The 72,089-nt window shown below is 42.3% G+C and overlaps 1 protein-coding gene across 3 annotated transcripts; it reads right to left on the bottom strand.

The window, feature by feature from the left end:
• Window positions 1–35,808: 35,808 nt before the first annotated feature.
• Window positions 35,809–70,506, bottom strand: ANKRD46 (ankyrin repeat domain 46). Of its 3 annotated transcripts, XM_057532067.1 has the most exons (6): window positions 70,396–70,493; window positions 54,979–55,128; window positions 47,824–47,924; window positions 44,968–45,305; window positions 43,625–43,783; window positions 35,809–37,859 (listed from the first exon to the last, which is right to left on the bottom strand). In XM_057532067.1, exons 4-6 carry the CDS (start codon window positions 45,276–45,278, stop codon window positions 37,643–37,645), a joined length of 687 nt encoding a protein of 228 aa, XP_057388050.1. In that variant the 5' UTR covers window positions 45,279–45,305; window positions 47,824–47,924; window positions 54,979–55,128; window positions 70,396–70,493; the 3' UTR covers window positions 35,809–37,642. The 3 variants fall into 3 exon arrangements, with proteins under 3 accessions (XP_057388050.1, XP_007173472.1, XP_007173473.1); XM_007173410.2 differs by lacking the exon at window positions 54,979–55,128 and having other exon boundaries at window positions 70,396–70,506; XM_007173411.3 differs by lacking the exons at window positions 54,979–55,128; window positions 70,396–70,493 and adding an exon at window positions 69,986–70,140.
• Between the last annotated feature and the right edge of the window lie 1,583 nt (window positions 70,507–72,089).

Genomic DNA, 72,089 nt, shown 5'->3' with positions numbered 1-72,089 from the left:
GCCTGCTCACCTGGGCCTGGTAATGAAACAGGAGGGAAGGGGGCAGGGCAGAACTATTAAAACAAACCATTGTGGATACGACATAAACTGGTTAGAACCAATTAGGCCGAAGATGGCAGAAGGTTCAACTTCCAGTGGACCTTGAGCCTCATTATACCCTCACTGTAATACATTAGCATATGCTGAACGACACACCCACCAGCGCCGACCATAAAGGCCAAAAAATGGGCAGTGGCCCGATTCCTGGAAATCCCTGCCCCTTCCCTGAACTAGTTGGAATAATCCTCCCACTCATTAGCCTATGAAACTACCCAGCCCATTAAAACTAACCACCCCATATTTCAGGGCCGCTCTTGCCTTTTGAGACAGACTGCATTCTGTCTATGGACTGCGTATCTCTCTAAATAAATCCTATGCTTACCTATCACTTTGCCTCTCACTGAATTCCTTCTGCACTGAGACATAAAGAACCTGAGCTTCATTAACTCCTGAGACCAGGTGTGCGATTTCAATTAAAAGACAGTGTGTTCCAGGGAGATCAGCTCCGTGCTTTGTGACCACCTAGAGGGGTGGGATAGGGAGGGTGGGAGGAAGGGAGATGCAAGAGATATGGGGACATAGGTATATGTATAACTGATTCACTTTGTTATAAAGCAGAAACTAACACACCATTGTAAAGCAATTATACTCCAATAAAGATGTTAAAAAATTAAAAAAAAAAAAAAAAGACAGTGTGTTCAAGTCCCAGCCCATGGGTTCAAGTCCCAGCCTGGGTTTTGGCTGGGTTCGAGTCCCACCTGAGTTGTGCGGTTTCAGCAATAGCTACCCGAGCGGAGGTAGAACTCAAGAAATCTCTGCGAGCTCATCAGAGGAGGCTCTCTGGAGGAGGCGGGCAGAAAGGGACAGACCAGGAATTCCAGGCTGGGAAAAACAGCAGAAAAGAGGATTCTGAGGTGGGAGTGACCCTCATTACCTGTGCAGGCTCCAAGGTCAGGCAGCACACACCGGAGGCCCCTGGCTGTGGGGCAGGAAGAGGACAGTAAGGGGGGGTTTTGGGCTGGAAGAACTAATCCCTCTGCAGGCTGAGGAGGAGGGGGAGGAGGGTGGCTTCTAGCGATGTCCATGTCCTCGGGTGTCCGCTTGCAGTCCAGGCGCTGGCTCTCCTGAGGGCCGGCCTGGGGGAGGGGTAGCATCAGGAGGTTCTCACGGGGAATTCAGGCCCAGATACAGGCAGGGGGCAGTCGAGGTGGAGAGGGCTGAACCTGGAAAGGGGGGTGGTGTGGTTACCAAAGTCACATGCCGAAGAGTGCCAGCAAGTTTTTTTTTTTTTTAACATCTTTATTGGAGTATAATTGCTTTACAGTGGTGTGTTAGTTTCTGCCTTATAACTCCAAAGAAGATATACAGATTGCCAACAAACACATGAAAGAATGCTCAACATCATTAATCATTAGAGAAATGCAAATCAAAACTACAATGAGATATCATCTCACACCAGTCAGAATGGCCATCATCAAAAAATCTAGAAACAATAAATGCTGGAGAGGGTGTGGAGAAAAGGGAACACTCTTGCACTGTTGGTGGGAATGTACACTGATACAGCCACTATGGAGAACAGTATGGAGGTTCCTTAAAAAGCCAGCAAGTTCTTAAGCCCTGATACAGTGAGGGATGGGTGTCAGGACATGCAGAGGTCAGTCAGTGGATTAGCGGCAAAGGCAGGCCCCGGCTGGGGTGCACTCACACTTGGAACAATTAGAAAGAGAAAAGGGAGCCTAAGGTGACAAAAAAAAATTGGTGAGTGTCGCCTAAGGCAGATGGCTACCTCCAGTTGGACAAATTCCCATGGACCACTATCGTTTCCGGAGGTGCCACATTGGATCCCCCCTTCGCCTCTCCCCATCTCTAAGCCAAAAGTGCACATTATTCCACAGGACACCCAATGCTCCCCTAAATTGACTTGACTTCTCTTGTACCTTGGTAGAGGAGGAACCAGCCTCAGCTGGGATGGGGGTGGAGGTGTCAAGGCCTGTAACCCCAAGTCTGGTCCGGTTTTCCATTAACAGTATCATTAAGGCAAATGTGTCTGAATGGGATCCTGAGAACTTATCCAAAGATTAATATCACAAGACTGATGCTGAGCTCGAAGCCCTGAGATGCATTTGTGCTCAGGGAAGATGTTTGCTAATGTTTGGTTTTTATTTCCCCTGGAACTGGTACACATCAGTGAGGCCTGGGGATAATGAATAACAGCACGGACAATAAATTTTAAGGCAAACAAAGTAAAAACTCCAAGAATGCTAATGCAGACCAGTGCCGTGATACGGCGTGTGTTACTAAGACAGCAGTGGTGAGTGAGCAGATTCTATTATCTGCTCCTTAGAAGCCGTAGGTGGCCGACTCTTGATTGTCTTAGTTCCTAGGTTGTAAAATTTTCAATACGTCACATTGCAAGGGTGGCACGTGGGGCGAGAGCAGGGAGGCAAGGGAGCGTGGACTGGAATGGGGGAAGAGGAACGGTGTCTGTGGCGGGGCTGTGGGCTTTCCACCAAAACCCATCTCTCTCTCCCTCTTGCTGGGTGAGAGCCAGGCCATATTTCCCAGCCCCTCCTGCAGGTGGGGCGGCCATAAAACTGACTTCCAGGCAATGCAGTGTGAGGAGCTTTTGAGGCAGCAGCATGATTCCTGTAAGTTCTTGTTTCCCTTTCACGGGCTCAGGGCCCTTGGGGATGATGGACCCGCAGCTGGAAGGACCCTGGGTCACTGAATCGCCATGTGGCTTAGAGCTACCTGTTGACCTGGAATATAGCCCTGGGATGCTATTTGATCTAGAAATACACTTCTGTCGTATTTGAGTCAATGCATTTGGTGGTCTAGTTGTTCGGCGGTTCAGCCTCCCCTAACTAAAGCAGGGCCAATCAGCATGCCCGCCACAGGAATTCTGCAATGGGAGGGAGGGTCACAGAAACGTTGCTTTTCGTGAGAGCTCACTCATAGGGCTTCTGGGAAAAAGATGTAGGGGACCCTGGAGCTGAGGATCAAGACCCGGGATACCAGAAGCAGGACCCCTGAGCAAAGCAGGGGATGGTGGGCTGTCCCCCTCCTGAGTGGGGAGGAGGCTCTCAGTGAGCAGGGCTCTTCTTGGGCCACACCTGGGGCAGTAGGAGGAGAGACTTTGAGTGTGACAGTCATTCAAAATGCTCTCTGGAAATTAGGGTCCATTTCTTCATTGGAAGGACCCAGAGGTTAAACAAACCAGCCAAACTAATCAAATGCAACAGGCTTCCTTTGGGGAGTTTGGTAAGAATGAAAACCCAAGGAAGAGCTGTCAGCTTACAGGTGACTGCAGTACCAATGGCTCAATGTACCAGGGGATCCTCTATAAATTGGTCCCCCGAGGGCACCATGAGAGAGAGAACATGAACACAGAGACCCTCAGTGGGGTCAGGAGCAGCTGGCCCCAGTGGGGCCCCAAGGGACTGTGTGTAAAGGACCCTGACAGCAGCAGAACCTCGTGAGAAAGGCCTGAGACTCAGGGGCTTGGAAATCCGAGAGACATGCCCTTGAGGTTGAACTCATGCCCTTGATCATGCCCTTGCTTGTCTCCTCTTAGACTGTGACCCGGGGAAGTAAAGAGGACATTTAAAAACATGTTAAATCAGTATGTGAATGACAATGCAATGATGCTCATGGGTACATATATCTGTAAAGACTGACTCCCATGGAAAGACATTTTCAAACTGGAGGAAAAAACAAGATAGTTTTCTCCAAAATATTCATTCAATTAATATTTACTTAGGCATTACAAAGACAAACAAGGTCTACCTCCTGCCCCATTGAGCTAATAAAAAAACGAGTGTGATTTTCCAAAGTAGAGGTATGCGTATCAAGAAGACGAAGGAACAATTCAATAAGAAAACAGCATTCAGGAAAGAGAAAGAAATGAAATATATTAAAATTCAAGAACCTAATAATGTGTGTACAATGAGTTCAGTTATATTCCAGAATTATGCCAAAAATTTACTGTAAATCCTATTGACTTTCTAAATGATTTAGCTTGACATAAATGACATCTTTGTGTACACTCATCAGAAGCTGAATTTTAACTGCTTGTAAAAGCCGTACAACTACTTCCCTGACCTGGAGAAGGTGTGAACCAGGCCTTGGCATGAAACCCTAGCTTGGTGGGTCTGACAGCAGATTTGTCTGTGTCTCCAGAGAGTGGGGAAGGACAGAGAGGCTGAGAGGTGGGGACAGGAGAGAGGATGGAGAGCTAGACCTTTGTACTTGAGAAATCTCCTGCTCCTGTTGAAAGAATTGCAAATCCCCAGAACAACTTAAGCACTCCCATTAAAAAACATAATATCCAAAGTAAAATTAAGTTTAAAATACTGTTTACAAAGCTAAACATACTCTTACCATACAACCCAGCAATTGTTCTCCTTGAAAACTTTAACTTTCATGTAAAAACCTGCACACCGATGTTTATAACAGCTTTATTTATAATTGCCCAAACCTGGAAGCAGCCAAGATGTCCTGCAGTAGGTGAATGGATAAACTGTGGTACCTCCAGACAAAGGAATAGTATTCGGTGATAAAAGAAATGAGCTATCTAACCATGCAAAGACATGGAGGAACCTTAAGTGCATATTACTAAGTGAAAGAAGCCAATCTAAAAAGGCTACATGTTGTATAATTCCAACTATTACATGTGACATTCTAGAAAAAGTGAAATTATGGAGACAATAAAAAGATCAGTGGTTGCCCGGGATTGGGGCAGGAGGTGAGAGGTGGGGAACTGCAGGAGAGGGAGGGTTAAACAGGTAGAACACAGGGGATTTGGGGGGCAGTGCAACTATTCTGTGCGGTACTGTAGTGGTGGATACATATCATTATGCCTTTGTCCATGCCATAGAATGTACAACACCAAGAGTAAACCTTAATGTAAACTCTGGACTTTAGTTAATAGTAATGTATCAATATTGGGAATTCCCTAGCGGTCCAGTGGTTAGGACACCGCACTTTCACTGCCGAGGGCCTGGGTTCGATTCCTGGTCAGGGAAGTAAGATCCCACAAGCCACGTTGCACGGCCAAAAAAAAAAGTAGTGTATCAATACTGTTTCATCATTTATAACAAATGTGGCACACTAATGCAAGGTGCTAATAATAGGGGAAACTGGGGCAAGGCGGAAGGATATGGCAGAGCTCTGTATTTGCTGCTAAGGTTCTTCAGTCCTCGGTCCTCTAATTTCAGCTCCCAAGGTGTCAATCTAATAGTTCGAGTGGCTAATCCAGAGCTCTCAGTGCAGCTGACAGCAGTCATCCTGATTATTTCATTTGAGCTAAGGGGGAGTTAGCCCTAGTCGGCACTGACTGGCAGGGAGGCAGTGGGAAGCCAGCCCCGGAATTCTGACCTGCCAGGAAAGGCAGGAGCGTTTGCATCCTGGAGCTTGGCCCACTCAGCAGCCCGCACGCTGGCCGTGGGATCCTCAGCCCCCTGGCCCTTGCCTCCCCCGGTAGGAGACGAGTGAAGAGAAGCAGGGCTGACAAGGGAGGCTGGATGGTGCAGTGGGGAAGCTCACAGGCTCTGGGTGCAGCCGATCTGGGCTGGAGTCCCAGGTCTCCTCTTACTCATCTGTGAAATGGGGCAATAATAGTACTTACTTTATGGGGCTCATGGAGGGAACAAGTGAGATGTTAGTTATAGGACAATGAGCACAAAGTCTGGCATGTTAAAAAAAGTTTAATGCATGTTTTATTTATTAAAATAAAATTTATTTTATTATTGATTATAATAATAATTATAATCAAAAGCATAATTATTATAATAATTAGTATTGCTATTATACTTCCTTTCTCATGGGTTTTGGCAAGGAATACATCAAAGGACAGAATATGTATACTATAAATACCTGCTAGAGGTTGGAGCAGAGTTTACAGACAAGAAATGGCAGCTTTATCATTACAATGTTATTTTGTTGACAGTTGTGACACAGCAAAGGACAAATATAGATGCTCGAAAAACCCATGGGTAAATTCCTGCTGGGCTCTAATCATGAAGGATGCAGTTCTAAAAAGAAAAAAAGTCCTCCGTTAAAACACTTACTAGAAAATCCCATTGGGGTTTGCATTCTATTATTTGGCCCTAATGGGCAACCAGGGTACATTTCCAGAGCCAGTGCCCTGAGGTAGAGTCACCTCCCTCCCTGGCCCGCTTCCACACTCGCTCCCGTGGGAGCATCTTTTATGAGGCAACAGAACAGGACTTCATAGATACGCCGCCCCAAACATAGATGGACTGCCGGGTCTGCAGGAGAGAGATGGCTGCATTTAGTCTTCATGACGGGGGCCCAGCAGGCCGTCAAAGCCCAGGCAGGGCCTCCAGGGTGACCAGCTGTCCTGGCCCTTAGCAGACGTGGCCTCCTGCAGACTCTTGCTGGGGGGCAGAAGTGACCTCTAGCCTCCGGACAGCTGGGCCTGGTGTCCTTGATATTTCTGGCTATGGATTGTTGGGGTGCAGGAAGCAGAATGGGGGTGCCCGAAAATAAATTCCTGTTGTTGTGGAGGGCTGCCTGCATGCTCTGCATGCCCTGGGACCCTTTTCAAAAACCTGGTCCAAGAGTGGTAACAGGAGGGAAAGAGACTCTGGCCTCAGACACAGAAGCTGTCCAGTGGTACATGCACAATAAACATCTCTGGATTTTTCCATCCGGGCAATGCAGGGGGCCCCAGTGTGTGATCTGCGAGCCACACACTGGCTTGGCTTGTACTGTGAACAAACTCTGTGACTGGGCCACCACGTATTTTGCACTTCTGTGGCCATGATGAAGATTTGCAAAGAACTCTCATGGGGAAAACAGCTCCCACCCAAGGGGAACACAGGGGTGCACTGATTTGCATTGGGCAGATAATACCAAGGTCCTTTCCCATCCCCAGCACTTTTGTGACTCTCTGGTGAGCAAAGAGAAGCAAGGGGTTCTTAGCTAACCTGGGAGAAGACAAAGACCAGGTCTGTTTAGAGGCACCACTTCTCTGAATGTCCCTCCCCTGGGGACTGTTCTGGGAACTGTGTGACATGAGCTAAACATAAAAGTCACGGCTAAAGTTTAGGGTGTTTAGAATGTGCCAGGAGCCATAGCAACCTCTGCAGTAGAAATTAGCAGAGTTAATATTTAGCAGGTGTGCCTGTACTGACTGGCATTCATTTAATAGGTTAGTGCCAAAGCTGGTTATTAAGTGTTTTCAAAAGCAGCCCTGGGTACTAGCACTGGTCCCCACTTTACAGATTAGGAAATTGAGATTGAGAGAGGGTAGCAGACTTGTCTGAGATCAGACAGCTTGTCTGTGCAGAGCTCTGATGCAAAGTCAGGCTATCTGAGTACAGACCTTGGTGCTTCGCCCTTGCGTCCACTGCATCCAAGCCCCAGAGTAAATACCTGGATCAGCGTGCTGTGTGCCTTGCAGAGACAAGCCTCCCAACCCCCTGCACCCATGCACCCACACACACATGCACAGAGCAGCAGAGTGGGGTCAGTGAGGCGTAGCTCGCTGTCCTGTGCAGAAATCCCACAGGGGTGGTGGGAGCAGGGCTTCAGAAGTACCAACTCTTCAACAAGAAAAGACCACCAGGCCTAAGGAGGAAGAGGGATACTGCTGGGAAGGAGGGAACCAAGAGAAATGAGGCAAGAGGTATGCCAGGCCCAAGGCTTGTCCTCTTGGGAAAAAAGTCAAGTCTTTGAATCATCTTCCTCTAGGGTCCTGAAGCTGGGATTTCTCCGACACATTCCTCTACATGCTTATTATGTGCAGAGTGCTATGTTAAGTATTTCGCATGTATTATCTCATTTAACCCTAAAACAACTCAGCGTGGGTGAGTTACTACTACTGTGCCCATTTTACAGATCAGGAAAGTGAGGCTGAGAGAAGTTAAAGGACACATCAGATCTGACTGCTGTATAAGCCCACGATGCCTGTAATCATTATACTGGCCCCCTTTTAGGGACTTCAAAACTAGAGCATGATGCGGTGGCTTTCATACATACATATTCTATATTTCCTCAGCACCTGCTATGAACCAGGAACATCTGTTCTTTTATTCAACTGATTTGTTAAGCCTTATTACATGCCAAGCCAGGTGCTGGGCAGTCACTGGTGAGGCTCAGCAGTGGTCCCTACCTCACGAGTCTTTCAGTGTTGGGTGAGGCAGGTGGAAGGAGGACGGAGGAAGGAGGAGGGGGAGAAGGCAGTGGGAAAACTGGTTCACACAGTTGAGAGTTTCCTGTGAGCCAGACACTGTGCTGGGTGCTAAGTGATATGTCATTTCACCCTCTCAATAGACTGTCAGGTAGATTATTCTTTTTTTTTCCAACTGAATTATAGTTGATTTACAATATTGTTAGTTTCAGGTGTACAGCACAGTGATTCAGTATTTTTGCAGATTATACTCCCTTATAAGTTATTACAATATAGATAATGGCTATAGTTCCTTGTGCTGTACAGTACATCTTTGTTTCTTACCTATTTTATACATAGTAGTTTGTATCTGTTCATCCCATACCCTTAATTTGTCCCTCTCACCTTCCCTCTCCCCTTTGGTAACTGCAAGTTTGTTTTCTGTATCTGTGAGTCTGTTCTGCTTTGCATATACATTCGTTTGTATCTTTTTTTAGATTCTACATGTAAGTGATATCATGCAGTATTTGTTTTCTCTGACATTTCACTAAGCATAATATTCTCTAGGTCCATCCACGTTACTGCAAATGGCAGTATTTCTTTTTTTTTTTTTTTGGCTGAGTATTATTCCATTGTGTATATATATACCACAGCTTCTTAATCCAATCATTTGTTGATGCGCACTTGGGTTGCTTCCATGTCTTGGTTATTGTAAACAATGCTGCTATGAACATTGGGGTGCATGTAATGTTTCGAATTAGTGTTTTTGCTTTTTCCAGATACGTATCCAGGAGTGGGATTGCTGGATCATATGCTAGTTCTATATTTAGCTTTTTCAGGAACTTCCATACTGTTTTCCATAGTGGCTGCACCAATTTACATTCCTACCAACAGTGTATGAGGGTTCCGTTAGACTATTCTTATTATCTCCATTTCATAGATGAGCAAATGGACTTGGAAAAGTTCAGTAATTTGCCCCAAGTCTCATAGCCAGAACACAATGGAGCTGGGTTTTGAACTCAGACATCTGACTCCAAAGCGTGTGCTTTTTATTTGTTGCTTTATATTCCCTGCTTTTCACATGTATTACAGCCCCCAACCTGCAGGGGGCCATTATCAGCCCCACGGAACTGATAAGGAAACCCAGCCTCAGAGGGGAAAGCAGGTGGCCCAAGGTCTCTCTGGCTGGAGCAGGGGTCTGAACCCAGGGATTCTGGTGCCAAGTCCAGGGCGTGCTCCTTACGCCGCATGACCTCTCTGTGACACAAACCTGGGGCCAGGAACCAGGAGGTAGGAGCTCCCTCACCCTCCTGGCTGGGCTTCTTCCAAGCACTGGTGAAACGAATGTTGTGCGGCTGGACACTGTTTGGCTAATGCGTTTAGGGCTGGCATCCAAGCATCTCCTGAAGCGCTGTAGGAAGCCAGGCAGGTGGAGAGTGCGGGCCTGAGGAGCATTCGCAGGGCTGGGTGTCCAGGGAAGCCCCCCACCAAAAAAGGGGACTGGAAACCTTTGTGCTCTTTCTCCTGTACTGCACATTGCAGAGCCATACCCTGTGATTTTCACCATTTCTGTATGAGAAGAAAGAGGCTGCTGATTCACAGCGAAAGGAAACAGCATCTGTTCTGAAACTTCCTGTTTATCTGGTATCTGCAACAATATCTGTGTTATGCAAATATCCTTACTCCTGAAAATGCAGGCGTGTACACACACACACACACACACACACACACACACACACACACACACAGACCCTCTGCTCGGCCCTGTGCACTGGGTCTCCTCTGTACCCAGTAAATTGAAAAATGATTCCATTAACATGGTAGCCAGGGTACTGGGGGAACCTGCTGTAGGAATTTATGATCATTAAAATAGCAGCTTTTGCATTTGGTTCTACCAGGTAAGCCCTTGCTCTGGCTCCTGGCCCAGAGCTAGTTTGGTTTCTACCTGGCAGAGCCTGGGAGTTAGGGATCCCTTATGAGGGAAGCAGATGTGTGAAGGGATCTCATACAGGCCTTGGGCTCCACTCCAGCCCAGGAACTCCATTTCCTCATGGCCCAGCTTTTTTCTGCTGGGCTCCTGGAATGTGTGCAGGCCACTCCCAAGCCCACAGTGAATCGAGATAATGACAGACGTTGAAGATTTTCTGTTGGTTCATTGTGACCTCTTTCAGGTCTTTCTTTCTCTCAAAATAAGTTCAGGTCTGAGCCTAAGACGGCAACTTGCTGAGATGGTCTGTGCTCCCAGGGAGGGATGACCTCTGGCTCGGGCCCGAGACCCAGCCTGTGCCGCCAGCTGCTGCCTGCCTCTGCACCGGGACGCTTTTTAAAACGCTGAATGTAAGCTTCAGTTTTAATAGGTGAAAGTGAAAATGACATGTGACTTCCAGAAAATTTTCAGAGATTCAAAAGAATTGTTCTTTGTAATGAGTTAAATAGCACTCTTCAAACGGCTGAATGCTTTTCTCATATTCACAGTTGCCTGAATTAGGGGAAACAGATACAAATTGCTGCAAGAGAAAATCTGGTTAGCTATAAATTAAAAAGAAATTTATTTTCACTCTACTGTCTTCCTGCCCCCACCCAGAACCCTCACCTGGGCAGTGGGAGGGTGGCCTTTCCTCCCCCCGTTTAGAAAGTAATGAAGCTGAGGTTCCAGGGGGCACGTTCGTCACTGGCTCAGAGCTGAATCCTCAGATTCTAGGCCAGTGCTCACCCCATTACAAAAGGGAGTGGCCCCATGGCAGGAGTGTGGGCTGGGACAGGTCAAACCAGCAGTGCACTGCTTGGTTCTGTTATCTACCAGCTGTGTGACCTTGCCAAGCCTCAGTTTCCTCACCTGTAGAATGGGGTTATCATGGGGATGACAGGAGGCATATGGATATAAAATATGCCTGGGGCTGGTCCGGGACCTGGAGCCCAGGTCAGGGTCGATCAGGGAAGTGTCATGATGACCACCTGCTACGGAGATGCCCATTGCTCTTTATTAGGGCCTCAGTCACTGCAACAGGTCACATGGGACCAGAAAGATCTTCAAAGAATGTCTCTAAAATCTGTCTTTGAGGCAGAAGTTTGCCTCAAAGCCTGCTCTTGCTTTAGGGATGCTTTTAGGGAGAAAAAGTGTGGGATGAATAGTGAAAACTTTTGCGAGAAAGATTCTCTCCACCCCTTGAGAGGGGCCAGTGTCAGTTTTTACACTTATCTGTGAACTTGACCCGCTGTGTCTTTGCCGGCTCAGGCTCTGAGGAAATGAGAGGTCAGCCTGTACTTCTCCACACCTGCAGATATGAGACAGGCCCAGAGAAAAATGGAAACAAGTGCTCCAGTGCCTAACCCCCGTGAGGCAACCAAAGACTCAGATTCAGCCCATCTGGCCACCGAGCACTCACTGTGCACCTGCTGAATGCCTGGTGTGCTGTCGAGTATTGTCACCCTAGAATAATAGCTGTGTCCCTACCGCACACCAGATACCGGGATGGGTGCTTTGCAAACGGGGTTTCATTTAACCCTCCCAGGAGCCTCTCAAGTAGGCATTAGCGTCCTCACTTCTCAGGGAGGCACAGAGAAGTTAATTTCCTTGCCCAAGGCCACAGTGCAGCAGGTTGGACTTGAACGCAGGCCCGTCAGCTGCAGGCTGTGCTTGCCAGCTCCACTCTGTAGTAGTGTAACACACACCCTCCAGCCTGTAGGAATTAAGAAGCAGGAGATGAAACACACAGCCCCAAACTCTGAAATAAGGATACAGAGGCCAAAGAGCCCAGAGGAGAACACAGACAAAGGAGGGGAAGGAGGTGGAGTGGGGATGGGACGGGAGCGTCTCTGGGGAACGGAAGGCAGGGCCAGGAAGGAAAGTGGAGAAAGTGAGAAGGTGCACACCTTGAGACTGGACTCAGCTCTGTGGCGCGGGGGCTCGTCAGAGGCCTCTTCTGGTCCCCCTGGAACGGGGGACAGAGCCCCGGGAGGAGGCTGGGCCCTTGGAGTGTGTGTCACCTGTGGGTTCCTGGCTCTGGGGAGGCCCTGATGCCCTGGCAAGTTCTCCCTGCTCCTTCTGACTCCTGCACCGTCTTCAGTGTTGGCTGGCGGTTGCCTTGGGGGCTGAGAGTTATCTGGACGGCTCCCAAGCGGATGGGCCAGGCGTCTGTCCCTGGGACACTGGCGTGTAAAGCAGGTCTTTCTCGTCAGTGGAGCCAGGTAGGTTGGGTTGGAGCAGGGACGCTGCAGAGGAAAGAGGGAGGGGACAGGGTTTGGGCTGAGGCCCTGGACCTTAGAGGGGTGAGGGTCAGAGAGGTGGGGGGATGGGCAGAGCCCCGCCCTGCGCGGAACCCAGCATGGTTGCCTCAGCAGGGGTCAAGGCCCAGCCTGAGAGCAAAAGCACAGCCTAAAAGTTGAGAATTGTTTTATTTGGCAGACACAACTGAGGACTTAAGCCTGGAAGACAGCCTCTCTGGACAGCCCCGAGGGACTGCTCCGAAGGGGTAAGGGGAAGACCCAGGGTATATTGGAGTTTTTGCAACAAAAACTAGGTAGTCAGAACATCGAGATTACTGTTAATTAGAGAAAACCAGACATCTCAAGTTAATGAATGTAGCGCTTTCCTAATGTATGCGAAGCTGCAAGAGTCTGGGCTCACTGAAATCGTGCCTTTGATGTGCACCTTAGCGATCTAGGGCCGGTATCCTGCTTTTCGCCACCGTGAATCCCCTCAGGGTGCACAGCTGGGGGCGGCTGGCTGCCGGCTTGACGGCCACAGTGCAACATTCTTGGTTCACGGATGTGACAAGGCAACATTTTCACGCACACCTGAACGGCTGTAGGACCCCCCGATGGGCACCATCCTGGCGGCTGCGCTGAGATTCTGGCCACGTCCCTTCGCAGGCTGCAGATGTTGACGGGGGGGGGGGCAGAGCAGGAGAGGGAAAGCACCTCCCAAGGGAGACTCCTGACTTGCCCCCACCTGTTCTCCCTTCCATCTGCGTGTCTCAAGCAGCCGGGGCCAGAATTCCAGGGGTCAGGTTCCACTCCTCTCCCATACCCGTCCCATGCAGCACAATCATGTCCCACCCACCTCCCAACCGTCCCTTGATCTGCCCGGTTTCCTCCAGAGCCACGTCCAGCCGTCTTATCCAAGGGCCGTTTTCTTTGCCTCAGCCACTGCCATGGCTGCCCACCTTGACCCCCGCCCCCATTTCCACCTTGGCTTTTTCCAAGCCATTCTGCCCAAAAGAGCCAGAGGAGCAGTGATAAAACACAAACCAAATCACTTTTGCCTTTGCTTCATCAGCTTCCCAAGGAGGAAAAGACAAACTCCTCATCGTGGTCCCAGGGATCCTCCCTGGTGGTCCCTTCCTGTGCTACGCATTCGTTCACTCTCTCATTCGCTCATCCAAGACACATTCACTGAAGGCCTATCACGTACTGTTTTTAGACCCTGGGGGCAGTGACAAAATAGACAAAAACCCTCATCTCTTAGAAGGAAGTTTTAGTGGAGGGGAGGGGAGACGATCAATAAACCAGTGTATAAGATGTTAGATGGTAGGTGGTAAAACTAGAGAGAATATAGAGCAGGGACGGGAACTAGGGAGTCAGCGGCTGGGGGTGGGTGCCGGGGAAGGCGGCATCGAGAAGGTGACATTTGGACAAAGACCTGAAGGAAGTGAGGACTGAGTCACAGGTGTGTGTAGGGGGAAGCTCCTTCCTGCAGAAAGTTGTGCCCCAAAGCGGGAACACACACGGATGCTTGGGGTATTTTTAAGGAACACCCCATCTCCTGTTGGTCACTGTCAGATTTTTTTAATCACAGCGTTTCCATAATTTATGAGGGTATATTTTTTAGATTATTCTGTGTCTTCCCTCAGTAAGCTGTCAGCCCTCTACCGTCTGTGATGTGTCTCTCTCGTTGACACCTGAATCACTCATATGACATCATTAGCACAGGGCCTGGTGTCTCGAAGGCATGCAGTAAACTTCTGTTAAATGAGGCAATAAACCTGGCAACTGGCACTACAAAGGGACACGGGTGAGGAGTCCCTTTGGGGGCTTCTGGAAAATGACTGGGGACTCTCTGAAGGGAGTGGGGTTTTACCTGAGCTGGTGGTTACATGTGTGGTGGAGGTGGGGTGCGTCACCGTGAGTGGGCATTACTAGGACACCACTGTGTATGCAGGCGGCTGACCTTTGGGATGCCCGCTCTTGTGCTGGTTTATGAAATAAAAAAGAAGGCATGCTTCCTTCTCCTCAGCTCCGATAACTTGTTTCCAGCTGTCTTCTTCCCACTGCTCATCCTTCCTAAGGATGGGCTAGAGCAGAACTCTTCTCCGAGATCTCCTTTCTGGTTCCAACAGCTCTCCCACCTGTGGCGGCGGGGGGAGTTCCAACTTGTATGTTTACACCCCTCCCGCTCTTCCAGTGAGTGGTATGGAAAACCTGAGAAGCAAATTCTACTTTACAAGAATTTCTTGCCGACCCTAGAGACAGGCTTATTCTTCTTTAATGTGAAGGTTCCGGCCAACCAGTAGCAGGAATGTTAAATATTGATAAGGAGAAGAAGATAAAATCTTGCCACCCTCCAGGCCCTAGAATTTCCCCATTCCAGAGCCCAGGCTTCCCTTTCTGAGAGAGAGACTGCCAGTGCCAACTCTATACCCAGTCTCCCCTTCTGCCTTACTGAAAGTACCTGACTGGGGAGGGGAAGCCACACACCCAGCTAAAATACTATGTTTCCCAATTCTCTTGAAACTAGGGACAGCCAATGAGGTATAAATGCAAGGGGTTGGGTAGGGCTTCCTAAAAACCTCTTTAAGGGAGATGGGAAATGTCTCTCCACCCTCCCCTCCCGTTTCTGCCCCGCTAATGTGACAGCTGGAGCTCTAGCAACCATATTGGACTATGAGGCAACTTTGAAAAAGGAAGCCACAAACAAAAACATTGGCTCTCAATCTTTGAAGTCGAGAAAGAAAAAAGCAGCCCCTGACATCTGAAAACTGGCCTCACACTTTCAGGTAGGCCTTAGTTTTGTTAGAACCTGGTCTAGATGTTTTGTTTTTTTTTTAAATTTATTTATTTTATTTATTTATCTTTGGCTGCATTGGGTTTTCATTGCTGTGCGCAGGCTTTCTCTAGTGGCGGCGAGCAGGGGCTACTCTTTGTTGTGGCACGTGGGCTTTTCATTGCAGTGGCTTCTCTTGTTGCGGAGCACAGGCTCTAGGCACGTGGGCTTCAGTAGTTGTGGCATGTGGGCTCAGTAGTTGTGGCTCACGGGCTCTAGAGTGTAGGCTCAGTAGTTGTGGCTCACGGGCTCTAGAGTGCAGGCTCAGTAGCTGTGGCGCACGGGCTTAGTTGCTCCGCGGCATGTGGGATCTTCCCGGACCAGGGCTTGAACCTGTGTCCCCTGCATTGTCAGGCGGATTCTTAGCCACTGCACCATCAGGGAAGTCCCTAGATATCTCTTGTTAGACATAAACAATCTCACAGAATACCAATGTCAGACAAGGTTATTCTGTGACTGTAATAAAGTGAGCCAAATGGACCACTTCATAATTTTATCCAAACACAGACAAAAACAACCACAAAATACGGAACACCTCCCTCTCCTGGCTAATATGCATAACAGCTGCTTCTTTACCACTTGTAACTTTAGCTTTGATCTGGTCTGCCCTCCTTACAGATAAGACTTGCTAAGATACTTGACCATAGAATTGCCCCGTTTCCTGGCAGCACCCAATCCAGAGCAAACCCCTTTCTTGGACCCTCCCCAAATTCCCCTAACCAAAGCCCAAGTTCCCAGGGTGAGCCATCTGGGGACTGGGGCTGCAGTAAGTGATTAGGCCAACTTGTTCAACGACAGGTATTCAAGTAAATCACCTGGGGATTAGTTATAAGGCAGACTGTGGTTCTGAGCTATAGAGTAGGCCACATCTGTGTTTCTAACCCGTTCCCAGCAATGCCGACGCTGTTGGGCATCAGGCCATGCTTTGAGTAGCAAGGCAGTCAAGGACAGTGGATTCCAACGGCAGAAGTACTTGAGTTTGACCACAGGGCCCCTCTTGGAACCCTGGACTGCTTTCTAGAGAAAATATGCCTGTATTTCGATTAAGCCACTGCTATTTGGTTCTCTATTACTAGCAAGCCAATCCAATACCTGGTCCTTAGACGGACATGGGGTTCCCGCTACAGAAGCTATTGACGGGGCCTTGTGGTGCCTGGGTGTGTGCAGGAGCTCAGGGAACGGTCGACCAAATGTGTTGCCTTCGAGGTGAAATTTTGAGCAGAGAACCACGTCATTCCACTTAGTGGACTGGTTGAAAATCCTCAAACGGTCCCGTGCTAGCTCCACGCTGGGTTCTCGGGCTCAAGGACCAGAAACATGAGAGGTTCCAAACCGCCCTCCAGCTGAGGTTGTCTGGGCCTTGCCCCACCTCGTCCTCCAGCCCCATTTCTCACCACCCCTCACCTAACAGCACCACGATGCTTCCTACCTCTTTGGCTTTGCTGTTCCATCAGCCACGGTGCCCTTCCCCCCTCCCTTCACGTGGTCAACTGCTAACTCTTACTCAGCTCAGCCTCCCGACTCCCTGAGGCAGCCCGAGTGCCTTTCTCTGTGCTGCCAGGGAACCCTGGCTCGCTCGACCCTCACTCTTTCTCAGGTTACACGGCATTTATTTATTTTGTGTTCATCTTTCCATTGGTCATCAGCTCCTACAGGCCGGAACCATGTTTTATTCATCATCGCATCCCCTGAATAGTCCCCAACACTAAATAAATATGAAAGTGAACTGAAGGCTCCAATCTCCCACCGCCTTCCCCTTAACCTCTAACCAACTGGGCGAAGGTTAGAGAAGAACAATGAAAGAAACCCTTCACTCATGTTTCCCCTTTTCAGCTTCTGTGAAACTGGGGGATCCCAGAAGCTTTAGGCGTGAAGCTCTAGGTCATACACGCCTTGGAAGCTTGGTCCCCAAGAAATCGTAGGCTTCTGAAGGACCACAGGTGCATGAGTTAGTGTTTAGTAAATGACTCAGCCTGAAAGTTGGGACTCATCTATACCTGGGCTTCTCATGCTTGAATCTACTTATGAATCACCTGAATAGCAAATGCATTTTAGCCCCAGGTGAGTTCCACACGCTGAGGCCTGAGCACTGGTATCACCTGGCAGCTGCTTGGAAATACAGATTCTTGGAACCCACCCTGGGTCCTTCCGAATCAGAATCTCTAGGGGTGCGACCCAGGCATCAGTATAAAACTCTAGGTGATGAAACCCAGGTTCCCGGAAACAATAAAAGAATGGTTAATTATAGTTAATGGCTCTCACCTAAACAAGTGGGTTTACATTGTGATTTGCTTACTTTCCAATCTTACAACAACTGAAGGGAAGCCGATAAAAATAGACTTTGAAAAACCACGGAAAGAGAGAAATGCTAATGGCAATACCTGTATGATGATGATGGCAATGATAACAGCAGCATAGACTGTGTGTGTGCTGGGGCTGTAACTATGTAAGTGTGTCTGGGGGAACCTTTGTAAGGAAATAGACTAAAATGCTCACAGTGGCTGGATTATGAGTAATTCTCCCCCTCTTCTCTAATTAAAAAAATAAATTTTTGTATTATTTCTATAATAGAAAGGTACGTGTATTCAATTTAAAAATATGTCCTCACTTCCCACTGTAGGGGACAAAAGGGGCTGTGGGCTGGGATGGTTCAGTAGCCTCATGGCACCTGAGCGTAAGCCTTTCTCAGTGTCGAAGGCGGGAGAGGGGCTTCTGCGGGCACAGGAGGTGGAAATGCCATCAGAGCATTTTTTGGAACAATTTTAGTGCAAGAGGCAAAAACCAAACTCAAACTGGACTGTGCCAAAATAAGTAGGAGAGAGAGAGAAGGAGAAGAATGAGGAGGAGGAGGAAGGCAGGGAGGGAGGGAAGGAAAGGAGGGAGGAAGGAAGGAGAGGGGGAGGGAAAGATGGAGAGGAACTTGCTTGGTTCTCTAATGAAAAGACCAGCTGGAGCCGGAGCTCCGAGGATGCTCTCAGGACTCTGCCCTCCTCTCGGCCTCCCTTCCCTCAGCATCAGCTCCACTCTCGGGCAGGCTGTGCCCTAACTCGAGTCTAGCAGTGCCTGCCGAAGTTGCCTCTGACTGGCCCAGCCTGGGTTCTGTGTCCACCCCTGGGGCCTGGGCCATGCGCCGCTACAGAAGCATAGGAACAGAGAAGGTTGAAGAGCGCTCCCCAAGGAAAGCCAAAGTGCTGCTGTCAGAAGAAGGAGATGCAGAGCAGAAAACACCTTAGATACCTGCTCCAATCAATCAGGTTATTGGTGCTTGGGAGACTGGCTCTTAGGTATGTCCCAGGCATTTTTCAGACTTGGGCTGAGACTTTGGATAAGACCTAGGGTGGCTGCAGTCTTCCAAAAAGCAAAGCTGCCCTCGGAGGCATGGGGGCAGTGGGGTGGATTCTTACCGAGGTTCACACTGCATGCGCTGTTCTCGGGAGGAAGTGGGAATTTCCACATGGTAAGTTTTCTTCCCTGCACAATGAATTACTATCTTGATGAGAAACCCGTGGGCCGCTGGTTGAAAAGAGAGGTATTCTCTGAATGAGAGGGAATTTACCACCTTTCTTTCAATGGTGACAGTGCTGGTGTCACAGCAGGGTGTGGACTGATTCATCTACAGATACACACATCTATGCAGACACCATACCGCTAGCCTCTGCAAAATACACACCTGGAGATCATTTCTGCCGCCCAGGATATGTCACCTTTGTCCCAACCACTCTCTCCACCACCCCTGCACCCCACAGTCCCAGGCGTGTGGGCCTGGAGTTCCCCAGTTGGAACCGGATGAGAGCTCTCTGACGGCAGGGATTGCAGAGGCGGGGCTGGTGAGCTGGCTGGCAGTGACCAAGGGCCTGTCCCGGGCCTCTCTCTCCCGGGCTGTCTCTTCTCCCACTGAGTTTCTAACCTGAGCCTTCAAGCTCATGCCCGTCTCATCCCCTGCCCTGGGGTGCTCAGATTTTCCTTTTCCCTGAGCCCCCAGCCAGAGCTTGGAGCCCTGGCCATTGTTCCCAGAGCTCCATCCTTCCAATGAGGGGAAAGAAGACACACAGGGCCCACTGTTCTGGATTCTGAGTTGGAGCCAAGGGGCTCCATCTGCTGTTTCCTTCTCCTAGAATCCTCCCTCACAGTCCCCTGCAGAGGGCTCCAGCTGCCGCAGCTCTCCATGACAGCTGTCCCGCTCTTTCCTACCCAAAGGAAAACACGGGCTCTTCCCCAGCCCTGGAATTCCCTGCTGCACTGCGCTCCTGTCGGCTGAGGAGCCTCGGAGAGGCGCCACCCCTCCCACAAGCACCAAGGGGCTCTGCTGGATGACCAGACCTGACGCCTGGTTCCGTGGAGCTCTCAGCCAGCGCGGGGTCAGCTGGGAAAACTGCCCTGATCTCAGAAGGTGGCCTGACCTCCAGTAGAGCCTAAGGAAATTAACTGTGGGTAAAAGTGAAATTATTATGAGCAATGGCAGAGACTCTAAGAGTGAAAAAAATTTTCAGCACTTACTGAAGAAGCCAAAGATACTCTTACAATATTTTGCTCTCTACAGGATCACTGCTATCAGCCTACAGATCGGCTGTTATTTTCCCCATCTTTTATAAAGAAAGCTTTCTCTTTAAATAAATGATTCAACAAATTAATAAATATTAGTAACTGATAATAAATAATAAGTTAACAAAAAAGAAGGAAAGTCTCTTCTACAGAAGACTTCCAAATAATACATGTAGCTACTCCCCCCTCCAGGAGGTGGAGCTTAAATCCCCTCTCCTTGAGGGTGGGCTGCATTTAGTGACCGGCTTCCAAAGAGGAGAATATGGATAGGGGAAAACAGTAACTTTATAGGAAAGAAACCTGGTGGGCACCATCTTCACCAAGTGATGAAGGTAACGTCACCACCAGTGATAAGCCATGTGGTTACCATGCACCCCCCGGTATGATCGAATGAAAAGGGCACTTCACCCCTGGGGTGTTCTTCCTTAAAGCCCATAACCCCAGCTGAATCATAAGAAAACCTTAGACAAACTCAAAATGAGGGACACTCTATAAAATACCTGACCGGTACTCTTTAAAACTGTCAGGGTCATGAAAAATAAGAGAATACGGAGAAATGATCACAGATGGGAGAAGACTGAGACATGCTGACTAAATGCAATGTGGTGTCCAACAGAAAAAGGACACGAGTGATAACACTGGTGAAATCTGATTAGAGTTTGTAGTTGGGCTGTTAGTGTCATACCAATGTTAATTTCTTAGTTTTGACAAATATACCATGGCTTTGTAAGATGGTAACATTAGGGGAAGCTGGGCCAACCGTATACCAGAACTCTCTGTAAACAAACCAACCAAACTTCCTCTACAATTTAAAGACTGACAGTATCAAGTGTTTGGTAACTCTGTGGAGCAACTGGAACTCATACATCGCTGGTTAAAATGTAAAATTATGTAGTCATTTTGGAAAACATTTTGGTAATCTTTTAATAAAATTAAACATACATTATGATATGACCCAGCAATTCTACTCCTAGATATCTATCCAAGAAAAGTGAAATTTATGTCTATTAAACATACATTATGATATGACCCAGCAATTCTACTCCTAGATATCTATCCAAGAAAAGTGAAATTTATGTCTAAACTAAGACTTGTATGCAAATGTTCATAGCCAAAACAATCATAATAGCCAAAAACTGGAAACAATTCAAATGTCCAACAAGTGAATGGGTAATCAAGTGTGATCTATCCATACAATGGAATACCACTTAACAATATGAAAGATGGAGCTATGTCTCAAAAATATGTTGAGCAAATGAAGCTAGACACAGGAGTACCTCACGTATGATTTAACAGATGAAATTCTAGAAAAGGCAGAACTAATCTCAGTGACAAAAAGCAGATCAGTGGTGCTGGGGATGGGGGTAGGTACGGTGACAAGGACCATGAAGGGGCACGAGGGAATTTGGGGGGGGGGATGATCAAAGTGTTATATACCTTGTTTGTTGTGGTGGTCACATGGATGTATATATTTGTCAAAACTCATTGAACTGTATACTTCAAATGTGTTAAATGTAAATTATGCCTCAATATTTATTTTTTGGCCACGCTGCACAGCTCGCAGGATCTTAGTTCCCCGACCAGGGACCGAACCTGGGCCCCAGCAGTGAAAGCACCGAGTCCTAACCACTGGACCTCCAGGGAATTGCCTAAAGTTGATTTTTAAAAGAAGCTTTCTCTTGACCTCACTTACCCTGCCAGCTACCCTTCTGCAAGACTCCTGAAGGAGTTGTCTGCACTCACTGTCTCCAATTCTGTCCCACATATTCTATCTTAAGTCTACACCAGTCAGGCTTTTGTTCCCGTCGTGCCTTGGAAACTGCTCTCATCAAGAATGCAGTGACCTCTATGTTGCTAAATCCAATGGCCAAATCTCATTTCTCAGTCACATCTTACTTGACCTGTCAGGAGCATTCTATACAGTTCTCACCTTTTTCCTTGAAGCACTTTCTTCTTTTGGCTTCCAGGACACAATAGTCTCTTGGTTTTCCTCCTCACTACTCCTCAGTCCCCTTTCCTGGTTCTCCTTATCTTCCCAACATCTTAATGTTGGAGTGTCTCGGAATACTCTTTTTTGTACTCACTTCTCAGATGACTTCATTGAGGCAAGGCTTTAAATTCCACCCACATGCTGGAAACTCTCAAATCTGTATCTCCAGCCCTGATCTCTTTCCCAAATTCTAGACTCATAATTCCAACTGCCTACTTGCTATTTCTGTTTGGATGTTGAACAGACATGTCAAATTCAACACGTTCAAAATTGAACTTCTGGTCTTCTCCCACAAACCTGCCCACGTGCAGCCTTTCCTATCTCTGTCGATGGCCCTGACATCTTACCACCTGCTCAAATCAAAAGTCCCAGGAGTCGGGACTTCCCTGGTGGCACAGTGGATAAAACTCCATGCTCGCAATGCAGGGGGCCTACGTTCAATCCCTCATCAGGGAACTAGATCTCACATGCATGCCGCAACTAAGAGTTCACATGCCACAACTAAGGAGCCCACGTGCCACAACTAAGGAGCCTGTGAGCAGCAACTAAGGAGCCTGCCTGCCGCAACTAAGACCCAGTGCAACCAAAAAAAAAAAAGAACCTAGGAGTCATCCTTGACTATTCTTTCTCCCATCGGCTCTACCTTGAAAACATTAGCTATTCTTCATTATCTTCACTGCCACTATCCTGGTCCAAGCACCATCATCTTTCACCTGGATTGTTGAAATAAGACTCCTAACTAGCCATCCTGCTTCTGCTCCTGCCCTCCTCCACTCTATTCCCAACACAGCAACCAGAGTGGCCCTGTTGAAATTTAAGTCAGAGCAATGCTATTCAAAACTCTATAATGATTTTCTCAGAAAAGCCAATGTCCTTGCAATGATCTGCAAGGCCCTGCATGATCTAGCCCCTCACCACCTTGTCCCTGTGATTTCATCTCCTAATACTCTCCCTCTTGCCATTCCTCCCCAGACACACTGGTCTTTTTGCTGTTTCCCGAACAATAGTGTCAGGTTATGTTCCTGCCCACCTGAGGGTCTTTGCTCTAGTTGTTCTGTCTGGATGCTCTAGTGGCCAACTTCCTTCCTCCTTCAAATCTTTGCATACAGACTTGCTCAAAACTCACCTTCTCAAGGAGACCTACTCTGACCATGAAATTTAATACTGCAACCTGCCCCATCCCCGGCACTTATTTCCTTACCTTGCTCTATTTTTTCCTTTGTTTCCATAGCACTTATGACTTTCTAATATACCCTTCGATCTGCTTATTTTGTTTACTTTTTATTGTCTGTGTACTCAAGGGCAGGAATCTATTTTGTTCACTGCTGTATCCCAAGTCCTAGAACAGTGCCTGGCATATAGAAGCTGCCCAGTTAAGTACTTGTTGAGTAAATTAATGAAGTTTCTCCAGAAGGAGAAAACGTCCCACTCCTGGCCTATCAACCCATATCTGACGAGGCTGAAACAAGAGACTACAGAGAAAAGATGACTCTGGAGGGATCCCACCCCATGTCAGGACTGAGAAAATTGGGAGAGGCTTTGGACTCCTGATTTGGGTTGTGTCCTAAGATCTCAGAGTAGGGCCTCTAGTTTGCTGGGCTGCAGCTGTGTTCTCAGAGCCAGTGCCCACTTCCTAGGGTCATATCTCAAGGGAACCTTCCGAGGATAGGTGACATTTGTCTGTAACTGCACTGTTCAGCAATAGTAGCCCCTAGCCCCATGTGGATACTGAGCATTTGAAACATGGCCGGTCCAGACTGAGGTGTGTTGGAAGGGTACAACTGCAAAGACTTAGTACAAAAAAGAATGTAACATAGCTCATTAGTAGTTTTTAATATTGATTCCATCTTACTATTTTAGATGTATTGGGTTAAATAAAATATACTTTAAAAATTAAGTTCACCCATTTCTTATTACCTTTTAGAAATGTGGCTACTAGAAGATTTAAAATTCCTTCGGTGGCTTGCATTGTATTTCTACGGGACAGCCTGATCTATGAGGAAAAACTACTCATGTCTAGAAGTCAAATCCCATGAGCTTGAAAATCCACACTTCCTAAATGCAAACTGACGGTTCCTTTATTTCAAGTCATGTTGAGATAGAGTAGAATTCCATTAAGACAAAGGCCCCTTCAGGATTTGACTAATTGGGTTAATGGGGACTTTTAAAGAAGCTTGGCTTTGTTTTTATTTTTCTATCATCTGGCTATGCTTTGCCTGAGGGGCTGAAAGTCCTCCCAGAGACACACACAGTCTCCCCCGTGGTTCCTCAGATGTTTATTGAAGTCCCATGTGTCCAGGAACCGGGTGGAGCAGGAGGGGATTGGGAGGTAAAGGAGGGCCGGCTCCACGCCCTGTCCCAGAGCCCCTGCCCTGACCCTGTGGCCTGGCCTGCTGTTCCTGGGGCAGTGTCAAAGCTGAGGCGGCCCCCGGCTCACACCTGCAGGATGGCAGTGGTAGGCCGCCACTGCGGGCACCCAGGCTGGCAGACCTGTGCTGGTGAGACCTTAGGCCTAAGAGAAGGGCTCCTGTAATCAGCACGAGCACAAGGGGCCTGGTGCTGCTGGTAACTGATTCAGGGATGGAGATGTGAGGCTGTGAGCAAGGGTCAGGAAAGACTAGCTCCCAGAGCCTGGGAGTACCGTGGAGGCCAGGCCCCAGGCGGAGGATGCCCCAGAACTGGAGGTTGGGGTGACAGGGAAGACAGTATGAGGGGCTCAGTGACCTAGGGACCTGGCGCCAGGTAGACACAAGGATGGAAGGAGGGGTTGAGTTGGGGAGACTGTCTCCTATCTTCCAAAATTCTGTAATCTTGCCATATTGTTCTTATATAATTGAAGAGAGAGAGAGAGAGAGAGAGATGCATTTCTTGAAAACTTGCCCCTGGATGTAAGCAATGTGCCTCTGGTCTTGCCTGGCAGTGGTCATTCCTTCCTGACTCAGGGCTGGGGATCTGGACTGGGAATTATACTCTTTAGTTTCTCATGAAAAGCAAAATAGAATTTCATCCTCTGTTGTCTCTCTCACTCACTGTGCCAACTGTAGGGGAAAAAAATAGAGAAGAATATGAAAAGCAAAAAGGATTCGCAAGAGATTGCAAGGCTAGAAAGTGTATGAGAAAGGAAAACAACAAAATATTATTTTTAATTTGCTTTAACAGCAACTCAGAAATGCAGGTCAACCATTTACGAGAGGGAAGCGGGCCCCATTGTGCCAGCTACTCCAGGGACGGACTGGGCAGGAGGCAATTTAGGATGGAGACCAGGGAAAACACGTCCCCAGGCAGCTCGCCGCTGGGTTATGGGGTCTGCTCAGCAGAGAGGGGATTGCTGGGGATTTTGCCAGAAGCACCAGGGAAGGCAGGGCTGCTGATGGCAGTGGCGGGTGAAGGACCCAGCCTCTTGGGAGCTCTTCTTCCATCCCAAAGCCATTGTCCGCCTGTGACTGCACTTTCATCAAACTGTATTTATGGCTTCTTGAAATTTTCCAAACGAAGTAACTTTTTTCCCCAGACTATTTTCTTCACAACTGAAATCGGATCCCCACCGTTCATGGAGACAAACAAAACAGCATGACATCACCCACCAGGGAATTGTCACTTCAGACACCGTAGCAGCCTTTTATTTAATATCAAATGGATGTGATTTGCCTTGTGGAGGTCTTCACATCCTGCCCCGGCAGAGGAGGGGCTGGTCCCCTGAGCTCGCCTTGAGGAGCTGGGAGGGAGGAGGGTGGCAGGTGCGCTGAGCTGCCTGCAGGGCGGGCCTGGACAGGAAGGGCCCCGTGGGGAGGTCTCTCTAACTGCAGAGATGCTGCTCCGTGAGTAGTGGCGGGGACAGCCCCACCCGCCAGGGACACTAGCCCCTGTGTCCCTCCTCTCTCGGCCTCCAATGCTGTGGTGACGGCAGCCGGGTGCAGAGAGCGCTGACCTGGAGGGTTAGGTGGCCTAGCTTCAGCTTCCGTTTTGCCTTGCAGAACTTCTAAGCCTCAGTTTCCCCCTCTGTAAAGGTGGGGAGGGTAAAAAAAAACCCAGTTCTGCTACCTTACAGAGATGCTCTTGGACCAAACAAGAGAGTAAGTGTGTGGACCTGGAAAGCACAAGGCCTATTTTGTTCTTGCCCTCAGATCTCTCAACACTCAGAGGGAAGTGTTCTGCAGCTTCTCAGCTACAAGACCCTTGGCTTCCTTACAGAACCCTACAGGAGGGTTCTGGGGGGATTGGCAGCGACTGTGACCCACATCCTCTTGAGCTAATAAGGAAGGTATTATTTAATGAAAGCTCAAAGAAGAAGGGAAGCCATCCCGTCATCTGTGAACCCCATCAGCCAGCACCTGAGGGCCTGACCAATCACAAGAGAACAGAAGTTGTCCTCTCTTTCTGCAAATAAAAGCTTTTTAAAGTGGAGGGCAGGGGCTGCCACAGTTCTAGGTAGCAGTTGGCCTAAAGGGGAAGCAGTCGCATAATTATGCTTATAATTGAGAGTTACTGCTCACCAGGCCCCACGCTGAGCCTCTGACATGGGTTGTCTCCTTCAGCCTCTAGTTACCGTCACTACTGTCAGCTAACAGTCGATGACCCTGAGGCTGGGGAGAGGGGGTGGGTAACCTGCCCAAGGCCACTCAGCTCTGTGGGCTTGGGATCCAAACCAGGTGTGCCTGACTCCAAGGCCCAGGTGTTTCACCTTCACACCATTTTGCCTACTGGTCACAAAAAGAAGCTGACTGTGCAAAGGTGTGCCTTATTTTGTTTTCATATGAATCTGGTAAATGGTAGGGCAGGAAGACCTGTGTGTGTGTGTGTGTTGTGTGTTGTGTGTGTGTGTCTCCCTTGGGTGCTGAAGGTGGGGCACCTCATCTCCTCCTTTCATATCCATTGTTGCCACTTGGAAGCACCATGTCGACTCTCTGTTACAACTTATTTTACCTGAATTAAATGATCAAGAAATATCATATATCCATACATATTGTAAAAGGCTGACATTTAAAATAAGTTGACAGTCCATATTTATTCCACAGCTGAGAATGTTACTTGAGCAGTTGTAAGCCAGGGAACCGAAACTGGACCACTGTCTGGGTCATTAGGACTCCATTAAAGACAATAAAGAATTTCAACCAGCAGGAGAAAAAGGGTACAGCCACATAACTTTGGAATTGGAATAATTTCTTTCTAATAAGAATAAGCCTCTTGGGGCTTCCCTGGTGGCGCAGTGGTTGAGAATCTGCCTGCTAATGCAGGGGACGCGGGTTTGAGCCCTGGTCTGGGAGGATCCCACGTGCTGCGGAGCAACTAGGCCCGTGAGCCACAATTACTGAGCCTGCGCGTCTGGAGCCTGTGCTCCGCAACAGGAGAGGCCATGATAGTGAGAGGCCCGCGCACCGCGATGAAGAGTGGCCCCCGCTTGCCGCAACTAGAGAAAGCCCTCGCACAGAAACGAAGACCCAACACAGCCAAATAAATAAATAAATTAATTAATTAAAAAAAAGAATAAGCCTCTTGATTTAATAGAAGCTGTATTCTACGCAGGGGCAGACGTTTAGTTTGTAGAAAGAGAATCGTAATTCTGGGGAGTGGAAGCTCCGGGCCCCTTCTACTCATAGCATTATCTGAGTCAGGACCAGAGAACAAGATAATTGCTTGCCTTCCAAGTCTCAATCTCTCTTTCCTCTAACTACAGCTCAAGACTAGGGCAGGGTAGGCCTTGGAAAGGTATAGGGTTTGTCAAAGGAGAAATAAGAAAGGGCATTGCTTCTCTGTGTTGGAGGCCGGGGCTGCCACTTTCCAGAATGGGAATTCCAGAATGACTGAAGGTTTGTTGATTGAGGACCTAGTGTGTTCCCATATCATGGACCAACACATATATTTTGAAGATCATAAGAAGTATAGTGGGTTTCTAAGCTCAGCCAAGAAAACATTTTTGTAGTTAGGCAAGACGATGTCATGACAGCACCAACATAATCACAGATACAAAAACCAGGAGAGAAAAGTTTCATGCTTCCTAAACAGAAAACAAGCTCAGTTAGAAAATATAAGCTTCCATAATTCTCATTTCCAAGTTAGCACAAGAGCACTTCTATTAAAGGAATTCCTTCGAAAAGAATTTAGCAAATGTGGCCACTAGTATCTGGATCTTTTCTCACGGAACTCAGTGGAAATCACCCTCTTGAGTCTTACAAGGTGCGCATTTGGAATTTTAAAATGTCACAGGTGTTTATAAAGGTACTTCCCTTCCCAATGTATACCTGAGATGGGACAGTTCAGAGGTTATGAGCCGGGGCATTTCCCTTCTCCTTATCATTGGAGAGGTCTCTGGGCTCTACTGATGGCTGAGAGACTCCTTTACTGAGGAGGGGCAAACAGAGCTAATGAGATGATGCATGGAAGGTTCTATAAGGCCACTGGTATGAAAAATAATGGATGAGGGTTGTAATTAATAAAGCAGTTATTAAAGTTTCCTTGTCAGAAATTGTGTGATAATGTGTAGATCATTCACTCATAAAAAGCTAGAGTTCAGTCAATAAATCACATAATTTATTCTGCTGAGAGAAAAGAAGAAGTAACTTGTATTGAGTCCCTATAAAGTACCAGGTACTTTCAGATGTGGTAACTCACTTAACAGGAGAAGCACCATGTTCTAATGGCCACATGCAAAATCACTGGAATTAGACAGAATCTTGGTTTGGTCTACTCCATGAACTTAGGAAGCATACTTAACCTTTTAAGCCTTGTCTTCTTTATGAGGATAACAACAGTATCAACCCTTGTAGGGCCTAGTACACATGCAAACAGCACTCAAATAAGACAGTTTTATTATTATTATTATTAATTATAAGTATCTTGAGAAGGGTATTATTTCTGTCTTACAGATAAAGACAAAGGTTCAGAAAACCTAAATTATTTGAGCAAGGTCAGTCCATAGTAAGTAGAGATAGGATCTTGCAACTCCAAGACTACACGTTTTCCAGTATAACTACAGCCTGCACCATCTGATCCAAACTATAACTTAAACTAAAATAACAAATGAATGTGGATAGTTCAGTAAGGTGAAATACAGAACTGATATCTGATTAAATGTCTCCCCTCCCCAAATCAGGGGCTCTACTAAAATAAAGGAGAATCATCCAAGCCTAAACTTACAGATAAGAATTTAGGGAACCTTACATTTTATTTTCTCCTAAATTTGAGTCAGAGTCTAAGAGAACAGCCTGTGCTGATGGAATTGTACTAACTAGGACTATCCAAAGTAAGTTATAGCTTTTAGCCAGCTTTCTGTGCCAGTAACCTAGAAACTATTTCAAAACCTATTTTTGTTTCTTAGGGGCTGAGATTTCAGTGCAACAGTCCGGCCAACTCCGACCCAGAGTCTTCAAATTTAGAAATTAATCCCCAAAGAAAGGGAATATTAATTTTTATTGTGACAAAGAATAACCTTCTCATAGCCCAATTATAGGAAGAAACAACTATCTCTGCAATGCCGCACTTCTAAATACTTGCAATTTATAGCATGAAGATGCAAGAGAATTAGGCTAGCAATTGTCCTTGAACCTCCAAAAAAGGAATTCGGCTTATGGACACACACAAAACGTAAGCATTCTGTAGTGCTAACATTGCATACCACATAATTTTAAAAGCCCATCAAGGGGTACTGTAAAAAAAAGAGAAAAAGAAAACAACTAAAATTTGCTGAAATATATTATTCATAAACTAATATATGTATACATTAATTTGTAATGATTCCAGCAAATAAAAAAATTATCCTTTTTTTTTTTTTTAAATCTCAGGAATAGATTTACTATTGCACATTTCAAGTTGGGATTATCCTTGGTCAGAGCTTATTATTAAGTTGATCCTCAGACTAATTGGACATGAAAAAAATAACCCAGAAGTAAAACAAAACAAAACCTTTGGGAAAAGAAAGGGGGGAGAAGAGTCTAGTGAATACCCCTAAAATGAGTGATTCCTAAGCAGATACAGTGATAGCATTATCCTGGTGTGGGTTATTTTCCTATCTTCACACATTTCTCTTTTTAGAGATGCTTCCAAAGATGTGGCAAAGGACACACAGGAACACTTATTGAAGAGCTCAATTAACACCCACAAGACATCCCTGACACACTAGGGAACCAGGCAGTGAACGGCCTTGTTAAACACCATCAGGCAGGGCATTTTATAACTCTAGGGCTTGAGTTTACAAATGGTCCTGTAACCATCAATCTCCTAACTTGAATGAAAAGTATGTAGCAGACAGTAGTATTGAAGAAATAGTTGTTCTAGTAAGAAGTACGGTGGGGAATTCCCTGGCGGTCCAGGGGTTGAGACGCTGCGCTTTCACTGCCGAGGGCCCAGGTTCAATCCCTGGTCCGGGGACTAGGATCTCGCAAGCGATGTGGTGTGGCCAAAACAAAAAAACAACAACAAAAGGAGAAGTACTGTGACTTACCAGGGACACAGTGGTACTCTGGAACTTTCTACTTAGCTTCCTCACAGCATTTCCACGGTGTAAGGCACTTTATAGAGAAAGTCTATTATTTCCTGCAGGTTTTTTTTTTTTTTGAGAAGTGAAAAGATTTCTCACTTAAAATGTTTATCAAGAGAAGATGATAGTTTATGGTGATTCTCCTGTTCATAAAAAAAAAGGAGACTTGGGTGACAGGAAAATACATCCTTGGCTTATGACAGCATCAGCTTACTCACAGGTCAGTATTTTGGTTAATTATTAAAATACACAGAACACAATGCGAGGTTTTTCTTTATGTATCTAACGCCAGATACTCACATTTTAAAATAACATTTAGAATAGCATGTGGGGGCTGGAGAGATGGAGACCATGTGAGTAAGGGGCAGTGTAGTTGAGGTAAGTGTAATAGAGTGGATTCACCTAACATTTCTGCCCCTTTCTTACTTGAGGGACCACAGTCATTGAGTTCTTCTTAGTCTTCTACCCTCCCTAGATGATTTCTAATGGCCCCCCATCTCTAAAATTCTATGATTATAGTACTTGTTAATGTTGATTTTTCAGGCTTCACTCAAATGATTCACCAAAATGCTAGAGTAGAACTAGGACATTTGATTTCCAAAGTTTAGACTAATACCTGCTTATTCAGCTGAACTCAAACCCTTTTCGGAACAAAGAGAGACAAATAAATGAGGTAAACTAACAATTGCAGCCATGACAAAAACCATAACTGCATTTTGAATAGGAGGCCACAAACTATTTTTTCCAACTGCAAAAAGTCAATGCATTTTCTGTCATTGGTTTCCAGAAACTGACAGGTAGTTTTGTGGTAGTTCTTTCCAAACTAATAACTGTCTAATTAACTATCCATCCCCCCATGATGATCCAAAAATGATTTAAGGGGGCTTAAATAATACAGAATAGCATAAATTCAGAGTGAACATTTAGAATAGGAAAATAAAACTAAAGATGAGGATATAAAATAAACCAGGAATGAGGTTCTAATAAATCACCATAATGACCAATATTACAATTGCTTCTGGTGGAACCCAAACTTGACATTAAGCTTTTCAGCATCTGATGTGAAAGAGAGATTCTACCTGATCAACTACATAATTCATAGAGAACATAAGGTGGAAGCAAAGCTCAGCAGAAATGCAGTTATCTGTGGTTGTAAAAAGCAATTGGGGTCTTCATACTGAAGAACTGTGCCAACAGCATGCTCAGTAACTTTCCTTAGAATAGACGCAATGGTTAACACACCGGGCTAGTCCTCGAGACAATTCGTACTTCACGATGACGGCACCACAACTAAGCAGACGGACGCATCACAGCGCAACGGTTAGAAGAGACTCCAGTCCTATCCTGTCAGACTTCAAACCCCAGCTCTGTCACTTAATAGCTTTGTGACCTGGGGCGTTTTTCCAACCTGCCTCAGGTGACCTCATTTGCCCTGGGAGGTGGGGATACAACAGCAATTTGCTGAGGATTAAGTGAGTTAATAAGCACTGTTACAGTGTTACCACTTGTTAACAAAGAGCTCAGTAAAAGCAAATGCGGTGGAAACCGCCTTAATACAGTTCCGTAGCTAGCTCTACCCCGACCCGATGAGCCCAAGGTAGATTTGAGAACAGTGCTGTCCAAAAAAAGTTTCTGCAAAAATGCTGTCCAATACAACAGCCTCTTGTGGCTACTGAACACTAGAAATGTGGCTAGTTCTGTTAAATGTAAAATGGAGTTGGGTTTCAGGCTCAGATAACTGTGCTAATGAAGAACTGAATTTCTAATTTAATTTAAATTAGTTTGAGTAGCCACAATGATGAGTGGCTACCACACCAGACAGCACAGAAACAGAAAATCTCCACCACTGCAGAAAATTTGGACAGTGCTGACCTAAAAGAGCTTCCAAGGAATACTCTCTTAATACTGTTATCAGCTGAGTTTTTGATGACTATTAGGCAACAAGGAACTCCAGATTGTATTATTCCTTGACATCTAACTGGAGCGTGACCAAACCTCTGTTGCCTAATGAGCGTAGACCCCTATGCCTTATGTGGAGCTGTCCGCTTGTGATGTAAAATGAACACAATGAACACATGAGTGACTGAACAGAGTGCCAGGCTATCTGCACTTTGAGGGAAGCCAAGGAGGTACCCATAGCAAGGCCAAGATCCTCCCTAGAAAACTGTTTTGAATCGACTTCAGAGCTCAAAGGAATGGGCTTGATCCCAAAGTCCTACTTCATCTAGCACAGCTGGGACTGTTTCTCAGCTTGAACAATTTTAAAAGGTTTAACCAGATGCTGGCTTCTTTTCTTCTCCCCAGTGTTCTATTAACTTTGAGAAATGCTACTTCCTGGTGTACCCTCCAAGATAAACTACTAGGAAAAGGTATACCAAGATGACTAAAAGAAGCTCTAGTATACATCCCAGATAAAAGTGAGTAACAACTGCTGAAATAAAATGATTTAATATAAATCATGTAATATAAAGGAAAAATAAAGGGAAAGTAATTGATAAGAAAGTGTGCATTTCAATATGTGAAGACCCAGGCACAGCTACACTGGAAGAAACAATGAAGTCATCAGTAGCCACACAGATAATTATATGGGGGACTCAATTATCATCAGTAACACCACCTTCAATAACAAGATTTCTTGGAAGAGGTATAATTCCTGGTCAAGCTTTGAACAACATAGAGTAGAATCTCCCCTCAATTATCTTGTGGTTGTATTCTTAGAAAATTCAGGGTACATTAAAACCGTATGAAAAAATACTTTAAAATGTGAAATGGAGTTAGGGTTTAGGCTCGGATAACAAACTTAAAAAAAAAAAAAAAACAACCACCCATATGAATGACCAGCAGAACATTCAAGAATCATGTGGGATGTGGAATGATTCTTTGTTGTGCTAAACTGCCCCATGTTCTGTAAGACATAAAACATCTACGGGCCCTGCCCACTTACTGCCAGCAGCACCTCCCATCATTTCTAAAACAATTGGTCCAAGCCAATCACATTAATCCTACCAACCCCACCCTCCCCGATGACTGATCCATCAAGCTAGGCCTAGTAAATCAGTGCATGGCATTGGCTGGTTTGAGAATAGGGTACACGATGTAATGTCGGCCAATGAAACCAAGAGGAAGTTGGCTGGGGACTCTGCAGGAAAAGCTTCCTAGGAGAACACCAGAGGAAAGATGGTTTCTTTCTTCTTCTCTACATGGTCACAAATGCATGTCAGGCCTGAAAACTCTGGACTCATCTCAGATCCAGCTGGAGGATGAAACCAACAAACGGGAGGACAGCGCGAAAAGCAGAGGGTAACAGAGCTAGATTTGGATTATGTCACCCTTGGGGTCTACTCTACCTCTGGGCCTCCAGTTACATAAGTCAGTACATTTCCTATGGTTTAAGCCACTTTGAATTTGGATTTTGGCTTCTTGCAGCTGAAAGCACTTTGATACATTCATAAACAATTTCACAAGTCAAAGACTGAGGCCTGGTTAAAATAAAACAACAATAACAACAAAAGGTGACTATTGTTTCTGGACTTCTAATACCATGTGGTAAAAAAGATAGCAACTATGCTTTTTAAAAAAACCTGTGGTAAATGTGAGGCAGGCTATACTAGTGGAAAGCCTGCATGCTCTTACATAAAGAAGCCAGGGGTACAAGACTCTAGCCCTTCCATCCAGCGGCAGGCATACTGCGGAAGAAGAATGGTCAGCACATTCACACATGCAGCCTGTTGGAGGAAACGTGTGAAAAGCACGTTTAAATCTGAAAAGAAAAAATACAGTTATTGTAAAAAGAAGTCTTTGTGTTCAAAGAGTTCTACAGGGTGCACTGTGAACAAATAGGAAAGGAAAAATAGACGAAGTCCCTGCTCTCATGAAACTTATAATCAAAAAGACCAAAAAAAAAAAAATTCAGTTGAGGACTTCCCTGGTGGTGCAGTGGTTAAGAATCCGCCTGCCAATGCAGGGGCCATGGGTTCGAGCCCTGGTCCGGGAAGATCCCACGTGCTGCAGAGCAACTAAGCCTGTGCACCACAACTACTGAGCCTGCGCTCTAGAGCCCGTGAGTCACAACTACTGAGCCTGTGTACCACAACTACTGAGCCCATGTGCCACAACTACGGAAGCCCATGTGTCTATTGCCCATGCTCTGCAACAAGAGAAGCCACCACAATGAGAAGCCCATGCATTGCAACGAAGAGCAGCCCCCGCTCGCCGCAACAAGAGAAAACCTGCGTGCAGCAATGAAGACCCAACGCAGCCAAAGGAAAAAAAAAAAAAAATCCCACCAGGCTTTAAAAAAAAAAAAAATTCAGTTGACCCTTGAACAAGGGTTTTAAATGCATGGGTCCACTTACACCCGGATTTTTTTTGTTAAATACGTAGTACAGGGACTTCCCTGGTGGTCCAGTGGTAAAGAATCCGCCTTACAATGCAGGGGATGTGGGTTTGATCCCTGGTCGGGGAACTAAGATCCCACATGCCGCAGGGCAACTAAGCCCATGCGCCACAACTAGAGCCCATGTGCTGCAAACTACAGAGCCCACGCGACCTGGAGCCTGTGCGCCACAGCTAGAGAAGAGGAAACTCGCGCAGCACAACGAAGAGCCTGTACGCCACAACGAAAGACCCTGCATGCCTCAACAAAGATCCCGGGTGCCGCAACTAAGACCCAGCACAGCCAAAAATAAATAAATAAATAATAAATAAATCTTAAAAAAAGATACGTAGTGCAGTACTGCAAGATCATCTACTGTTGGCTGAATCTGCAGATGCAGAACCATAGATACCAAGGGCCCGCTGTCAAGTTACTCGCTGATTTTCAGCTGTGCAGTGGTCAGTGCCCCTACTTCCTAGTAACCCCTGCACTGTTCAAGGGTCAACTGTACCTGTTTACTGAGTACGGTAAGTGATGAGGAATGACAGGTAGAGAAGTGGGCAGTCAGATATGTTTAACTATGTTAGGTTTTCTGAACATGCCAGGGTTTGAGCTTCAATATGAAGGGTTAGTAATCCTGGGAGGATGTGGAAAAATGGTGCATTATAGGAGGAAGAAAAGTAAGTATTTAGAAACAGGAGTGAAAATTTTAGTAACAGGTGTTGCTGAGACGGCAGTAGGCAAGATTCTAGATGGTTCCACTGCCAGACTCATGACAGACAGCAGGGCAGAAGGAAAAAGCAAACTTATAATTGGGGATAGAGCCTGAATGTGGAATCCCTATTCCACTATGTCCTAGCTGTCTGATATTGGACAAGTCACTTAAACCTCCTAGTATCAGTTTCCTCATCTTATAAAATGGGGAAATACAGCAGGGGTGGGGTGAATATAAGGATGAAATGAGATGAGGCACGTGAAGTGACCTGTAAAACTGGGAGGTGCTTAATCATGGTAGTTATTATCACTCTTAAATCCAAAAGCAATTCACCCAAATTAGTGTCAGAACATTTATAAGGCTAACATACGTGAAACGTGATATACCTATTACATCAGGTTTGAAAAAAAAAAAACTTTGTTTTTATGAACAGCCAATTGGAACCCATTTAAAAAAATCCTAAGTTAAAAGAAAAACAATGATACCTAAGCAAACAGATTGTGATTAAGAGATTATAAATACGTTTATTGGTAGTATTACTGAATACTGAACACAGAGAATACAAAGAAATCAGCACTTAAAAGGAAACATAAATCTTTAAAAAATGCAATATATTTACATATATGTTAACCAATTTTGCACATCTGTTTAGAGTTACAAACAAAAGCAAAGCTAATTCCAAAGCTTTTAATCTGAATATACTCTGATTTTGAGTTCTAGTGTTCTCCATTCTAACATCCACGGTTTGCTGTATTTACACCAAGTATGATTAATTTTGTTTGTATCTAACCTAAAAGCAAGATGCTGTGAGCTGATCCTGAGGCAGCCAGGTAAATCAGAAATTTCAGAACAGCTCTTTAAGACAGGATAAAGTCACATGAAAGAAAAATGCCTCAATCCTAGATATATAAATGCAAAAGAGAAAATATTAAGAAGCAAAAAGAATCACAGAAATACCAATTCTGCTTTAAATTATAATTTCTAATTCTAGCAACAATTCAATTAGCAGTAGCTTAGATGACTTATGTTCTAAAAAATAAAACCATTAGTTCTTTCACTATAATTTTCTGACTACACCCAATGAATAATTCTCAAGTCTTCATATCCTTTTTTAATAACCCAAGAATATGACTTAAATATAGCAGAATCATTAACAAAAGAGGCCTTCAAACAACTGCTAAAAGCTTCAATATAGTTTGGGGGCCATATTTCAATTTACATAATATTAGCGTTCATAAAGAGTTTATGACACCTAGTACAATAGTGTTCAGCACTGTTAATTCAGAAATACACCATCCATTCTTGCCATCAGAGAACAACTGACATGGATGGGACTGTCACCACAATTCTAACAGGGCCTCTAAACCGGATTGCACATAAAATGAAAAAATTATGAACTATGATACAATTGTGACAACACAGCTAGCTTACAGAACTGAGTTTTTCACCATAATAATAGTACTACAGAATTACAGTGACATTTAAATAAACATCAGAATTATTTTCCCCTGCTAACTACTGAGTAGAGAAAGTTTTCTGACTGCATTTTTGATGAACAGAATATCTCTGAAATAAACACTAGGGGAAATGGACAAATGAACAAAATTAACTTCTCAAGTTCATTCGTCACAGATATCAACAACAAGCAAAGCAGCTTAGAAAAAAATCAAAATTATCCTAAAAACAAATAAATATAAGATCAAATCAGTCATTTTTGAGGAAAATACAGCTCATTTTCAAAGGTTCTGTTTGGTTTGTGACTAGACTTGAAAATATTAAAACAAACCAAACATTCCAAAAATACTGATTTGCTCTACAGGATTTGAAAAAAGCACTTCAAGTTTTAAGCTGAATGCTTCATTCTCCCCTTGCCCCCGCCCCCGATATTCCCCAGAGAAAGTAAATAAAAAGAGAAAAGCAGCTCTTGCAAAAATAAACAAAAACAAAACAAAACTACCAACCAAAACTAATCATATAAGACAATCTTCAGACACTTCACTTTAGTTGGTCTTTTGTTACGGTAAGGTTTCTGTAGCAAGGATTTCCTAGTCTCATCCTCTATCTCTCATTCTTTAGTCACTTCCATGTTTTTATCAAACAAGGCTATGCAGAGCCTTTCCTAAGAAGTCAGGCTGAGTTGGAGGTAGCTTTAGGACAGTATACTTGACTACAGTATGTAGTTAGTTCTTCTACAAGGATTATAATGTGTAAAACTGCAAAAAGAAAAAACGTACAGCCCTCACTGCCTTGCACCAAGAGAAAACTTTGAGAAACTGAGAACAAACAATGGAAGCCAGGACACTGGCATCTGCCTCCTCTCCCATGGGCTCTCCTAATGCACCAGTTCAGGCTGGTTTTCCACGAAGGGTAGCACCCCACTCACATAGTAGGCGATGCCAAGGGACAGCAGAGCAATGACAAAGATCAAGAGCAACACCCTCCAGAAGCCCAGATCCTCTACAAACTCCTGCCACGTGGTTCGGAAGCTGGACAGGACCCCCTCACCTTGCTGCAGGTTGGGATTGAGGAGGGAATGGCTTTCCATGGCACTGTGAGAGAAGCAAAGGGAAAAGAAAGGGTATGAAACAACACATTTCAGAAACATAAAACCACAGGAACTGCATTGTTTAGAAAAGACCAACCTTAAAATACAATATTTACAAGAAGAAAACTGACTTATATATATATATTCTCACCCATCTGTGTACTGATTTATATACGTGCAGGTATCTGGACAATCTACCTTTAACTATAAACTGCTATACAGTAATGATTATGTTTCTTGGTTTAGTATCTAGAAGAGTCAGTTAAAAATCCTTTTCTAATAAAAACGTCCCAAGCAGAAGTCTTGAAGTAGGTCAAATGAGTTGTTTCCACCAGGTACTAAAGCAAAACACATTTTGGTTATTTGAAATTTAGAATTCAACACGAGGATTCAAAATTTGAGAATTCATGTTAATGGAATTAAGCAAAGACGGGCAAATCTAAAACACTGTTCTATAAAGTATGTGAATCTTAAAGTGAAAAGGGAATTTTTATTAATTTAGTTCAATAATCTGACCAATGAAGGAATTCCTTCTTTAAACTGCAATACTCCAGTAATGGATGCTTACTCTTCAGTCTGCTAGTCTGGACACGGCTAGCCATTAGGAATTCCTCTTAATAGGTGCCTCCGACTGGTTTTAGTTCTGTCTTGTACAATAACACAAAATACGTTTGTTTCTCTTCTATATAAAGGCTGAGTCTAGTTGAAAATAAGGCAGCACAAATACCATAAAAACACTGATTCAGGGCTTCCCTGGTGGCGCAGTGGTTGAGAATCTGCCTGCCAATGCAGGGGACATGGGTTCGAGCCCTGGTCTGGGAAGATCCCACATGCCGCGGAGCAACTGGGCCCGTGAGCCACAACTACTGAGCCTGCGCGTCTGGAGCCTGTGCTCCGCAACAAGAGAGGCCGCGACAGTGAGAGGCCCGCGCACCGCGATGAAGAGTGGCCCCCACTCGCCGCAACTAGAGAAAGCCCTCGCACAGAAACGAAGACCCAACACAGCCAAAAATAAATAAATAAATAAATAAATAAATTTTAAAAACACTGATTCAGGTTTTCATAACTATATAAGCGAGAAATATGACCACTACAAATACAGTATATCTGACACTGGTATTTGGAAGGCTGCACAGTGATGAATTTGAAGCTCTAAGGGATTAGCACCCACAATTATGTCACAACATGCAGGACCAACAACAGGGTATCATTTAGATTAAAGCCACAATGACCATAATCATAGGTATCAACTATCTACCGCTGTTACTATCCTTCCTAAACTCCTTCTCTGCATATTCTTCCAACCATCTTGGGGCAGAACAATGGAAACAGCACAAAACAATGTCTTAAGAGTCTGGTTCATCATGCAAAATTGACAGTTTTTTTTTTTTGGGGGGTAACCTACAACTTTATTTTACTTCTTGACACTGTTAAACAAAGGCACTTCAGCGTTTACTGGCATTTAGAGTCTTCTCTAATCATGGGAAGGTGATTTCTTAATGGGCCAATATGTCTGACATCCAAACTTTTTTTTATATTTATCTTCTGAATAGGAGAAGACATTTTCAATGGGAATCTACAATAACACAAAAATTTAAAGAAAACTCAAGCAAGTTCAAAAATAAGATTAGAACTTTAAGAAGTTCAGGAGAGGTTAATTTTGACTTACATGAAATTTATTGACTACGTCTGAGTCAACATGCTCTCATACTTAAAAGTGTTAGATATACAGGTATGCCCCATTTTTTGAAAGTTTGCTTTATGCCACCTCACTTTTAAGAAACATCTACAATACTACCAGTATTTGCTAACTGAAAGTAATCCCAAGAGGATTTTTGCTTTTATACAAAAAAAGGTGAAAAGCAAAAACAGTGTTCAATGTTTACTTTGCAGCAAGAGTGGCCCCACCAAGCTCCTTCCCCGGGAACTGCACTCAGCATCTCAGCATCCAGCTGCAGTATCTTTGAACTGTGCCTGTGAGCATCTGTGCTTTATCTCGATTTATTTTGTGCATCCATTAGTAAGATGAGTCCTAAGGCAATTGCTTCTTTGCTTTATGCCATCTTGGCTTAAGGAAAGGTTTCCTAGGAACACTCTACTTTTGGATAGTGGCGGGTGGGGTAGGGACCTGTAAAATGAGAATTCAGTTGCACGTTCTCTAGGAGCCCATGAAGTTCTGCCAATCAGAACTGTCTACAGCAACCTGATCCAATGAAATGTTTTCTACTGTCTAGGAAATACCTGATTCTAGCACGATGGTCTGTGTGTGCATGTGTATCTTTTTTGTACATGTGTCAGCTACACTGTCTCTGTCATCCCATACCTACAAAGTAAAAAGGAACTAAATTAAACTTAGGATATCAGGGGGTGTGGGGAAATGTTTTTCATCAACTTGACTGACAGGCCCTTAAGAAGTTATGCTACGTTTCAGGGAATCATAAGGGAAGTGGAAAATATTAAATACATTCAAAATCTTGCTTTATCTTCTGTTCTAGAAAAGGCTAATCATCACACAGCTATGCCATGTACTAGCCAATCCCTTTAAGCTTTTCCCCCACTTTTTTTTATTTTTTAAAAAATATTTATTTATTTGGTTGCACAGGGTCTTAGTTGTGGCAGGCGGGCTCCTTAGTTGTGGCTTGCAGGCTCCTTAGTTGCAGCTCACCAGCCCCATAGTTGCAGCACATGGGCTCCTTAGTTGTGGCATGCAAACTCTTAGTTGCAGCATGCATGTGGGATCTGGTTCCTTAACCAGGGTTCAAACCCGGGCCCCCTGCACTGGAAGCATGGAGTCCTATCCACTGTGCCACCAGGGAAGTCCCTCCCTCCCCTTTTTTAAATTGATGTAATTCATGTACCATAAAATTCATCTTTTTAAAAGTATGTGATTCAGGGGCTTCTCTGGTGGTGCAGTGGTTAAGAATCCACCTGCCAATGCAGGGGACACAGGTTCCATCCCTGGTCCGGGAAGATCCCATATACCGCGGAGCAACTAAGCCCATGCGCCACAACTACTGAGCCTGTGCTCTAGAGCCCACAATCCACAACTTCTGAGCCCACACATCATAACTACTGAAGCCCGTGCACCCTAGAGCCCATGTGCCCTAGACCCCACGCACCACAATTACTGAGCCCGTGTGCTGCAACTACTGAAGCCCACTTGCTCTAGGGCCCACGTGCCACAACTACTGAGCCTGCATGCTGCAACTACTGAAGCCCACATGCCTCAAGCCCATGCTCTGCAACAAGGGAAGCCACCGTGATGAGAAGCCCGCGCACCACAATGAAGAGTAGCCCCCGCTCGCTGCAACTAGAGAAAGCCTGCACACAGCAACAAAGACCCAACGCAGCCAAAAATAAAAATAAGTAAAATATTAAAGTACATGATTCAGTGGTTTTCAGTAAATTCGCAAAGTTGTAGAACCATCTCCACTATCTAATTTTAGAACATTTTGGTCGCCTCTATAATAAACTCTGTATCTTCAGCAGCCACTTCCCACTGCCCCTTCCCCTGCTCCTGACAACCACTACTTTCTATCTGCTGATTATGGACACTTCATATAAATGGAATCATATGACATTTGGCCTTTTGTGCCTGGCTTCTCTCATGTAGCATGTTTTCAAAGCTCATCCGTGTTGTAGCATATACCAGTATTACACTCCTTTTTATGGTGGAATAATGTTTCACTAGATGGATAGATGACAGTTTATCCACTCATCATCAATGGACTTTTGGGTGGTTTCCACCTTTTGGTTATTATAAATAATGCTTCTATGAAATTCACGTACGAGTTTTTGTGCGAACATGTGTTTTCAATTTTCTTGGGTGTATACCTAAAAGTAGAATTGCTGGGTCGTATGGTAACTCTGTAACTTTCTGAGGAGCTGCCAGACTGTCTTCCACAGCAGCTATGCTATTTTACATTCCCACCAGCAATGTATGACGGTTTAGATTTTTTCACGTCATTGCCAGTACGTGTTATTGTCCATCTTTTTGATTGTAGCCATCCTACTGGGTATGAAGTGGTATTTCACTGTGGTTTTGATCTGCATTTTCCCTAATGACCAACGATGCTGCTTTAAGCTTTTTAATTTAAGCTTCAACCACACCTTCCTACCATGACACTGAAGGGCAGGAGTAAGATAGGACAACTAGGTAGTACAAATATTAATAATTCAATTTTCAAAGAACAGGCTTTACATAATGCCGTAAATAATGCAAATTCTCATGCTGAAGTGCAATGGCAGGTACGTGAAAGAAGTAGGAATAAATACTTCATATTGCATTGCTCAAATGACTAATCATTTCTTAGTTAATAAGTAATCACAACTGAGGCAAAACAAAGTATATTTCTAATAAAGAGATGCCAAGAAATTGGCTATTAACAAAATATACCAAGCAAAGTCCTGAATATATACCAAGAAAACGCACATTCTTGGACATTTTTCACAGTAAAGAAGCTTAAAGTCGTTTTGAAAATAAATTTTAAGTTATTTTGCAAGAACATGATCTTTAACAAAAAACAGATAACTCAATGTTATTGAATTGCTTATAGCATCCTGACTGCCAATCCAGAGCACACAGGTGAAAGAAGGGCTTCCCAATGCACCTCTGGCTCATTTTATGTACTTGCCAGCCTTCAGTGATAACTCATAGGGAGCATGCACTGTTCTAGAAGTAAAACTGTTTAATTTCTTTGGACAATAATAAGTATGTGAAACAAACAAAATAATCCTAAACTTGAGAGTAGAAGTAATGGTCCCCAAGGAGTACACCAGGCAGACCACGAAGAGGGAGGAAAGGAATCACGGGCACAGAGGAATCAAATTAAGGGTGAACTATGAAAAACAGAGGATTTCATCTGGAACTCACAGAAACAATGATCCCAACAGTCTAAGTGGACCATATGCTCCTAATTCAAAGTCTTGGTCAATCTGCTACTGGGTCAATAGCTAATGAGGGCCCTAGTCCACTGAAAATTTTGCGAGGAGACTATAAAGCTCATCATCCTTCTTACCCTGTAATACCTGGAGAGCTTCAACTCCATGGTGGTCAACCAAACTACATGCTAGTACAACTAAGTCTGGCCTAGAGACTTTACCTGTTGAGCCCGTGATGCCAGAGAAAAGATGACTGGTCACCTTTTCAGAGCTCCCTGAACTATGTTCTAAACTGCTTCTAGACGAGAAATGATGAGATATTTGAGACCCTGTCAGTCACTACATCTTAATTTCAATTACTTACAGGAGCCCACATTTCATTTGTTCCATCTCATGTAAAAGTCACTTTCACATCACTGAACTGTGTATGTGTTAAGTCTTGTCTTACTCTCCTCCTGTTTTACTTTTCCTCAGCACTTTAATTCCCTACCTTTGAAAGGAAGCTTTTCGGTCGTTTCTAATACTGTCCAAGTTCTTGTCCTGACTTATCTTTCTCCTCCTTTTTCGAAATTCCATTCTTTTTGTGACCTGTACTTAAATTCTCAGACTCCTGTTTCCCTCCCTCCTATTCAGCTCTTCTCACTTGTACTACTAATACAGCAGGCTGCCCTGCCCAGTGGTTAACAGAACATTCTGTGCATGTGGGCACATAGTACTTTCCGTTAATAGCTTTTCAATTGTAATCTGGAGCCATAAGGACTAATACAAGTTCAAAGAAAGTATCAAAGCACTTTACTTGAAAGCAAATAAATATAAAGCTGACAAAAAGTTGTCATAAAAGATTCACTTAAAGTGACTTGCCCCTTAAAAAAATGATATCTTAAGTACCTTTCACTCTCAGCTGTCTGCATGGTCTCCAGTTTTGAGTGAGTTCCTCTGTTAAATCCTTTTACCTCCTGTTCTTCCAAAGATTCCAGCAATCGGATGACATCTTTATTCACTCCCCTGCGCTTTGCCAGAACTAGGGGTGTAGCACCTTGATGATTGCTAAAAAGTTCATAAAAATAGAGGTTATATTATACTGTTAGTAGCCATTTGTGTAGATCTCAGTGAGGAAGGCATGGGCCCCATTAACTCAAAATTAAAACCCAGAGCAGAACCCGCGGTTGAGTTGGAACCTGAATTTTGAGTCAACCATTTTTTTTTCCTTTTAGGGAAAAAGGAAAAAAAAATATACAGGCAAGAGTAGATAAATGAGAATAAATAAAAGATAAAGAGGGTATCTTCCTAGAAATTAACTGGAAAATTCTAGATTCATCCTTATCTGACATTAATACATTTCATGAGAAGAGTGTATATTTTTTTAAATGTCTAAGAATTAAACAAACAACAAAAAAAACACCCACGCTCAAAAGCAATCAAATAAGCTGCTTTGGTTCACCTAGCTATTTAACAACAGGAGAGAGCCCAAGTAACACTGAATCCTAGTTAATTCCCACCACATCTTGTTCTATAGCAGCAGAACCATTTACTGTCTTATTCAGATTTAGGGACATTATAGCACCAATAAATTAGGGCAACATGAAACTGCAGCTTAGAGGTCAAGGTCACTTTTTAAAGCGGCCTGATGTCTTTCCCACTCAAGAGACAAGGAATCACTAAAACAAACCAAAAAAAACCACTACTTCTTCACATTGTTGAGTATCAAAAGGACTGTGAGCGCCCCAGAGAGATTATGAAGCTAGCATGGCATATTATACCATAGAGGGCAAACAAGCTTTGCAATCAGGTGGAACTAGGTTCAAATTCCAGCTGTGTGACCTTTGTTAAGTCATTTCACCCAGAACGCTTGTCTCAATTATTTCATCTATAAAATGAATACCTACCTTAAGAGTTATTCATTCTGAGGATTAAATGAGCTAACACAGTATGTGCAGTGCCCAGGCCGTAAGATTTTCAACAAATGTTAGTTCTTTTCTTCTTTTGCCCTTGTCTTACAATACACAATTAATTAGTAGCAGAACCTAGCCACTATTTTCATAGAAAAACATACACTGCTTCAGCATAAATCTAGAAGTCAGCCTCTTGTTCCCTCACTCATTGTCCTCAATACCCTTCTGAACTTGTCACTATGCTCAATCAGTGAGGAAACAAAATCAACAGACTCCTAGATCATTGGTTGAGAGACTAATGGGAAGAAGTGACAAGACTTCAAAAACCACAGAACTTACCAAATATCAATTTTGAGTCCATTGGAAACTAAGAATTGAATAGTATCCACATGGCCACAGAGATGAAGAGCTGTGTTTCCCTGATAATCTGTGGCCAGGAGATCAGCACCAAATTTATGTAATAACTGGCAGATGTCTACATTCCCTCGGGCTGCTGCGAGGTGAAGGCCTGTTCTGCCCCTGCTGTCACGAATATTTGGGTCAAAGCCACTTTCCAAAAGCCTCTTGGAGTAGTTAAAGTCTCCATCAATACAGGCTTGTAGCAGGGGCACATTAGTCTGAGAAGAATCATTCACAAAAACGTAGGACATTGTTCAGATGTGGTGGATGGAATGTGCCTGTAATGAAATATGAGGTGAGCAAGATTCAGAGAAGCCAACTAAATCAAGACAATGAAGTCATTTAGAAAAGCGCTATTTCTTTTCCTTCTTGGCCTCCTGCCTCTAATAAATTACCTCACCAAACAGAAACAACAACAGAGTTATTATTATATTTTATTTTCCATTAAAATGTCTCATTTTTTTCATATCTGTTGAATCAAAATTGCAATTAAATTACCATAAAGCCGTATTTCACTTTTCATCGTATAAAAAGACTGAGATTTTTTTTTTTGGCCGCGCCATGCGGCACGTGGGTCTTAGTTCCCCAACCAGGGATCAAACCTGCATCCCCTGCATTGGAAGCTTGGAGTCTTAACCACTGGACCGCCAGGGAAGTCCCTGGATTGAGATATTTTTAAAGCGAAGCAAGATATAAGTGCTTAGATTTAAGTTTATTACATTGTCAGAAGACAAAGACACCATGTTCCTTAAACTTCATACAACTATCTATACACGCACATACACACACACAAATGCTACTACTGGTAGAGATTCTTATTTAAAACAAAGTAATTCTCTTTCATATATTTGCTTTTTATTGTATTTGAGATATTCTATATGGTAAAACAGAATTATCAGCTCAAAAGTTAACTATAGCAGCATGAAAAAACCAATAACTTAATTCACACTCAATAAGGACCTGCTAAATGTTGCGTTTAGAGCACAAACTTCAAATTTTTCATAGAAAGAGAAAAGCTAAGGAAGGCAACAAACTAAATTTAAAAACTGGAAATATCATGAAATTAAGAATTCTGTCCTTTTTACAGTATTGATCCTATTCTGCTTTGTTCTGTGGTTATCTAAATATCTGATTTTGCCAAACTCCCACTGTCTGAAGATGGAGAGATGAGGAAAAACAGGTCTCTGTGGGAATGCAGAGGCAGAACAAAGGCAGCAATCCCAGCTGTGTCCATGCTAATACTTCACCCATCTGAGTAGCCTCGGTTCACCAGTAGGTGTTTCCACACATCCTTCATTGATACTTCCCTGCCCCCAGCAATCTCTTGGTCTCTCAGTGCATGCGTGCGTGCGTGCGTGTGTCTCCACCCCACCTGCAATTGTCCCTTCCCTGGTTCATTTAAGAAAAAGTTAAAGCCTGACAAAAGAAACTTTACTAAGAAGTTAAAGAGAAAACAAACCAAAACAAGAAAACACAAAGGCAGAGACCGATGTGTTTGTTAAGATGGCTCCCTTACTCTAAGGTTAAAAAAGCTTAGTCCCAGATGAGCTTGGCTTATAATTTATCAGGCAAAGTCTTCCTGGGACACAGATGGAACTGGATGCTAGATCAATCTATTTTGCCTAGCCTCCCGGGGATTTAGGAAAGCCTGGCTCTGGAGTTCGGTGAGATTCTTGGCCCCACTCCTTTTAGCCTGGTTTCCAGCAGAACCACTGTCCCTCTATTCCTGGGCCACCTTAAGCTCTGCTGCTGCCATGCGTGCAAGGGGGAAGCATTAACACAGACTGAGAGCCTGTTCTGAGCCAGCCACTGCATTAAGGGTGTTAATGAATTTTATTTAATCTTCCTAACAAGTCCATAGTAAGATTTATTATACCTGAATTTTAGTAAGGAATCATTGAAGGATTTTAAGTCAAGGAAATGGCATGGTCTTAGTATATTAGTCTTTCAGAAAGATGACTTTCTGGCAATATAGAGAGGTTAGTTTGGAGGGGGTCAAGATTGGAGACAGGGAGATCAATCAGTATGTCACTGTAGAGATCCAGGCAAGAAATGATGATAGCCTGATCTAAGGCAGTGGCAGAGAGAAGGGGGCATACTGGAGAGGGATACACTAGATAGAATGAACACAACTCAATGACCTGTTGTATATAAAGGGTGAGAAGGAGCTGTTAAGGATAATTCTAAATGACGGGAAAATATGTTTATGATTAAGAATTACAGGGATCAAGATAAGCTAAACCTCAGATTATGATATTATATAATGCTTTTTAAAGAAATTAACCCAATGGGAAGATGTTTCTCAAAAAAACAGTCAAGAATTCTCTTTCAAGGGTAATCTCCCTATTTTCCCCTACTGTAGTCATTGGATTGGATCATAAAAAAGACAGAGGTATCACAAGCTTTTTAAAAATTAAAATATCACATATCAAGTGCTTTTCAAGAGGTACCATGTTTTGGTTAAATTCTCTAAGAATAGATAATGAAAAACAATCTACTTGGTATTTTTGGTTCAAACAGTTAAGAATTCTTGTGGTTTGCAGACTGGGATTCTTTCGAATATCGGCTCAGTAAAAAGGACAAGTCTTTCTTGTCTATTTTTTAAGTAAGAATAAGCATGGTTTATTTTGTGATTTCTCTGTGTCCTTGAGAAACTACTAACCTCCAAATTTAATAAGCCCAATGATAGATAACATTTTTCATCTTGACTATAGAACTGAATCTGCCCAAAAGCAAGGCCACAGTTCACTGAAGCTTTCACATGTTGTGAGGGAGTCCACAGTAGAAAATACTCACGTAAGCCTTAAGATTAGATCTTTCTCTACGTGGTCACACGGCAGTTTTTCTGAATTCTTAAGAAGGTTCAACAGACTATCCAGAAATGTGCCAGCAAGGATCTATAATAAATAGAAAATTCAGTTATAACAAAGATGCAGTGTGAAAAAGGACTTGCTATTCTACTAAACATAGACAAGGTACAGGGACCTGTAGATATTTTCCAGAAAATCTATGGGCAAGGCATTAACTTATGAGGCTACTAAAGTCACTGACGAGTAATAAAGTGGTGAAAAGGAGGAAAGAAGGGCTTAATAAGGAGAAGCTCTGTTGCCCACTAACAAGAAAGCACGGTCAGAAAGATGAAAGAAAGAGAGTCAGATTATGTTACCATCAATAGAGGAGAAACTACGCTCTGAAAATTCACTCTAACTTACCAGAATTTGGAATGCATGTTTTTCCCATTATAAATGGTGGCTTCATCTCAGGTTAGCCTACTAAAGCAATTTTAGAAATAAAATGCTATTTGCAGTGGGGGAAAAAATTAAAAACAACCAATACTTGGGTTTAAACCAAACAGGTACACTTAAGAAAAAAAAATGTCTAATCTGTCTTGAATACTGGTACTTAAATCTCCTCCTGAGATTGTCCCCCTAACTTTTCTTTTCAATGTGAAAGAAAACTGGCTCAAATCTATCTGCAGTCTTTTCCACATGCCTGACCCCACCCCTCCTGCATCTCGGTGCAGCCCCACGCTCACACTTTCGCTGGGACCCCCCCTCAGGTTTCCGCTTAGGGCACTGACAGACATTTGGAGAGTCCCCCGTCAGTCCCACTGCACTCTTCTCTTGAGGGAACGTGGAAGCGAGGGGGTCACGGACAGGCAGCATGGACCATAAAAAATCAATAGTAATTTGTTAGGCAAACATGTACTGTGTGCCCAAAATGTTCCAGATAATATGCTAAGTGGTAAATCTGGGATATAAAGTCTAAATCCCAAATTTATAGTTCCAGTTGAAATTCATGACTTTTACTAGTCATTTACGCTGTCATCAAGTTCCTTTAAATAAACTTATAGGGAATAATCAATGGCATTTTATGAAGCTCCATTTACCATACGTAAGTTAGGTTGTATCATAAGGGCTATCAGTGCGAGGTTGGAAGTGAAGACAAACTACATGTGAGGACCAGTCCCACAACAGTTCAGCAAATACCATGATGACATGATAATACGCAAAACATCCACCCTCTTCAACTGTTCCCTATATTTCTGCAAGTCTGTAATACCAATTTAGACAGACTTCATTATCACTGAGCCACTTAATTGATTTCCCTGAACAAATAGTCTGTGTTCACCCAAAGCCTACTATTTTCCTTTTTTGTCCTGCCCACTAGAGCTGAGTCTTCATGACTAACGTCTTTCTCTAATATATTAATATAAGATGTGGCTTTTTCAATGTTAAAATGGTGCAGGGGTTATTCTGAAGATAGTAGGGTTTACATTATGAAAAGGACAAGTGTAGCTGTTTATTTGGAGATAGAATTATAGATTATATAGTTATGTGCCCCCAAAGTAATCCTAATGTTTCCTTAAATCCATAAGAAAGACCATTTTCTGCCAGTTTCTTTTGATATGACAAGGCCACATAAGAAAATAAATGATCAAATTACAAATTTATATGATTTCAAACTTAATACTATATAAATGCATTAGACCTAATTACTAGAAACCTGCCAAGAAAATGCTGAAGACCCTAAATAAACCACTAGAAAGCTACTGATAGATTCCCCAAGAAATAACAGAAATGAATACAAATCGGGACACGTTAACTATTGTCCAAAGGGTGAAGAGGACTGAAGATTTTTTAAATTAAACTTTTTATTTTGAGATAATTGTACATTCAAATTCAGTTGTAAGAAACAATACAGAGAGATCCTGTGTACCTTTCACACAGTTTCCCCTGATGGTAACACAGAGTAAAACAATAGTAGTACCGTATCACAACCGGGATATTGACATTGATATTGCCAGGATACAGAACATTTCCAACCCCACCAGGATCTTTGCCCTCTTACAGCCACACCTACACCCCTCCTGCCCCCACCTCTCCTTATCCCCTGGAAACCACTACTGTCTTCCATTACTATAATTCTGTCATTTCTAGACTGTTACATAAATAGAGCCATACAGTACGTAAGCTTCGAGGATTTTCTTTTTCACTCAACATAATTCTCTGGAGATTTATCTGGGTTGTTGTCTGTATCAACAGTTTGTTTCTTTTCTACTGCTGAGTAGTATTCCAAGGTATGGATGTACCACAGTTTAACTGTCTACCTACTGAAGGACATCTGATTATCTCCAGTTTTGGGGCGTTATTGTTAAGGCTTCTAAAAACATTCAGGTACATATTTTTATATTAAGTCTTCATTTCTCTGGGATAAATGGTCAGGAGTGCAATGTCTGGGTCATATAGAGGCCTAAAGATTTTGATGAAAAGATTGTTGAGTCTAAATGTGCTCATCTTCTCCATGAAGAAAGGAAGGAAGGAAGGAAGGAAGGAAGGAAGGAAGGAAGAAAGGTCTTCTTTGCGGTCATTTCTCTGGGTGCTAGGAGAGTAAGAGGTTATTTATGGAAGAGTTTGTAGGACCTACCATTTGGAAGGGCTCAGGTAGAAGCCCTGGTATTTACCAAAGGGAATGTGTCATAAAAACCATTCCAAAAGCAGAGTTAGAGGCACTACTGTGTGATATCTTTCAAGATTCACAGAAGGCTGAGTCTGTCACCTTGTGAACGGATATGGGCATACTGGAGGCTGCTTTAGAGGTGGGGAAAGCAGAAGGGAGAGAGACGTGATACAGTCTGACTGTCCTGAGAGGCGCTACTTTCAGGAGTGAACAGTACTCTAGAGAGGCAGTTTCTCTACTGTCAGATGTTCAAAGAGCTTGGCTACTCCACCCAGAATGTATCTGGAGCTGGAATGCCTGGGTCTGAATCCCAATTCAGCTACTTACTAGCTGTATGACTTAAGCACCCAAAAAATAACAGTTATTACTCTCCTGGGGCTGGGTACAGTCCTCAACTGTGCTCTAGCTTGCATAGAGCACTGATCCCCTGGTAACACAGCAGTTTCTAACAACTGGGTGACCTCTAGTGGGGAGTAAAGACCTCCAGGAAAGAAAAAGAGAACTGGTTCCTCCTGGCAGAAGAAAAACCACAAGAACAGTCAATAATGGGAATAGTCAAGCCCCAGAAAGTCCTCTGGTTGTTCCCCATGGCCTGGTTCTGATTCCTAAGGGACAGTGTCCATAAGGGACAGTGTCCAATGACTGGCTCAGAGGCTAACTCCCTGGGATTGTTAAAAGCAGGACTTTGGGGGTCAGATCTTAGAGGGCTGGCACAGCTTAGTATTTAAAACTCTAACTCCATGCTCTGTGGCACTGCCCAGGAAACTTCATGAGGATGCAAGCACTCATCCTTTGGGACAAGGCAGTCACCCAGACTTCAGTAACAAGAGCTCCTAACGCCAAACAGCACTTGTCTCAACCCACATAACAATGAGGTTTTAGTGAAAGCTTGTGAGTCCCCAACTTGATAAGAAAGTTCTAGTTAATACTCTCTTTCCTTTATATTTTATTTTATGTTACTCTTAGGTCAATCTACACAACTTTAAGTATTCTTGATGGTTAAGAACTAATGGAGAAAACGTGTTCTATTTTAACATATACTTATTGTAACATAACTTTAAATTTGTCTTCCATACCCAATATCACCAACCATACATAATGTATTGATTTATTTTTCATTTTGAAAGGTCACTGGGAAAGGCAAGACTAAGTGCTACAAATGGTTCAAATGGACTGACAGCCTTATGCCTATATAGCAACTTTGATCAGAGATCAAAGCACCAGACAATTCAACAAAATTCAAGGGAAAAATGGCATACCTGAAGAGATGTGCTCTCAGATCTCAAGGCCTGCATTTTCTAACGTCAAAGGAAAGTACTAAAACTGAGAATGATATACAGTAAATGGAACCCCCAAATCTGGACTCACTACACCTCACTTGGTTATTCTTACCCTTTTAAAAGGATACAGTTGTTTTTAAAATATAAAATAACCTCAAAGAACCATAAAACAAGAATATCCAATGAATTCATTAAGTCCTAACTGCTTGCACTTTAGAATTACTGTTCTTAAAAGCTAAGCACTGCACAGATCCACAGATATTAGGAAAGGGTAAAAAAAAAGCCCAATCTAAAAGAAATTTAGCTGTGAGCAAGTAAAAATTTTAACAATAATTTAAACCCCTTCCCAAAATATCGATAATATATTTCTTCAGTCTGTTTATCTTCAGCACCTATACTTCTCTAATAGAGTGGTCTTAATAATTTCCAAGGCTCAGAAAAGTTAATGTGTCTAAGGCCATATTACTGTACGTGGCAGAGTGGACTTCAAATTTAGTCTATAATATTTGCAATATGCCATGCAGCTTCTATAGTTATGAAGATAACCAGGAGAAAACAGTTCATACAAAGCTTTGTTACTTGTTCAGAACCGTTCTCTAAAATTCCTGACAGACAGTCTTCCTCTAGAAGACAAAAAATGGGTCTGACCTGTCTGTGCACCCTGGCAGATTACACAGTGCTTGGCATGTTATTTCTTGAAATCTAGACATGAGAGAATCCAGTAATTCTTTGCTGAATGTACACTCAATTAAGTTCATTGTAACAGAATTTTAAAGTAACATTTTTTTTCTTATGACTAGTTCTACAGTTCATTGTAAAATTCTTAAAATAAACATGAACAAAGAGAAGAAAATAAGTTACCCATAATCCTACCAACTAGAAATAACTATCATTAACATTTTGGTGCTATGGTCTCACAGCTTTTTTCTCTCTATATTTTTTAAATTCATAATATACATACTAATGTTAAACTTTTTAAATTATACTGTGAACATGCTTCCATGTTACCAGTCTTCTATAACAATTTTTAATGGTTATGTTATATTGTATGCATGTACCATAATTTTCTTACTGAATTTCTTAGCACACTAAAACAGAATTTTCCCTATACTTTTCTAATTATTACACAGATTCAAATTCACTGACATTTTAAGCCAATCAAAATGTAGATAGTCTAAGAGAATTTTAAAATAATATTTTTGGTCAAAATTTGACTATTACAATGGGTTTTCAGGCAATGTGACACAGATGGATCTGACTATAATGTAAGGCTGGGGAACCAATTTCATTTTTTTATTGGCAAATGGTTTCACTGTGATAGCAATCTTGATGCAATGCTCGTTTTGCTCACTATAAAACTTCTAAGATCCTGGTTTACAGTTCATCTTAAACTAAGTTGGATTTAGGATCCTTATTTATCTGTTTTTTTGAAGATTGTCTTGGGTCTGAGATTCACATAGATCTTATGGGTAGGATTCCAAATTTCAACCTTTGAGGTATCTACCCAAACAAAGGCAAAAAATATGTAAATATTTACTTTGAGTTCTTAAAAAAAGGAAAAGGGTAGTCCCCCTTCTGAAAGCATGGTAGTAAGTAAACAAAAAAAGAATTGAGAATACTATCCTTTCAGGCTATCGCAGTACCATGAAGAACATTTAAAGGAGGAAGTTTATAAGTAGAACCTTCTGAACTTTACTTCCAAGGCTCAAAAATAATTAACAGAAGTCCAAAAAAGAGTAATTTTTAGATAAATCTGGACCCACCACAGATACATTTTTACTTTATATTTAAATTTGTGGAGAACACACGTTTTATGGTATTTCCAAGTCGAATCTGGTAAAATTTTTAATCTTGTGATTTCTTCAATGCCAAGCTATCAATTACTTCATAATTAAAATTTTTTTAATGCACTAAAGGGGAGGTTAATTTCAAATGTGTGAATTACAGATGCTACTTTAAGAAAGGCCAGTTCATTGTGTTTAAGTTCATATAATAATTAAAAGTAGGCTAATCGGGTATTACTTAGGTGGTGCTCTTAGGGAACAAAGGATTTATTTATGTTTATAAATATTTATTGTTATGTTTATTATTTATAATTAAGAAGGAAAAATGATTTATTTGTATGTTTGCTATTACTCTGCCAACAACTGCTTAGCAACATGTTTAACATTTATTAAGTTATTATTACTCCAGGTACCGTTTAAGGGTTTTTCCTGTAATAACTAATTTAGTCCTCATGAAAAAAACCTATATGGTAAGTACTATCGTTATCCTCATTTTATGGGTGAAAAAACTAAGTCCCTAAGTTTGTTTTCATAAGATTCTTTTTACATAATGAATTAGTTTAGCAAATCTTTTCATCAAAGGTTATATAAAGGGAAACATCAGACTAGCCCACACACTCCGAATTAACTCAGAATTATTTCATTAAAAGTAAACTTTTCAAACTGCAGAAAAACAGATAAAAACATATCTGGAAATGTTTCTTACTTTACAGGAAGCCTCAGTCTAACACATATATTCTGATTAATTCTTTGCAATCATTTCACACAAAGTAAACTTTTTTAAGTGTGAGAAAGATAAAAATATTTGGAAATATTTTCCACTTTACAGGGAGTGGCTACATTCCTGGACTTGTTATTCTCAACTATTTCTTACTTGTTGGGATAGTGAGAAAACACTTGCCTAAGTTTTTATTTCTCCATCAGGAAATCAAAACACACCAAGCAAGAGTTTCTGATAACATTGTTTATCTTGGATATTTTATTTTACTCTAATGCCTTTCAGTATTTTCCAAAATTTTTACTGTTTACCGTGTTTAAAATTCTTAGCAAGGAACCTCTTCCCATAGAAGTTTCCAATTTATAATCTGTAATTATATAATAAAGACATTAAATAAGCACAGAGGTCAATGTGAAGTCTTTCATGCACATGTATTACTTCTGTAATAAAGTTATCTGATTTTTTTAAAAATCAGTTTTTTCCTAGACACAGCTGTATTTTATTTACATGACCTAATGGTGCCACCTTGTGGCCTACCTGGGCTTCAAGAGCAATGTGAGCATCTAGTACTGGTATAAAGCAAGAGGAGTGAGGGCCTTTGAAGTTTCCCTTTGTCCCATTTCACAGTCACTTATTATAATTCTCACTAATTTTGAAACTGTTCAGAATTGGGATGAAGTTCAATTTTCCTTAAAAAAGAAAAGTTTACCTAATATAATGTTGTATGCTGATCATATCTCAATGAAGAAAGAAAAGAAAAGAGAAGAGGTATTCCCTGGCGGTCCGGTGGTTAGGACTCAGCGTTTTCAGTGCCATGGCCCGGGTTCAATCCCTGGTTGGGGAACTAAGATCCCGCAAGCTGTGCAACACGGCCAAAAAAAAAAAAGACCAGTTTACCAAGCAAATAAATAGCATAAATATGATTCCAGGCCTTTTAAAAAATCTAAACTTCATTAAACCCACCTTATCAGACTTCATTTATACAGAATTGTTAAAGTGCTACAATAATGACTTTCTTATTCATTTCTTTGGTGTTATTTTAAAATATAGGAATTACAACTTTTGTAAATTATTCCTTATTTCCTAAATAGTTTACAAAATGTAACCAGACTTCACCTCAAATAATTTGAAAGCACAAGACTGTGTTCTTAGGAGAAACTTAAGTATTTCTATGAAATTTTTACAGCTGAAGGGCCATCCAGGATCATCTAACCTAGATCATCTAACCCAATCTCCCTGTTTTACAAATAAGGATACTGAGAACCAGAGAGGCTGTAACTTTACAGGCCAACCCTCACCTCTAAGGTTCTAGCCCTATTCATGATCTATGGTAGAAATATAAGGTACATCATCTTCAACATAATAGGTTTTCACAGTTCTCCCATAATCTGTTCCCATTCATGCTCTGAATTATGTGCTAGATGGAAGCTAGCATGTATTGCATCCTTAATATAAAACACCCGTTCTAGGGACACAGGACCCTCCCTAAGCTACACAACCCAAGAGAGGACCTAGTGGACTTTGAGGTATGGTCTGACTGCTGGTAAGTCTATGCAAATCATTCTAGTCTAGAGCTCCATGATGTTTACACTTATGGCCTAGGTAGACCCTTAAAAATCAGGAACTCCTTACACATCATCATTAGACCCAAATCCTACTCCACTCATTCCAACCTCTAGGGAACCTGGTAAATAATAAGAATACGCAATGAAAATATGACTAAAGACAGGCCTATGGGGCTAACTTAGCCAAACCTTCAAAAATGGCATGTTTATGTATAGATACCATATGGGGTAGTAATTTCCTCTTTCTCCCCACTGGAAATAAGAATTAAGGATGAGACCTTTGGTAGGAAGTGAGTACAGAGTTTTAATAAGAAAGTTGAGGAGTGTCTGAGGCTTTAAAGGGAGCCTTTGGTTCTTTTCCTGCATCTCTCCTTTGGACTGTGGGTAACCTATTTCGGGAGGCATCTTTTGATACCCTGAGAAAAGAAAGTAGTGAGTTATATGCTTAGAAATGGCTCTAGGTTCAAGAAAGAGAAATAGGGATTTTTTTTTTTCCCACTAGGTTTTTTCTGTTTTTTTAGCCCAGCTTATGAGGATAAAAATAAGTATAGGATTACAAGCAGAAGCTATATTTTTTGGCTGGAGTTTTCCTCGTGCTGCCACTTAGGAACCTAAGATGTGGGGCAAGAAGTGGGAAATGCCAGTATTGTAAAGTGGAACTGAATCAGCAGTCCTGGTAGCTTCTTTAGTAGAACAGCAGTTCTGAATAGAGGGACAACGAACCGCAGCAATCCTCTTTCTGACTGAGACCTGGCTCCCACACAGTGGGTCTGTGAGTTGGCTTAGTTTACTTAGGTCTGGTGTAATCAGGTTCTAGGGTATCTTTCAGAAACGGGAATAGGGGCTGGCAAATCCCTGTATCAGTTTCCCATGGAACTATTTTTATAGACTGCCCAAAGACCTACCAGGCCATTGTGACCAATATGGGAAAGAGTGGTCCGTGATTAAGGTCTCAAGTTTTAATAGATACATGGCTCTTCCAGATGTACTGAAATGTCTTCTCAGCAGAGTTTTTTTCTTAACATTGTCAATTAAAATTGTTTGCTAAGTTTAGCAAATACAAACCTCATTTTCCTTCTGGTCCTTATTTTCAGTCTCTTAAAACGATTTAGTATTTTGTCATTTGGTCTGTGACAAATACTAAAGAGACTGGGAATAATATGGTAAATGTCTTCATTTCAAATTTTTTTTTTTCTGTATGAACTGTAGATAGTGTCATGATGTACTATAAAACTGTTAGGAAGAGTCTTTTTTTTTAAGTTTGAACAATTGCTACTTTGAACATTTGTCCTTGTACTCAAGAGAACTGCATTGTCAAGCAAAGATAATTATGATAGGAAAATTATTCTTTAAAATACTATGAAAAGATAATTACTTCATGGTCTTCAAACAACAGATGGGAGGATAAATTTCTTATATTTAGATAAATGAAACAAATTACATTCTCAGAATTCACAAGCTTTGGATTTGGGAAAATGATCTAGGAAATGAAATGTTTAGCATTTTAAACTGCAGAAAAGCATAAGAACAGATACAAAAACAAACTAAAGGCAAACTTCTGAGTTCAAAGTAACTATTAAATTTACTGATATTCTAGCACATCACCCCCAGTAATACAAATACAAATAAACCTAAAATTTTTACAGTATATACTGCCTTTTCATACCACTTTCCTTCTATCTTCTCTGGCCCAAATTTTAGTTTTTAATTATATTTTATTGGATGGTTTCCTGTGTGTAACTTATCACTTAAAAAAGATTAACCCAAGAGTTCCTCAAATTTCTCAACGTCAAATACCTTTATCTCCACTTCACTTCAGTCCCCCTTCCTTGGACTTTGTCCTCTGGAACTTGGTTCCACCACCCAGATCCTAACCCCAAACTCACTCTTAGGACAACTATCTCTGGATTATCTTTTACCCTTTCTACTCTATCACACCTTATAAAATGCCTCCCATTTACATCTCTCAACCTCTTCTTTAGCCCCCTTTTGGCTACCTGGAGCAGAAAGAAATCTGTCTGTACAACTGTCCATCTCTTCAGCCAGCTTCTGGTTCCTTCTAAGGCTCACTCCCATTTCCACCAGGGAAGAAGGTGCCTTCCCCATCCAGAGGACCATGACATATAGAAGCAAGGACAATGTGTTTAAGTGTAAGGTCAGAGGGGAAGGCCTAAGGGGACTGACAACTGGATAAAAGACTAAAAAACAACTTCCAGAAAAAATGAAGAATTCTATCAAATTTCAGTGTCAGGGTTCTGCTAACCCAAAGGTACCACTTCCCTCTCAATCTAGGTAAGGTTGAAGCTAGAAAAATGACCAGTTAGGTGCTCATAAGCTATAAACAGTAAAGGCAGACCTAAAGACTTGAATCAAGAGATTTTTGCTCTGTGAACTTATCAAGAACTATTCTTTATGATAGGCACTGAGGACTACATATTAATCAAAAGATTTGCATCTTAGGTCCTAACTCTGCCATTTTCTAGGGTACGATCTTAACCAGTCAGTCTCTAAGAGCCTTGGTTTCCTCATTTGTAAAATTGGGATAATAATATCTGCCCTATCTCCTTCACAGTGTTTTTCTACAAAAGGACTTTAAAAACTATAATGCAATATATAAATATACGATGCTAGATTTTTTGCTTAGTTTCCTAGTGAAAGTTCCCCTTAAACAAGTTCAGCCTGAATTAAGGGTAAAAGTATTTCCACATCTTGGTAACAACAGGTAAAAAGATTTCTGCCCCGCAGGAGCTCAGAGGCAATGACAGGAGCAACTCTTAAGAGTCGGGTGCTCTGAAAGGGCAGAGTGAACAGAGAAATCGAAAGAGATAGTTACAGTACTGTACATTGGAACGTGAGTACACAGGGCAGTTCTATACAGAGACCCATCTGGATATCTTGCCTTCACTTCCGCATCACATCTAACACCCAACACTCCACACACACACACCCCCAACAAAAACACTTCCAAATTTCTGTCAGTGGTAGAGTTTTTCTGTGTGTGTGTGTGTGTGTGTGTGTGTGTGTGTGTGTGTACGTAGATATGATGTTGAGGTGAAGGCAAGATATCCAGATGGGACTCTAGTAAACCACGTTTCTAATCACCATCCTTGATGCCTTCTTTTCTCCTGACACTGAATCAGACACAAAGTCCTGTCAACTCTTCTTTCATTGTCTCTCAAATTCTTTTTCCTTTCCATTTATACTATTTCCACTCTTACTTTGGGTTCTGACAAACAACCTTATATGCAAAGTTTTCCAATGCTTTCCCAATTGGTCTCTCAGTCTCATTCTCTCCCCTATCACCCCCATCCCAGTCAATCTACATTAGGTTGCCATGTTCATTCTCTCATTTCATTCTTTGTGAACATCACCTCCAAGCTAAAAAAAACTCTTTAGTGGTTCCCATGGTCCAAGTATGACCTTTTATCTAGTCTACTCCGATAAACTCCTAACCATTCTCCACTTACACCTTCACCCCTCTACAATTCATTTTCCACATGTAAACAAAATCTTTCAAAAACACAAATCATTTCATGTCATTCCTCTGCTTTAAATAAGTCGATGGCAACGCAACACATTTAAGATAACATTTAAAACCCTTACCATGGACTACAAAAGCCCTGAATGATTTCGCTCCTGTCTACCTCCCCAATTTTAGCTTTCACCATCCCTCCCCCCCCCGCCCCCCCCCCCCCCGTCTTGCTCTCTATACTCTAGCCCCGCCTGCCTCCTTCATGCTCCCTGAAGCTCTTTTCTACCTTAGGGCCTTTGCACTTAACTCTCCCCTCTACTGGAATGTACTTCCTCTGGATGGATCTTCACTTAACTGGCTCATTCTCAGCACTCAGGTCTCAGCTCAAATGTACTTATCCCCACAACTTACTTCTCACATCACCCTGTTTACTTCATTCCTGTTCTTACCACAATCTATAATTTTATTATTTGCTTATTTGGTTAATCATTTCCTGTATATCTCCATTTGAAAATAAGTTGAGGGCAGGAGCTTGCCTGTCTTGATAACATGATCCACAGTGTCTAGCAGTGCCTACTGCAAACTAAGTGCTCATTTCATACTTTTTTGGTTAAATGAAATGTATGGTACAAATGTAACGTAAAGTATGCATTCAAACATACTTTCAGTGGAGTATGGAAATTAGCATACATAATGCCTAAATGGTGACAACAGGAATGAAGACACCCATTGAAGGTGGCCACAGACTATAACTACACTAAAAAGATAAACAACAAGGTCCTAGTGTATAGCACAGGGAACTATATTCAGTATACTATGATAAATAATAATGGAAAAGAATATGAAGAAGAATGTATATATATGTGTATAACTGAATCACTCTGCTGTACACCAGAAACTAACACAACATTGTAATCAACTATACTTCAATAAAATAAAATTTCTTAAAAAGTTACATGAAACACCAAAAAAAAAAGAGAGAGAGATAGTGACTCTTCATCAACATGGTGAAACTGACCTTTGTTAATCTTCTAGGTAAAAATAATAAAATGTTGTTTTACTTTGTCTACTACTGATTTCAAATAAAGCTGGAAAACTTTCAAAAAAAAAACACCTCACACACACAAAAAAAGGGAAACCATGTTCATATGACTACTTCTTGAAAGTCTTTTGATGTCTAAGAAGTAGGAATTACTTAGAAATAATAAACAAATATTTGTTACCTCCTTCCATAGCAGGCACATGTTAGCTAGAAATGAAATATTAAAGTAAAATTAAAGTATGGATATTTCAATACTTATTTTATATAATATGGAAACATTAGCGTTAATACTGGTTATTTTATTTTTTAAAATTCAGAATTCATGTTTTAACAAGTAAAATTAAATGTTCAATATACCTCAAAAACATTAATAACATTTCAGAGTATCAAATAAAAATATAAACTGATAAAAATATAAATGGGCATACACTATCATCCTATTACAAATCAGCAGAAAAATAAAGTGAAATATTATCTAAAAATAAACCACATGAAGTGATAAAAAAGGCAAGAATCCCAAAAAATTGAAAATGAAAACTGAATTTGATTTTTTGTGACAGCATAATTTTACAAATGCATTACTAGCAATGCAAATGAGTTGTGAGCAAATTTTTGTGCAAATTTTTCCAGTTGCTGAAAAATCTCTCTATATTAACTGGAGGCAACATAACGGTAATATAATTCCACATCTTCTGATTCCATCTTCAAATCGTTCGATCTCTTCTTTGAGGTCCCTCTCTTCTTTTAATTACTTCTTTATTTTTGCAGAAACTGCAATCTTATTATTGCTAATGAGCTTTTAGCTGTGTCAGAGAAAACATTTCTAATTTGTCATCTCTTAATTTCATCAGGGATATCTCAATCAATTTCAGTACTCTCAATTTTAAATTTTGCTTATTTGGAAAGTTTCTGACTTAGTTAGGATTATGTTTACAACAGAAGATTTGATTTGACAATTTTCTTTCTCCTCTTGAGTTAATGGAAATACAGAAGAGAAATTTTTTTAAAACACATGTAGCACCATTCAGTTTGAAATTAGAACATGTAATTCCCTGGCTATGTCCCAAGGCATATATACATAAGGTTTTAAAAAATATCCCCAAACCCCACAAAGATATATCTTCAAAAATACTTTAAAATAGCACTAAATACGAGAACACTAGACTGCTGAGAACCAGTGTTGCAGTTATTAATGTTAGGTACCATACATTTAAATTTTAAATAGCCTTATGTGGTCATAGCTATGTACTGGACAATGTGGCTCTAACATGTAACAAATTTCTGTTTATGTGTATCTCTATTCTGTTCCCACAGTCTATGGGACATATATGTGTCAATACCACACTGTCTTAATTACTCTGGCTTTATAATAGTTTTTGGTATCTTGTATGGCAAGTCTCCCAAATTTGTTCTTCAAAGTAACAATTATTTGCCATTCCCTATTCCACCTGAATGTTAGGATTACTAACAAATGTTATTTTGACATACATGCTAATAATTTTTCTTAAAGTCTAAAATTATCCAGAAATTTTATTCTGAGTCCACTATAACCACTACAGAACATTCCATTTCATGATTGTTGTCTAGAGTTTAATTTTACCTTTAAAAAAAAAAACCCATATTTTTAAAAGAATGGTTAACTAAATTATCAACACTTTATCAATCAGACCACTCTTTTTAAAAAAATCCCATGCCTGTAGTCACTCTTCTGACTGAAGTTCATCCTTCAGTCCTTTAATGAGGATCCGTGAGTAGTAAACTCTTTCAGTCTTTGGAAATTTTAAAGTGACTCTGAGTTTATTTTTGAATGATAGTTCATGTGATTACAAGGTTGTAGCTGACGGTTACTTTCCCTCAGCACTTTGAGGCTATCACTCCACTGCTTCCTGGCATCCATTATTGCTAGGAGATGTCCGCTTTAGTTTAATTGTTGCACAAGAAAAGACTTTTTTCTTTTTCTTTATTTGGTTTAAGAGTTTTCACTTTATCCTTAATGTTCTACAGTTTCACTGGGATCCATTTACTTATTCTGTTTGGAATTCTGAGTGTATTTATAATCTAAGGACCATGTCTTTCTTCAATTCTGGAGAATTCTCATGTATTATCTCTTCGAATATTGCTTTTCAGCCATATCTTCCTACTAGATATATGTTGGAAACTCAATTTATGCTTTTCTTAAAAAAAAACCAAACTCTTCTGTGCTACATTCTAGGTACAGTTCTCAGCACTACCTTCTAATTCACTTATCCTATCTGGCTGGATTGAGTCTAAAAGTTCATCACACATGAAAAAAACCCTCAACTACTGTGCTTTTCTAAGAGTTCTAATTTTGTCTTCATATCCATCTGCTTGTTACTTTTCATTTCATAATTTACTGTTCATTTTTAATAAATGCAAGTCCTTTTTCTACATGAGCATAACGACAACTGAAGGTCTTTGTTGGAGCAATAAGGATATACTATATAGCAGAGGGAATTATAGCCATTATCTTGTAATAACCTATACTGGAGTATAACAGGCAAAAATACTGAATCACTATGCCATACACCTGAAACTAATACATTTTAAAGCAACTATACTTCAATTAAAAAAAAAAAAGAAAAAAAAACTTTGTTGGATGGTTTCCTAAAATCATTTACATCAGGACTGAATTTGTGTTCCAACGCTAACGCCGTTAGATGGATTTTTCTTTGCACTGGATCTTTTTTCATTTGTTTTGGAATTTTTGCTGCAAGCTTATTTTGAGAGAAGGGTTTGTTCATTTTTGCTCTCCATTCCTCCTCCCCCATGCTTACTCCTCCATACAGTTGCCTCCAGCTGGCCACCTGACAAGGAAGTTCAGAACCAGGTCTTATATAATTGGCCAAAACTGTTTTTCATTCCCTCAGAGGCCCAGTGCCACTGTAGTGGATATAACGGGTTGCCTATCATTTCTACCATTTTCTGTCCATTAGTACCCAACACTATTACTCTTGGTTGTCTGTATGTATGTTTTGAAGGGATCAGCTTGGATTTTAAGCTATGTAACATATTACATTCTTCTAGCTGTGGTGGTTTATTTAGAAGTAGACATATTTCAGTCCAATAAGACCCTTTACTTGGAATGCTAAAAGTGATATATTCTTTTTTCCTGATAATATGGTGCAAACATGACATCCAAAATTGCTTTAGTCATTTTGAGATATATTTCAGAAGGGAAACAGAGAGAGAGAGACAGAGAGAGAGAGAGAAACAGAGCTAGAGAGGTAGAGAGACAGAGAAAGAGAAGGGAAGTATACAGGGTATGGCAGACAGAAAATCAGCAAAGCCTTGATTAAATCTCACATGAAGCTCATACTAGCTCTGGACTTTTCAAATACAGGCATCAGTAAAGTCCCTTTTTTATTGACAGTTTAAATTAGGTTTTCTGTTACTTAGAACCAAATATTTAAATGACAAAGAACCTAAAGTAATCATTACCACTTGATTCCTACTGCCATATGCTTCCGCCACTGCTTTCTAAGAAGGAAAAGAAATATTGCTTGTGTTACATGTTTCAGCAAAAGACAAAGGTCAAAGGAAGGGTCGGATGTAATGATATCCAACTCTCTTCAAGAAGGAGTTGAATTAAGGTCAAAGAAATCTCATGTTTAAATGGAACAAATAGCACAGGAGGTTGGAAGTAGACTGAAAGCTGGGTAAACTCTAGGAGCTCACCAAGGAGAAAACTTGAAGAACAAGTTGAATGGATACTCTGAATAAATAAGTGAGATAAAAATAAGCTCACTGTGGGAAAAACACTTACAGACAATACCAGTGTTTGTTTTGGCTGCCCTGGGTCTTCGTTGCTGCGTGGGCTTTCTCTAGTTGCAGCTAGCAGGGGCTACTCTTCCTTGTGGTGTGGGGGCTTCTCATTGCGGTGGCTTCTCTTGTTGTGGAGCATGGGCTCTAGGCATGCAGGCTTTGGTAGCTGCAGCACGCGGGCTCAGTAGTTGCGGCATGCGGACCCTAGAGTGCAGGCTCAGTAGTTGTGGCACACGGGCTTATTCGCTCCGCGTCATGTGGGATCTTCCCGGAACAGGGATCAAACCCAGGTCCCCTACATTGTAGGCGGATTCTTAACCACTGTGCCACCAGGGAAGGCCCAGTGTTTGTTTTTGAGAAAAACAACCAACAGGCAAAACATAGCCCCAAATGGGGAAGTGGCAGAAAGAGATTTAAATGAAAGAAGCCGTGCCATTTGGCTCTTGGAAAAAACTGATACTGGGACTAAAAATGCCACCAAAGTTAGAACGCCTAGATAAACTGTCTGACAATGTCACACTCAGGACATTTTAAACAAATTTAAATTAGGCTAAAGGAAAAAAAGACTATAATATAATAAAATACAGGGTTTTTGGCTAGTTTTAATATACTTAGTTTAAAAAGTAAAACAGCAGAGTATCTAATCTCATAAAGGCCCCATGTGGGAAAGACAGTTAAATCAACCATTTGTGTTCTTGCATTTGTTTCTGACTGACTTGGCACCATCCCTAAATAACAATGTGCACGTATCTTTTAATTGACTATATTCAGAAATTTGTTAAAAGTAGTACTTACTGGATAGCTTACTGAATACACAAAAGTATCAGTATTTCGTTGGCTTATGTGTGTTTATGGCCACATGACCAAGAGCTAGGGACAAAACAAATCATCTATTTTTTATCAAATGGGTGTATGTCTATTGTTTATTGAACATATTTTAGTCTTAGAATTGTTTTGTTTCTCTAATAATTACTCGCAAGTCAGAAGCTAAGTTATTTAAGGTTTGTAAACACTGAAGTGAACAAAGAGGTCTAGAAAAACTGAACAGCGCTAAAAAAAAAAGGACAAGTTCTTCTTCAAGTTCTATACTTCTGGGTATATATCCAAAGGAAATGAAATCTTATCTCGAAGAGATACCTGCATGTTCACTGCAGCATTATTCACAATAGCCATTATGGAAACAACCTAAGTGTCCACTGACAGATGAACGGATAAAGAAGATATGGTATATATACACAATGGAATATTATTCAGCCATAAAAAAGAAAAAGGAAATCCTGTCATTTGCAACAACATAAATGAACCTGGAGGACACCATGCTAAGTGAAGTTAAGTCAGACACAGAAAGACAAATACTGAATGATCTCACTTACATGTGGAATCTAAAAATGTCAAACAAAGGTAACCATGTGAGGTGATGGATGTATTAATTAACTTGATTGGGGTAATCACTTCACAGTATATAAGAATATTAAATCATCACATTGTACACCTTTAAAAAACCACACTGCATGAACACTATATACAATTTGTATTTGTCAATAATATTTCAGTGAAGCTGGAAAAAAAGGAAAAAGGACAAGCATCTATTTAATTTGAAAATTAGCTATTCCTTTGTCTCTGATTTTATTTATACATTATTATATATATTTATATATAAAGTTTAAGTTGATCATTCTTATGTCTGAATGCTGGTTTGGAACAAAAGGATTTTATTACAAAGATCTAAACCGTAAACGTAAGTAATAATACTGAAAATAATTTTAAATAGGTAAATCTTTTTCAAACACCACAATACAATCCTTTACAGAACACCTACACAAAATCCAATTCTCTATTTTCCTTGTAAGCAATCTAGAAAAAGTCTTTAGTAGAATGGTACGGAACAAATTTGGTAGAACAAATTCAATAGTATAGTGATAATCTCAAAAGTTCTTCCATTTTTAAAGGATGAATAACAAAAGAAAGTCAACATAGAGTTAATGAAAAATTGTGCACCGTAAGAGAAGTTCATTAGCTCTACACAGAGATAAGCAAACCACCAAAGACCATTTACTAGAAAAAAAAAAAAAAAGAAAGAAAAACACTGGATTAGGAATATACAAAAAAATTAAGAACTCAGGGTATGGAATAAAAAAAAGTACCAAATGGAAATTGGGATTAAAAAAAGACTATGAATTTGATAAAACCATAAAAGAAAATTTAAAATCCAAATTGTAAACAGTAAGGAACAGAACAACTATTACAGAAAATCAAATCAGCTTCTAACTTAAGAAGCTCTGCAAAAGAAAAGTTACAAAGGACGTGTGAAATGATTATGACAACTAGACAGCAGAGTCAGCCCATGAAAAATTGCCAGAGAAAAAAACAAGAACAAAAGACAAACTTAAGAAAGTACTTCCCTCAACTTAAAAAAAGATTTCCATCTGTAGACTGAAGGATGCATCACCTTCCAGATAAAATTAATGGATTACAAAAAAAATCAGTAGATATAACCCTAAACTTCAAAATATTTTATTTAATCACTTTAATTCTTTACAATGCAATAGAGGGCTGTATTTGCTATGAAAAAGGCACATACCAAGACCATGGAAAGAGTTTATATTCACAGTAAAGACGGTGTAAATCTGGTATATACTGTATACTTTGTAGATTATTTTGTATTTGGGCATTAATTTACTGAGGGCAGAAACAAGAACCTAAACTCAAGTCTTTAGATAAAAAGATAGAATACTTCAAAACAAATCCTGGTTCTCAATTTTTTTGTGCATGTACTTTGTTTTAAATGCACAGTTCGTAGCACCTCTAAGTTAATTTTAACTTAAGGTAAGAACAAAGATAAGTGACAAAGGAATACTTTCCACCAAAGTGCTTTTATGAGCTCTGACATGAATTATGTAAAAAGGACAAGCTTCACTGTGTATTGGTTTTGGAGGTTAATAATACATTATCATCATCATCAGTAGTAGTATAGTTATTTTATTTCCACCAGTCACTGATAAAATAATCCAAGTCTGACTGCTAAGTAGCTGAAGCTGGAAATAAAATTATTAACTGTGGAGATACTACAGTGCTTTCAAATAATTTATATATGAAAAATTTACAGCTAACCTCCTCTAAAGAGCTGTCCATACTTGCAAACTCCAATCCCTCTCCCCCTATTCTCTCCTTAAACCACAACAATCAGATTTTCTCCCCACTCCTTAAAATGCTCTTGCACTGTCACCAGTGACATTCACATTGCTAACTCCAACGCTCATTTCACAGTCCTCATCTTACCTGACTCGTCAAATCAAAGACTTCTCCTTCTCAGTCTCCTTTGTGGTTCCAACCTCTGAATGTGGAAAGTCCCAGAGCTCAGCCCTCACTTCTTTAGACCAGATCTCAAATAATCTCTTGGCTTTAAATACTATCTATTTGCTAATGACTCCCAAATTTCTATTTCGAGTCAGGACTTTTCCACTGAACTCCAGCCTCATAAAACCCCACCTCATGTCAGGCATCTCAAACCTGACATGTCTAAAACTGAACCCTTGATTCCTGCTCTACCCGTCTCCCCATCCCTCTCAACCCTCAAGTCTTCCCCATGTCAGTAAAGGGCAACTCCATCCTTCCACTAGCTCAAGCCAAAGGCCTTGCTGTCATTCTTCACTCTTTTACTCTCACACCCCACATCCAATCCATCAGCAAATCCTGCTAGCCATACCTAGAACATGACTGCTTCTTACTACTCTACTGCTACCACCTGGTCTAAACCCCATCGTCTCTCGTTCCAATACTGACCCAACCTCCCAAGTGGGCTCCCTGCTTCCATCCTTGCTCCTACCGTCCATTCTGAACACAGGCACCAGAGTGATCCTTTACACCAGGGGTCCCCACAACCCTGGGCCACACAGCAGGAGGTGAGCAGTGGCCGAGCAAGCGAAGCTTCATCTGTATTTACAGCCGCTCCCCACTGCTTGCATTACTGCCTGAGCTCCGCCTCCTATCAGATCAGCGGCGATAGTGAGTGGTATAATTATTTCATTATATATTACAATATAATAATAATAGAAATATAGTTCACAATAAATGTAATGCACTTGAATCATCCACAAACCGTCCCCCCCCACCACCTCCCCCATCCGTGGAAAAACTGTCTTCCACAAAACTGGTCCCTAGTGCCAAAAAGGTTGGGGAACGCTGCTTTACACCCATTAAGCCAGATCCCCTCACTCCTCTGCTCAGAGCCTTCCAACCACCTCCCTCTGCCCTCAGAGAAAAGGCCATAGTCTTTACCAGGACGGGTTAGTTCTCAGACCCCACCTTGCCCTCCCTTCCTCTGCTCAAACCCACTGGCCTTCTTGCTTGTCCTCCAACAAGCCTGGTGGTTTCTGGGCTTGTGCCTCTGCCTGGTGCATGTGACCCCTACACAGCTGCACGGCTGTCCCCGACTCCTTCAGGTTTGGCTCAAGAGCCTTCTCCATGAAGCTGTTCCTTGCTCCTTCTCTGGCACTCCCTAGCCCTCTTCACTGCTTTGTTTTCCTTCTAAGCAACTGTTACCATCTGACTGGATATATTTTAATTTTTATAAAGTATTTAATTTACTGTCTCCATCCCCACCTTCCTCCAGTGGAATGTTAGCTCCCGGAGAACAAGAATGCTGTTTTCTTTTGTTCCTCTTGCATCCCCAGTGCTTAGAACAGTGCTTGGCCCTGGGAGGCACTCAGTGTACATTTGCTACAGGAATGCTTAATATGCAAACTCTGAAATCCTGATAAGGCTAAGTGACTTAGGACACTACAGTATCTAACTTCTTTCCACAAAAGGAAATACCACTTCCCTTCTGACATTGACAGAAACTGGAAATTCTTTCTCTTCCATGTAGTAACACAATTTGCCTTAAATAACATGCCCCAAACCTCTTAATTCCTTTTTACTTCAGTCTTTCCTACATCCTCTAAAATATTAACTTTCTGTCATCGAAAAATCTTTCATTTCCCTTCAACACTACTGTACATAATATTGCAAAGGCAAAGTGAACTCACTAAAAATGGTATCAAAATGCAAATAATGAAGAAAAGCAATGAAGCTCATTAACAACCAAAGAAACCCAACTCTACTTCAAATCAAAGTGCATCAGAGTGGTGAGGGCCCTAGTTCATGCTTAACTTTATTATCACTACACTCCTTAACGAGCAAACATTTTTCTCATTAAACTCCTTTTAAACTAAAAATAAGTTGGTACAGGACTCCTGCATTTAGCCATGAAAATTAAACCTGAGAGAAATCAGTTCAAGCTACAAGTCAAATTAATAAACAAATAAAAGTCTTAGGGAACATGTTTGGATAGGTAACAAGTAGGAGCACTGGAATAAGGGAGATTAGGTTGAAATCCCAGCTCACCCTTTACTAGCTGTCTGACCTCGGACAAGTAAATTCAGACTCTGTTCCTCAGTTTCCTTATCTGTAAAATGGAAATGGTACCTCCTACGGTTGCTACAAGCATTAAATAAAGGTATTAGGTTTTAAAGCACCCAGCACAATGACATATAGTAAGCACTGAAGAGAGCTATTACTATGATTCCTACATCACTGATAATACAGCTCTTTAAGCTAGGAGCTCCTTGGTACCACCGTCATTTTTTAAAGAGTGAGAAGGGTTACTATTCAATGGTATATTTTTTTTTACCTCGTTATGTTCTGTAGCCAATTCTGAACACTGTGGACCTTTCTGAAGAATAAACGTGTTTTTCTCGAGGCAGAGCACTGTACTGGAAGACAATCTGCTTCCAGCACTGCATGTGAATAAGAGGCAATGCTGTCTTTTAACCCGGGCACCCGGGGTCGTGTGCCATCGGGACCGTCCACTCACCTCTCAGCAGCTTCTGTTTACGCCTAGACTGCGGGCGCCTAGTAAACGGCCACGTATTATCTGTGCCAACGCCAAGACACAGAGCACCTTTTCGGGCCCGACGCCGAGAAGCCGGCCGCGGGCTTCGGCTCGGACCTCCTACCGTGCGAAGCCCAGCGAGCACGCCCGCCCCAGCCCCGCCCGCCGCGGCCGACCGCGCAGCCTTTACCCACAAAACCCCCAGAACCCTCGCAGGCCCTCCCAGCTCTCGCGAGCGGCCCAGACCCGCGAGGAAGCCACCCGTCGCACCACCACCGGTCTGGTTCCCTGCGGCCAGGCCCCGGGCCGAGGCTTTCCAGTGCTTCGGGGCTGGCGGGAGAGGTGTCAGTGGCTTCCGTCCGGAGGCCGCTCGCGGGCCGAGGCCCAGGTACCTTCGAGTCGGCCGAGCAGCGGCGACAGCGGCAGCACTTTCCCCGCGGCGGCGGCGACGGCGGCAGAGGCTGCGGCGGCGTGTGGAGGGGAAGGGCAGGCTACTGAGATGAGCGGGGACCCCCAGCTGGCCAGAGCGGCCTCACTGCGCCGCGGCTGGTGCTCCCCCTGGAGGCGGGCAGCCCGCACGGCGGCTCTGCCGGCTCTGAATCAGAAACTCAGTGATTCCGCTGTGAACTAGGCAAAGTACCAAAACTGCGACGGGGGAGAAGAGAAAAACAACTGAAAGAGGTTTCATCGATTTGAGTCCAGGAGCATTTTGCATTTTTCACGTCTTTTTCTAAAGAAACATCCCACCCCTAAGCTAAATGAAGGCTTCAAAGGCAAGGACAGTTTTACCAAGAGCTGTAGGCATCAATTAATAGTTGCTGGCCTAATTTAGGTAAGTCTTCTCTATAATCCAAATTGATGTATTAGTAATAGCAACTACCGACTGGCTGCTCTAATTCTAAAATATGACCCTGAGCTTTTTTCTAAAAGGGTTTGAATACTTGCATCCCACTTTTTAGGATTCCCAGACGAAATGCAACACGTGTCCAGTCCAAACTATAAAGGTGGCAGGTCGTGGGAAGTTCATTTACTGGAAACTTTTTTTTTTTTTTTCGGTTTACCAACAACTCCAGTCCTACAGCCAAGAAGACTTGCCCTGCACAGTGATCCTCCCTTCGCTGAATTCTAGCATACTCGCTCAGCCAAGCCACCCTCTAGGGGGTCTCAAGCCCTTCCATTCAATGGCTATTACTCAGTCTAACAGTTTGTTCCTGGAAATGTAATGTAAATGTTTAGGATTATTGTCAAATTTGAGAAAACCTCTATCAAATATCTTTCACATAAGAATAAGATTTCAGGGATTTCCCTGGTGGCACAGTGGTTAAGAATCCGCCTGCCAATTCAGGGGACACGGGTTCGAGCCCTGGTCCGGGAAGATCCCGCATGCCACAGAGCAACTAAGCCCGTGCGCCACAACTACTGAGCCTGCGCTCTAGAGCCTGTGAGCCACAACTACTGAAGGCCGTGCACCACAACAAAGAGTAGCCCCTGCTCGCCGCAACTAGAGAAAGCCCACGCGCAGCAACGAAGACCCAACGCAGCCAAAAATAAATAAATTAATTTAAAAAAAAAGATTTCAGGCATTTCACATTTTCTTGTGCAGTGACTAATCATAAGTATTAACTACTCTTTGAATTGATGACATTTATTAACCAATTTGTCATTGATGTCCTCCTTGAGGTTTTGTGTTAAGTGTATATCTTCATTGATGCCTGTAAATTGTGTCAAATCAGCAAAGAATTTCAGCCTTCTCCCAGTGTGTTCATACAGTTCCCTCCTTTTCATTAATTGGTTTATCAAACAATCCAAGAGCCTGTTCATTACTTCTGTTCAAATGAATCTCTCCACCTTCATGAACTACTGCTTTTGTTTGATCTGAAAAAATGTAGAGACCATTAAGTGTAAGCAGTGCTGCTTTCCTTCTGGAGGCTCTGAGAATCCGTTTCCTTGCCTTCTCCAGCTTCTAGAGGTCACCTACAATCCTTGGCTCATGGCCCCTTCCTCCATGTTCAAAATCAGCAGCTTAGCATCTTTTCAGCTCTCTGACCTCTGCTTCCAACCTTGCATCTTCTCTAACTTTGACCCT

The sequence above is a fragment of the Balaenoptera acutorostrata genome, chromosome 17 (genome assembly GCF_949987535.1).
Source record: "Balaenoptera acutorostrata chromosome 17, mBalAcu1.1, whole genome shotgun sequence".
Lineage (NCBI taxonomy): Eukaryota > Metazoa > Chordata > Mammalia > Artiodactyla > Balaenopteridae > Balaenoptera > Balaenoptera acutorostrata.
The sequence above is the reverse complement of the archived record's forward strand: the minus strand, read 5'-3'. Positions and strand labels throughout refer to the sequence as shown.

Coding starts and splice junctions, on each gene's coding strand:
- ANKRD46 (XM_007173410.2), bottom strand. CDS start 45,278: ATGTCCTACGTTTTTGTGAATGATTCTTCTCAGACTAATGTGCCCCTG. Junction 43,784..44,967: donor GGACTCAAAATTGATATTTG/GTAAGTTCTGTG, acceptor TGAACTTTTTAG/CAATCATCAAGGTGCTACAC. Junction 37,860..43,624: donor CAGACAGCTGAGAGTGAAAG/GTACTTAAGATA, acceptor CTTCTCTCACAG/TGCCATGGAAAGCCATTCCC.